This window comes from Thermobia domestica, chromosome 8, assembly GCF_964235325.1.
Source record: "Thermobia domestica chromosome 8, izTheDome1.hap1.1, whole genome shotgun sequence".
Classification (NCBI taxonomy): Eukaryota; Metazoa; Arthropoda; class Insecta; order Zygentoma; family Lepismatidae; genus Thermobia; species Thermobia domestica.
The window spans coordinates 39,723,288-39,795,376 of NC_137461.1; the positions used below are offsets into that span (position 1 = coordinate 39,723,288).

The 72,089-nt window shown below is 35.8% G+C and overlaps 2 protein-coding genes and 1 long non-coding RNA gene across 3 annotated transcripts in view; 1 reads left to right on the forward strand and 2 right to left on the reverse strand.

Moving 5' to 3' along the window:
* The window catches only part of LOC145691691 (uncharacterized), a 9,883-nt gene extending 8,193 nt beyond the window's left edge, over window positions 1-1,690 (reverse strand). Inside the window, exon 1 of the mRNA XM_081767031.1 lies at window positions 1,601-1,690. Within this exon, the coding sequence (XP_081623157.1) occupies window positions 1,601-1,648 (48 nt within the window). The 5' untranslated portion in view covers window positions 1,649-1,690. The remainder of the gene's footprint in view (window positions 1-1,600) is intronic.
* An 8,730-nt stretch (window positions 1,691-10,420) lies between these two features.
* On the reverse strand, window positions 10,421-20,585 carry LOC145691692 (uncharacterized). Its single transcript, XM_081767032.1, has 3 exons — window positions 20,468-20,585; window positions 12,996-13,200; window positions 10,421-10,649 (listed from the first exon to the last, which is right to left on the reverse strand). The coding sequence occupies exons 1-3, from the start codon at window positions 20,513-20,515 to the stop codon at window positions 10,525-10,527; spliced, it is 378 nt and encodes a 125-aa protein (XP_081623158.1). The 5' UTR covers window positions 20,516-20,585; the 3' UTR covers window positions 10,421-10,524.
* Window positions 20,586-37,821: 17,236 nt separating this feature from the next.
* On the forward strand, window positions 37,822-56,521 carry LOC145691693 (uncharacterized). Its single transcript, XR_014132497.1, has 3 exons — window positions 37,822-37,962; window positions 45,740-45,875; window positions 56,295-56,521. It is a non-coding gene; the product is annotated as an uncharacterized LOC145691693 (long non-coding RNA).
* The last annotated feature ends 15,568 nt before the right edge of the window (window positions 56,522-72,089 follow it).

Consider the following 72,089-nt stretch of genomic DNA (forward strand, 5'->3'; position numbering starts at 1 on the left):
GTGTCAGGAATCAATTCCCAAACGTAGTCGTTGTTGTTTAGAAACACCCTGTATACCTCAACTAAAAGTTATAGGCCTATAGCATTTCATAGACTCACAAATTAAATTGAATATTTTTCATGATATCTGAAATAGTGAGCTATTCTTTAAAAAAATTTAAAAATGTATTCAATACTTAGAAAGAAAATATATTTTAGGTTAATGCGCATAGAAAACCTTATTCTCCTTCCTTAAAATATTAAACTCTCTCTCTCTCTCTCTACCTATACACACACACACACACACACACACACACACATATATATATATATATATATATATATATATATATATATATATATATATATATATATATATATATATATACAGTGGCGTATTTACGATTTTGTTTCGGGAGGGGCTTTGCTAACTTTCGGGGGGGGGGCTTTGCCTGGAAATGTGAAAATTCTGCAAGATATTTCATTTACTTTACTACACTAAGTAAGATTTCGGGGGGGCTTAAGCCCGGAAGCCACCCCCCTAAATACGCCACTGTATATATATATATATATATAGTGTTTCCAAGGTCTATAGCTCCAAAACTATAGGACCTACCGTAGTCCCTTCAAGACTTCACTTAGGAACTAATATGTTTGCTATCCAAAAATGCATGTTTCAGCATCCTAAGGTACTCACACAACAATTTTAATAATTATTTACAACTTTAATTTTAATACTCACAGGGAATTTGGCTGCGGGCATTTAATTTGAAGTACTCACCAACTACCTCTATAAAAATTGTTATGGAAGTAACGCAGCATTCTAAAATATAGATATTTGGATAGGGCACATACTACTTCCTAAGTGAAGTCTTTACCCGACTACGGTAGGTTCAATAGTTTTGGAACTATGGACCTTTAGAATTCATTTTTGCATGTTCTCGGTAGTCTATAACTACGAAAGGAAGCATTTGTACACCCAGGTTGGTGTATACTTTTTGTCTTATTTTGGTGTCAGGAATCACTTCCCAAACTTTGTCGGTGTTGTTTTGAAACACCCTGTATGTGGTCAGCACAAAGAATATTGTCGTAAATGGTTGTGCTATCTGAGTTTATTCAGGCAGCTTCACCCAATTACTTGAAGATGCCGTCTTAATACTTTATGTTAAATAGTCTTATAGCTACCAAGCTCGGGAGCTCGAGATTATAAGATAGACATACTAACTTAAATTTGGTTGGTTGATCGAGGTTTTAGCACCGAGGTTGTGTGAGATGGAAACGTACAGCTTAACGTGGAATCCGAATCACATGTATTTTCACGGGGAATAGAACTCGGATCTTACACATTAAGCACGCGTACGCTTATCATAGACATGCAAGGAAGTCTACGTTAATTTCAAGATGTTTCTTTTTCTCAGTTGACCAACCGAAAGGAAAAAAAAAAAAAAACAAAAGTCCTTTAGCTAGGACTCGAATCCAAAAATTAATGTCGCTTAAACCTCAATATCTTTGCTCAGATCATACATATTGACACAACTGGGTTCAACAAAAAATGAAGCAGTACTTAACACTGTAAGGATCATAGTTGATAAATAATAAAGAAATGTAATATATTTTCTTACCTTAGACATGGTTGTAGTGTTGTTTGTGTATTCTCTTGAATGATACATAACTGAAGAGCTGTTTAACGGTGCTTTTATACTTCAAACAACATATTATATGGAAGGAAGTCATTTTAATGGAATTTAATTCTTCAAAATTTCTTCTGGAAAAGAAAATCGTTGCAAAGGAAAAATTAATTAATTTCCTTCGTTTCTACTGATTTTCCTCTATTTTTCCGTTTCTCCTGAAGTGAAAACCATCAATAGTAAATTACATGTGAATTAAGTACATAAGCCCAGTGATGTATGTAGAAGTTCATGTAAGAGAGGTTGTGCATAGGTTCCAAGGTTCGATTCCTGGCCAAGTAAGTTTGTATTGGACAACACGTCTCCGTGGGTTTTTTCTCGTTTCATTGCACATTTTCATTCCAATAATTCTTTAATAATCATCACTTGCCTTGAATCATTCGTTTCCCTTAGCCTAAAGGTCATAATCGTGGGACGTTAAACTGAAAGTTCGTTATAGTTTCCTCATCAATTCGCCTAACTCTCATTTCACCCAAAACTTTCTCAGCTGTTATTCACAGAAAAAAATATCATAAATAGGGTCAATAAACGAAAGAAATAAGATTTTTAATCAAAACATAATAAAATGATGTAATATACGTATTATTGACGAAAATATGCAATAATCTAAATTTTCAGCCTACATACCATATCTATATTAGTTGGTACTTTTATACAGGGTGTTTCAAAACAACACCGGCAACGTTTGAGAGGTGAGTTCTGACACCAAATTAAGACGAAGAGTATAGACCAACTTGGGGGCACAAATGCTTCCTTTCGGAGTTATACGTGTAGGCTGCAGAAAAGATGAAAAAGTTAACTTTGAAGGTCTATAGCTCCAAAACTATGGAACCTACCGTAGTCGGGTCAAGATTTCACTTAGAAACTAATATGTTCATTATCCGAAAATACATGTTTCAGAATCCTAAGGTACTTACGCAACAATTTTTAAAGAGGCAGTTTGGCTACGTGCATGTAATTCGAAGTACTCACCAACTACCTTTATAGAAATTGTTGCGGAAGTACCGCAGGATTCTGAAATATGGATATTTGGATAAAACACATACTAGTTCTTAAATAAAGTCTTCACCCGACTAAAGTAGGTCCAATAGTTTTAGAGCTATGGACCTTTAAAGTTCATTTTTTCATGTTTTCGACAGCCTATAACTCTGAAAGGAAGCATTTGTGCACAAAGATTGGTCTATACTTTTCGTCTTATCTTTGTGTGAGGAATCGCCTCCCAAACGTTGCCGGTGTTGTTTTGAAAAACCCTGTATAAGTTATAGGTCTCGCCCCGTATAATTTTCCTGCTGACAAAGAAAGTAAATACAGAACAATTAGTCAATCAACCTCCAAACTTCTGGGTTTGGTGAGGTTTTGTGGAAAGTAGTGATGAAGATTCCACTGGCTTTTCCTTTCCTTTCTTTTGTGTTTTTCTTTTATTTATTTTCCATTCCTTTCTTGTACTTTTCTTTTATTTGTCTACTTTTCTTTCTTTTATTATTATTATTTTTTTTTTAACATTTTCCCTCGTAGGTTTACACAGCTATGCAAACTCCAGCTTCCTATTAGTTTAGTGCGTTTGATATACATTTCAAAAAATGTATATCAGATAGTAGGCCCTATAAGAAAGAAGAGTATCCATACAATACATACAGCAAATAAATCTTCAATCATTCTATTTTGAGGTGCATACATTTATTTGCATATTTCAGTAGAATTTCAAACCAGTGCTTTTGCGCTTATATGAAATATTTGTTTACCAGCAGTGGTACATGCAGGAGAGGTCCTTGGCATTTAGACCCCTACCCGAATTCTCGACTTTACTGTAAATGTAATCTAATTTTATTGGCGATTTTTTTACAAATTTGTCATATCGAATTTGGACTCTTCAAAAGCTTTGCAACCCTCTCGAAGTAAATACATGTTTGTTTACAATACACCAGTGCGGAAAATTTACATTTCTTGTTTGTTAGTGGTTGACCTATTCCAATCCTCCCTATTTGTTGTTCGTGCATTTACATCCTTTCATACATTATTACAGAAAAGAAGTAAAACAACATTAGCATAAAACATGCATATGTGTTTATCAACGAAGTATCCCAAAATAAAACTAACGACAGTTTCCAGTACCCTGGAAATTCACAATTTCATTGCTAGATATCACGAAAATAATGTTTTGTTTTAGGAGCATACCCACACAACCGAGAACGAATCACCACTAGCGTTAGGTATTTGAGAAAGTAATACGTCCTGACCCATCTAGTCTTTGCATTATCTGTTTATATTGACAAGTTATCCTGATCTCTTTTCGGGCTTAGGGTTGAAAGTGAAATATACGTGAGCAAAATTAAGCACCTTATGTTTCTTGCCCTGTACCTCATTCATATCCTGTTTTGTGACACAAAAATAAAATACAAATTTTTAGTGCAGAATGTTCGAATCGTCTCATCCTCCTTGATACTCTGTTTGAAAAGGATTAGTCATACACTCAAGCATGTACGCAGAAATTTATTTCATGTGCGAGGTCCAAATTAAATTTGTGCAGAAATTACATTAAAATTTGTAAAACCACCACTAAACTTAAAATAAATTTACAAAAACTAGGAGTTTCTAGGCATCTGGACCGCTAGTACCATATCCCTTGAGATTTACCGCGACCGATTCATGGAATTACAAATAGAAATATACATAGTTGAAATAACATCGGTGTTACACAGGATTCACAAGCCGAAAAAATGCTTAATTTCTGTTCTCTTACAAAATAATGTTGGTATTAAGGAAGAGGATCTTTAGAGAGGGTAACCGTACTTTCCACCCTCCTCCTGGATCCTACAGTGCACGAACTTAGCTGTCCCACAAGACCTCCATTACGTGTGAATATCATAGTTTGGAAGTCTGAAACTGATAAGCGTGATAATGGGTTCGATTGCATTGATAACTCCTGGTTTGATTTTCAGTCATTTAGAAAGGATGTAATAATGGCGCTGGATGTCTTTCGAATTACCACGCATCGAATACGCAGTCTGACTTGCCACAGCTTCAGTGAGCTGCAAACATTAAGAAGTTCCCTTTCTACTCAGAGAAAAATCCGTTCTCCGGACAGCGGTATAGTGTACAAATATACGGTATCCTCTTGCTTACTATAGAAATCAGTACGGAGCATACGTTATCCGTATGCTATATAGGCATTGGCTTTAGATGTTACATCATGCCGTTGCAGGATGTCTGACATCTAACAGTTTTCCGTATATCACATGCATATACTTATGTTACCTTCGTCAGCTATATGTTATATACGTCCATTTGTGAGATCCTGACGGCCTATATTGTTTCATACAGAAAGTACGTATAGATGGAACACTTATACAGAAAGTATTATAAAACATGCGTTTTCAGTTATACGTCTGCTGTACATTAAGTCCAAAAACTACAGGAATTACGCATGTAACCTATCTTTTTAAGTATGCCACCTACATTTTTTCTCAGTGTAGGTATCATGTTCCTATACAATAACTTAAATGCTTATATTACGGTGTACTAAGCGAAAAACATGGAAACGAAATTTAAGTTTTCTATAGCAGTCCTACATATATTAAACTCAATATAATATACATTACTGTTTACTTATAAATTATTTCCTAACAGAAACATCAATCTGGAAAAAGTATCAACATATTGAAGGTAATCATTCGTTAAAAAAATTAAAAAAAAAAAACTTTTGAAGCCTAGCGTGTGTTTTGTTTGGTGCAAGTAGTCCCGGGTTCCATTCTCGGGGAAGAAAAGCCATTAATTAATTTTACCATCATTCACTTTGATTAATTATTCGCCTCTTTTAGTCTAAAGGCTATCGTTGGACAATAAATTAAAACGTTTCATTTCGTTAGATTTTAGGCTATGCCTGGAAATTTTAAAGTCTCTTGAATGCTTAAACGTTTTGAATATGTTACTTGCGTTTTCTGTAACTTTAAAACATTGGTAGCGCCCAATGCACTCTATGAATCAGAGATTAACAGACTCTTCTCCTCTGATTCATATGTGTTCCTTTTTTGTAAGTAATTTGTTATCTTAAAAGAGCCTTTAGTTTTTTGCATCTTTGCTCACACCAATTAAACCACAAGTGAAATACTTCAGTGAATGAATTCCTGTAAAAGTCTGTGTTAGGATTAAGAGAAATATTCTGTATTGATATATTTATTAAATCATGCTCTGTTATTGTGGAATGAATTAATTTTATTTTAGTAAAGAAACAAGTTTCTACTCACATATACAAATTTAATTATAATAATTTTTTCCTTTTTTTAAATATTACAAATGAGGAATTTTTAGGTATGAGATTGTAAACCCAGTGTTCCTTCATTTAGTATCAAACAATCACATGCTCAGTGAGTCCCACTGATTGCAAGAGAAAAATAACAAAGCGATATTATCTCAGGCGTTCTTTGAAATGCATGTTTTGTTTCTGTTATAACTGTAAAAACACGTTTTTAAAACACATTTCTCATATTCGTAATTTTAATGAAATACTGTTCTGTGTGTGAAAACATAAAGAGGAGAAAATATTAATTATATTCCATTCGTATTACGCTATTAGATCTTCCAGTATGTTGCAAATAGAATTATGTCCACTATATAATCAGAATATATTGATAAACTAGCGTTATTACGTCTGGAGAGACAGGATATATAAATCCTGGAACTTTGTATCCTATTTGGAAATATTTGTAAGACTTTCTGACTTTTGATGTAGCATTTTATGACTATGACTTTTCAGCTAAGGAAAACAATGACAAGTTGATAAAAAGAAACTTACAAAAATGTTTTAACGATGAAATGAAGCAATCGAAGTATGGTCTCCGTATTAAAGCTAGGTGCGTAAGTCCTGGATTCCATTGCTGGTGAGAGTTTATCTGCTTAGGAATCCCATGTTAAATTGTACGTTCGTGTCGCATATAGACTCGGTATTAAAGGAGGCAACGAATTCCAAACCAACCAACCCATCTGCCTTAGGGCTCATAAAACTGAGGGAAGATAATTGATCTATGGGAAGTTGGAACTATCTAAGAAACTATGCGTTGAGCAATTTCCACTTGAACCCAATAATAGATTAAAGTATCATATCTGGGTATAAAAGTTGATCTCTTGCCGAACCATTGTGACTCATAGTTAAGCGTCGGAGTTTCAACTTCCCAAAAATGTGTTCCTAGGTTCCCAACATAGGCTCGATAAATCCTTAAATATATTCTAAAATCCATGAAATAGTATAATGTTGATGGGTCAAATCTTTAAAAACCAAAGCAAACTAGTTAAAATTCGCATTCTTCACGCGAGAAGAAATTTAAGGTTTAAGTCCCCTCTCTCCAATAGGATACGAATTTTTGCCAAAGTGAAATGATACAAACCCAAGTCATTCCAAATGCTAACTATGTTCAATATTCATATTAAACAATGAAAACATTTCCTCTCTTTCACATCTTGTGAATACAAAATAGCTAAATTAGGATATTATAGCAATTGTCCGCTTTCTCACCTAGAGGCGAAGTTTTCGAAAACAGTGGACCAAGTGACATTTTTAAGGGGAGATATCCGTATTTTGTCCGCTTACGAGAAATTTGTCATTCAACTCTTTGCTATTGCTTGCAGAAGGTTAATTTTTGGTCGGTGGATGTATATAGAAGTTCAGTATTTCTGTGTTATTTTTTCCCACTCTTTCTTAGCTTTTACGCATATTGCATGGGCTCAAATTTTTAGCACAGCTTTACAAGTGTGTGCACATTATTCTTGAAAAATACTGAAGAGATTCGTTTTTTTTATACCACGCATCCTACACTAGCTGGCAATGCCAACTAGGATTATGTTTCTGGGTTATATACAAAGCTAATAATTACTTTTTAAATTTCAAATAATTCTATTAATGTGATTTTTTATATTCATCAAAGAGTAATTGAAATAAATAAAGGAACTATTTTATAATTCTAGTTCAGTAAATAGAGGTATATATAAGTAAGATTTGTGCAAAATTTGGCTACTTAAGTATTAATAGTTTGTGAGAAAATGGTACATGAATGTCCAAAAATGCAACTTTGAGAAATTAAAAATTCAATATTTACAATGGAATTTCATCAATAAGACGGATTACAACATTCAGAAAGTTCCATAACCATATGCTTCCTTTTCGGCTGTCTTCTTCATCCTTCTTACACCTTCTTTTCCTCATTCTTGATTCCTTTTTAAGCTTCAGGAATGCCAACTTAGATTTTGTTATACGCTTTCTGCTCGCAGTAGTTTGGAGATGTAATCACCTCTTTTCCCCTCACCCAATTTCCATTTTTTCCAGAACATCAGTCCTTACTTCGCGGCCACTATCAAAACACAGAACAACATCATATACTGAAATTTGTACGATTGTTGAACCCACAAATGTAGTTTTTGGGCATCGTTGCCCTATCAGTGCATTGAAATTTTCATTGGGGTTCTGTGTTTTCCCATAGAAACATTTTCCCAAAAGGGCAGGATCCGGAAGAGCTCTGTAGATAGGTTTGATAAGATCCATCACTGCAGCAGGTAATAAATGCTTATTTTCATAATGCTCTTCAATTGTTTGAGATCTGTCATACCCACAAAAATATTTTCTCCTTTGGGTCAAAGCGTGTGCGTTGGTTTCTTGTCAGTTGAATATTTATGAAAGTAGGTTGTCTACACTGCTTTCTTCATCTCCTGAAAGTTGCCAACATTTTCTCTGACTATTTTCCCATAATATACCTGTAAGCTATCAATTTCTTTGGTACTAAGTTTACTAACAGACTAATAAGGAAAACAAAAAAACTATGAACGCAGAACATAAAACCATAGTAAACAAAATAATGTGTGTATTCATTTTGGAACGATAAAGCAAAAATATATTTACTACATCATTACAGAAGAGTGGGATGATCAAACAAGCTGAAATGAAAGTCAAAACACGAAAATAGATATACAGTATTTAAGCCTGAAAATACAACGGAAGCACACAATAATTTGCATTTCTCGGAGGGAATCTGATATCGTACGAACATTAAACTTTCCGCAATAAAACGTCAATGACTGTAGATTCTGAAAATGATACTTTTCAAAAAGCGAAAATTTTGACCCCAAACACGGACATCTCCCCTTAATGAAGAGCTTATATGAGAAGTTCATGAGATATCTTGTTTTTTCGTGCATTTTAATCTGCCTTTCCTCTGTTAGGATATTCATTGTAATGAAATTGATAAAACTATTCCAGAGATAACTAAATAGTGGTCAACTGACGCTCCCTGACAAACTTGGACAATTTTTAGAGAATGTCTAAATACAAAATTTCAGGTAGAAGTGCACACGGAAGTAAGTTCTGTGGGCTTGAAATGAAATTTAGCATTCAAAGTTAATGAGAAATAGATTTTGATTCAGACTTAATAGGTCAGTAACAATTACAGCGGAGCAATTTAGACATGTGTAAGAAATAGTCGAGCGGTTTGGGTGATTAATCCGTTAATCAGATGTCCATTTTTCAAATCCTCTAAGAAATTAAGTTGATTTATTTTGGCACACACGCAACAAATTCTGTTTTTCATTGATTTCCAATACTAAACTTCAAACCTTCATTACTTCTTTCTCCGTTTGCGCTTGAACATGAAATTTTATATTTGAACTTAGTTGACCAGCCTTACATTGCGTCCAAGTTCTGTTCGATTACCAGTGGGTGTCAGCTGACCATTTTCTAATAAGTTTTGTTCAAAAATTCATTTCAAACAGTACACTAACATTTCCGTGATAACCAGACAGAGGGGTCACGGTGGCTCAGTGCATGGGGTCTCTGGTGCATGGTGTCCCTGCTTGGATTCCAGCTCGCGCCAAGTGAACTTTGTAGTAGACAAACACCGGTTTTTCTCAGAGTTCTCCTGTTTCCTCCTGCTTTCTTAATTTCACCAGTTCATTCATTTCTCATCATCACCGTCTCCATTAGCCTAAGCGGCATAAGCGTGGGACTTAAAACTTCAAGATTTTTTAACCAGACAGAGAACCTCGATGTCACTTTTATATATTGACCAAATGTCTCGAAGTTTCGTCCTTTTTTCCTTAAAAGCGTAAAATTTGAAAATGATGAAGGCATTAGCTCACGTTTTTCTTAAATAATATTTTTATTTAAGTTTCACCTCTCTTATATAAGGTGAAAACCTCTTCTTACTTGGTTTAGTTGTGATAGTATGAACCACTGTTCAATGTTTATTGTAATGTTAATCTCAGCTAATATACAACCTTAATGTTTCATATTTCTCACATTGATTGTATGTTATGTGCGAACAATCTTCCAGTTAAAGTGTAAGAAAACTTAAATGGCGATTTGGAAGTGAACGTCTATATTTGTATACAAAATAATGTGTTTGCCATTAAATTTTCGGAAAGAAAGGAATGACCTACAGGACACAGTTTGCACACAGTTCTTCTCCATATCTAATTCTATACAATTCCCTTTATACGATTTTCGGCTCGAGGAGGGGGTTTGATTTGGGGATAAAAATATATTCGAAGTAAAACAAGTTTCTCGGAGTTTGTAAGAAGGCCTTCTGTATATGCAACCCCATTACGTCGTGGTTGTGCAGGCTCACATAATAGCAGAAGACAAACATCGAGAAATTGATTAAAAACGTTTCTTTCCTCTAATTTAATGAATGTTCTGAATTGACATTCAACAGCGACACGTACGTCGAAGTAGTTAGCTTCAATAACATAATTAATGCATACTGTGTTTTGTGCTATGGTATTTTTATTTTACACTTTTATTCACATACATACTTCTTACACATATTCTATGTACAGTAATGTTTTGATTTAACACATAAAGGTTAATAAATATTTGTTTAGCCGTAGTATCCATAACCTTCGTATCCAAGACCTCTGTAACCTAGTCCGTAACCTCCATAACCAAGGCCATAACCTCTGTAGCCAAGGCCATAACCTCCATAACCAGCATAGGCTGGGTAACCTGGAAAAATAAGTTAATATTGTCTTTAATTTATTGAATTAAATTATAGAAACCATATATATTTAATTCCCTTTTCTTCTAGATTAACACAAGTAATGTAACTATAGCTCAATTGTTTCAAAGTGTTTGTGGAATAACTCAAACTCCTATATTCTTAGCTTTTAACTTATATATTGGGAACTATCGAATACTAATAAATGGTCGTCTTATTTTGACAACTATTTACTTTGGTTGAATCATATAAACATGCCCATGTTTTCTGTATTATCAGTATAGTTCAAATTTATAACAAACTTAATGTTTCACTTTTTTCAGATTCCTGCAAAAGAAAATCAAATTTGTTGTGTCTATTTAAGTTACTCTTACTTTGAGTTTCAATAGAAACGCTGGAATTTCAAAGGAAACAAAGATGTTTTGTGAGTGCAATCAACAGGTGGTTGGTTGTAGCTCGCTGTCCCTTTCCAACAGTAAGTCTAAAGCAGGTTTGGATTCATAGCTTAAGGTAGAACCGGAACCACCATAGTGCATTCAAATTTGAAAGCTCTTCAAACAGGATCAAATATTTAGACCCTGTGCACCAAAGGCATGAAATTAAACCAGTTGTGAGATCAGAGTTGATCATGAATACCAGCGTATTATACAGGGTGTGTCAAAACAACATCGACAACGTTTGGGACATGATTCCTGACACCAAGATAAGACAAAATGTATAGACCAACCTGGGTATACAAATGCTTCCTTTTTGAGTTATTGGCTGCCGAAAACATGGAAAAATGAACTTTAAAGGTCCATAGCTCCGAAACTATGGGACCCCCGTAGTCGGGTAAAGACTTCACTTAGGAACTAGTAAGTATCCTATCCAAATACCCATGTTTCAGAATCCTGCAGTACTTTCACAACAGTTTTTATAGATGGAGTTTGGCTACGGACAAACAATTTGAAGTATTCACGAACTGCCTCTACAAAAATTGTAGCGAAAGTACCGCAAGATTCTGAAACTTGCATATTTGGACATACTAGTTTGTAGGTGAAGTCTTCACCCGACTACGTTAAGTTCCGTAGTTTTGGAGCTATGGGTATTTAAAGTTCATTTTTTCATGTCTTCGGCAGCCTGTAACTCCGAAAGGAAGCATTTGTGCACCCAGATTGGTCTATACTTTTTGTCTTACCTTAGTGTCACGAATCACCTCCCAAACATTGCCGGTGTTGCTTTGAAACACTTTGTATACAAGTGGTAAGGTATCGAAAAAAATTGATTTGAGCTCACCATTAGGTAAGAGTGAATTATTTTGTTGATGTAATTAAGTTCTCTTTTTAGCTTTTGCCTATATTTTGAACTAAGTGTATTTTTGTGTTACCCTGTTGCAGCAGGGGACACTTTCGCTTCACCAAAGAGGGATATTTTTGGAGGAGTGCAGTGTATATCTGCTCCAACTGCTCAGAATTAGTGTCGACATTGATGGTACAACCGTTAGGAACGAGATCGATGCGAATTACCTCCTCGTAGTTCTAGTAGACAGAGCATGACTCTATGCTTGAAATGGTCATGTTTGAACCTTCTCAAACTGAAATTCAACCCTTGCTCAATCACTGTTTCTACACATTCGGATTTCAGAAGAACATCCGCTTTTAGTGGCAGTTGAAAATACATTTAATTAATTTTTATTCTTGAAAAACACATTACACGGCCTGCTTATTGCAGCAATTGTCGGCATATATTCACTATCGTCTGGGCCAAGTTGGCATAAACTGATGTGACTCTATGCGGCAACTTCTGATGGTTATCCCGACTTTTTGCAGGTGACGCAGTGCAGTAGACTGGGACATGCCGAGTTGATTTTACAACCTTGTGTCCTTGTAGATGGATTTTCCTCAATGGCGTATCACATGACCATAGAATCTGTTACCCTTGGGCGGCAGGTCCTTGGCCGATCTTCGACATTTATACAACCTGCATGAGACTTTTGGAACCAGTGAGCTGCTCTGCTCTTATTCACTGCATCTTCATCTCTCGAATGGTAAATGTTTTGGGTTGGTACAGAAGTGTTATGACCAAGTTCTAACTTACACAGTAACAGTTCACGTATCAGAAGTTACAAAACGTTACTACCACTAGAAAGTTGAATGAAGATAATTTCATCGTCACTGCCATTAAAAACTGACTGAATTTATTGATGAAGTTGTGGTCGCCGTGTTAAATAGTCCGCTTGCCACACTAGTATCCGGTTGGGTTACCTTCATTTTGTACTTACCACCGATTATGGCATATGTACGCGCCTGCTTTTAGGATTTTGGAAATATTGCAATACTTATGACTTCACCTGGTAAATAATTAAACTATTTTACCTATGTATCTTCCATATCCAAGACCAAGTCCATAGCCGAGACCGCCATATCCAAGACCAGTGTAGCCAAGTCCAATAGAGTTAGCTGTTTCCAAAGAATCTTCTTTCTTCTCTTCTGCAGTTGCTTTCTTTTCCTTTGAGGCTTTCTTTTGTTCAGCGGCAGAGGCCAACACAATGATGGCCATCAAGGCGAAAACGACGAAAAGCTAGAAAAATATAAGTAGAAAAGAAAATATTGAAATAATATTTCTTCAAGTTATTATGTCGAGTATGTTGAAAGTAAATAAAGAAAAACAATAGTCAGTCGTCTATTTCTTCTAGGACATTCCTGTAATCTTAGCCATCGATGAAACTATCGAAAGAAATGTTTACATTTTTATACTTTGATGAATTTTTTTATGGGTTGCTGACAGATGAAAATGCGACCAGGTAGCACTGAGGCCGTAGTTCTCAACCTTTTTGAGTCACTCACGGAATGTAATTGACCTGAGTGCTCTCTTGGGCCTTATGTTAACCTAATCTACCCGTATAGAATGATGACTGTAAAACTTGGACGATGCGGTCTAAGAACCATAAAAAAAAAGTCAATTCATAAAATTAGCCTTGTAGATCATTATTATCATTTTAAAAAGAAGTATGACATTTTTATAAATTGTTAAATGAATAATTGTCTAATCATAAGCTAAAAAAGTCTAATGCTCTCTGAGTAGTGTATTACAACGAAACGCCCTTTTAGTTAAAGCGCCTCCTTTGGAATTAAGGACGAACCCTGGGGCATTAATGCCCACATTGAAAACCACTGACGTAAGGGATGATTTGATTTTGAGTTTTGCATCTCGTTCAGCAATGAGACTATACCAAACATGAATCTACGGTTTATGTGGGATTCCAACTACAGCAATTCCTGCCGGGGATCAAACCTGGGTCTGCTACGTCAAAGGCTTGTACATTTAATACGCCATAAGAAATAAAAGAGTGGAAGATCTATCTTCTTCAATCTTGTTATATCGACAGTATTTTTTCATTAGTACTTATCCTAAGCAAGTATTATTTTCCATACCGTTAATCAAAAGTATCGTCGCTGAAATATCAGAAAACAGGGTCGAATTATGAAGGAGCAATCGGGCGCCTGGTTAAAAAGTATATATAATCATTATCATCATAGCTATTCTGCCATTATTGGCAGGTTACTTGCCGCAGCTGAGAAGCTTCCATGCTCCACGGTCCTCCGCTAACTTCTTCGACTTCGCGTATGATTTTTCTGTTTTTATATCATCCATTACTTGTAGTCTCCTTCGCTCCCTCCCTCTCTTTCCCGCCACCATACCCTCTAGGTGTTCCTCATGATACAATTTGTCAGACAATGTCCCAACCAGTTTCTCTTCCTCTTCTCAATAATACCTTAAAACGTTCTTTTCTCCCTCGCCGCTTCCAACACCACCTCATTCGTCTTCCACTCGACCCAACTAATTCTTTCTATTCTTCTCCACATACACATTTCCAGGCTTCCAATCCTTTTTCATCACTTTTACGCGATGTCCTTGTTTCCGCCCCATGCATTAAAACACTCCACACGAAGCATTTCATGAGTCTTTTTCTCAACTCTTTATTTAAGGTCCCACAAAACAAACTTTTCTTCCTCTTAAAGGCTTCTTTCGCCACTGTTTTAATTTCACGTTCGCATTTCACGTCATTACTAAGAATACTACCCAGATATCGAAAACTATTAACTTGATCTATTTTTCCCCCCTCCCACTGTTATATTTGACACAGACTGCTTCGTCCCAATCACCATGACTTTTGTCTTTCTAACATGTATTTTCATCCCATATCTTCCTCCAGTTTCCTAACATCCCATTGATTTTCTTTTCAGATTCTGCAACAAGCGCCATATGTCTGCAAATCTTATACATCTTATCATTCTATCTCCTATCGAAATACTGCCTTCATCATGTAGGGTCTTTTTCACTATTTCTTCTAAACAGATATTAAATAATGTTGGCGAGAGACAGTCTCCTTGTCGAACTACCCTTCCAATTGCAATTTTCTCTGTCCTTCCCTATACTAACGCTTACTTCTTGGTTCATATATAAGTTTCTTATGAGTCTTCGATCTTTTCATTTCACGCCAATCTTCTTTAGAACTTCCAACAACAACTCCCAATTCACGCAGTCAAAAACCTTTTCTAGATCAATAAATACAACATACACTTCTTTCCCTTTTTCTATAAATCTTTCACCGATCGCCCTTAATAATCCAATTGCATCTCTTGTGCCCTTACGTCTCCTGAATCCAAACTATTCGTCCTCAACCTTTTCATTCATTCTTTCATGCAACCTTTTGTTCAGTATTTGGAGCAGAATTTTAGCTACATGAGATATGACACTAATAGTTCTATACTCTTCACATCTCTGGGTTCGATTTCTTTGCCATCGGTATCATGATCGTCTTCAGGAAATCTTTCGCACATTCCCCTGTTTCATATATTTCATTGTAGAGTCGGAACAATTCTTCTTACCCTTGTCTCCCACATTTTTAATGGATTCAATTGGTATTTTTTTTCTATCCCCGATGCCTTTCTATTCCTTATCTCGGATGTAGCCTTTTCAAACTCATCCCGAAGAATCCTAAACCCTTTATCATCCTCAACTACTTCATTTTCCATTTCAATATTTAGGCTACACGGTCTATATTTACTCTCATATAAGTCAACATACTCTTTCCACCTTGCTATGACTTCATTTCTTTTGCTGACTACGTCCCTATTCTTATTTTCTACTGCTATCGTAATAGCCTCTTGTTTCCTCTGAAATTCCATTGATTTCACCTCCTTGTACATTTCCTCATATTTTCCAACTCTTTCAGATTCTTCTGTACCTTTACATTTTCTTTTGTAAAATTCTTCCCTTACTCTGTCTGTTTACCTTCGTAACTCATTTTATAACTTTCTGTACATCTTTCTGCTCTCTTCTGTATCAACTTGATTCCACGTTTTCCTTTCACTTATTTTTTTTTTGCAACATCTGTTACGTAACCCATGGTTTCTTAATCTTTTTGTGTTCGCGGTAACCTACTACTTCTGCTGTAGCATTCTATATTCAAAGTTTTAAAATGTCCTCACCGTCCGTTATTACCCGCGCCTATCCTTTTCTGGTTTGAATGTTTTTCTTCGAATTTTTAACCAAAAGATTTCTTACTTCCTTTGTTTTCAACTTTTCAGTATTCAACACTTAGTTGCCTGTTTTTCTTCTGTCTACATTTTTCAGTTGAGTATGTACTTCGGCCAGCACAAGATTATGATCAGAGAAAATATCTCCCCCTGAAAGGGTCTTCGCCTTCTTCAAGCTATTCTGATACTTGTCCTGAATCATAACATAGTCTATCTGATATCTTCCGCCGTCTATTGATGATTTCCATGTATATCTTTTTCTTTTGTGCTGATTGAACTAAGTATTCTCAATTACTAGTGAATTCTGTCTACAGAAATTCACCAGTCCCTTTCCCCTTTCATTTCTTTCGCCTAAACCATATTTGCCTACGACACTATATTCTTGCTTTTCTCCGACAACAGCATTGAAATCTCCCATTACAATTACGGATGTATCCCTCTTCTCTCTGTCTATAATTTATTCTAATAACAATAATATATATAAAATTGGGAGTGCCAAATTTCGTGTTAGTTCCAGGTGACATACACTCAAATTGCGAGCATTTCAACAACCTATAGACACTTAATTAGAATATAACTATGTTTTAATTTAAATCTTTATTGTACGACGAATATGTAATAGACATTTTGTAACTGCGGTGCCAATATGTGTTCTATACTAATTCCGATGCGCTGAATCCAAATTCGTAACCCAAAATTTTCCAGCACGTACCATTTTCGAGTTACGCGTGACGTCACTTCCGGTGCTACGTTGAGGCCGAAAAAATATTTTATTCATATTGCTGGCAACACAGCTGAACTAAAGAAAAAGAAAAAGATGTGGTGTATATCAGTCGGCTAGATCTTTACCCGTGATAAATAAACCGATGGGAGTTTCTCGTGATTGTTGTGTTATTTGTCTTTTATCGTGGTGGAAGTATAGTTGCTGCAGTTCATCCGCTTTACGTAGTTGTATTGGAGAGCGTGTTGTAAATAGAATATTTAATGAGTACATTTGTGAAGGCTCTGGACAAGGAGAGCGTAACTTTCAAGTACTTAAGGGAAAATTTCCCAACTTAAGTGAACCAAAGGTTGCAGCAGGGATTTTTACCGGCCCTCAGATAAGGAAATCACTTCATGACCCTGGTTTTGAAAATAAAATGAACCATTTTGAAGTCGCTCCATTGAATGCATTTGCTGCGTTATGTAACGGTTTCCTAGGGAAATACAGGAGTCCTCACTATGTACAGTTGGTCGATGATTTGATAGCCACCTATCAAGTTCTAGGTTGTCGCATGTCATTGAAGCTACATTTCCTTGATTCTCACTTGGACTTTTTCCCTCCAAATTTGTGTGACGTAAGTGATGAACACGGAAAGCGATTCCACCAAGAAATTTCCCAAATGGAACGCTAGTACCAAGGCAGATGGGATGCTTCAATGATGGGCGACTACTATTGGTTTTTGTGCAGGGAGTCCGACACTAAATCACACAAAAGAAGATCATCAGAGGTTTATTTCCAGCAGTAACAAGGGAGTGCTTCGTAAAACTAATTTATCTAGTGTGTCTTCGCAATTTCGGTGCAGAAAAGAATGATTTACTACTTTACTATCCCAATACATGATGCGCTCTATATAGTGAGCCTATATGGGATATGGAAACTGACCATATTCTGTAACTCAGAAATGTGACGTGATAGAAAATTTCTAAATACACCATTGAGTTCAGCGACCCCAAATTAGTAAAGAACAGATACTCTCATTCCAGTTACAAAAAAAAAAAAAAAAAAAAAAAAGTTTCAATTTGTTGCCTAGTGTTATTAAAACGTTCATTGAAATCACATGACTACGCACATACAGCAATGTTTTTCTTTTAAATTTTGAATGTACATAAATAAAGTACTAAAGAATAAGTAAGCAAGTTACACATAAAGTTTAAAATACTGCAAATTTTAGTGATTAAGGGCAGATTATTAATTATAACAGTCAAAATGGATAGTTGCTTAACTTTAAAAGTAGTAAACGTATTAGTTGCAGAACATAAAATATATTACTATTCGTGTAGCAAATATGTTGTTACATAAATGTGTTGCAGAATATTAACGTCAGGATAGGTTTTTCGAAGAAATATTGTCATTGCGATGCTGAAGATAATCCACAAGGCTTAGGTTCCCTACAAGTATGTTTGAGATCTCATATTTCCATGGAGATCGATATTAATGTTTCGTTACATTTTGTCTAATAACGAAACGTACATACCTGAAGGACTCACCTCCCAAATTTATACAGAAATATACGCCACGGCCCACAGATAGAGTAAGCTGATGTCCTATTAACTCAGGAAAAGTCAAACATTTTAAATTACACTCCCTATATACTGTGGAAATGTTAGCTGTAAATTTCTTTGTTAATAACATTCTGATAGCAAGTAGCAGCGTCAAGTGTACCTCGTGTGAAGAAGTTTAGTTTGTATGGCATTATAAAAGGTTATTCCATAAAGAATGCAACTTTTGAAATGCCCGCGATTTCTGTTCTAGTAAGTTGGCACCACTGAAAGTTAATAAACAAATACAAATAAACTGTTTTAAAGCATTTTTCCACAGTTTGTACAGATTAATGTATCATTAGAGCCAAAAGTATCACTATTTAATACTAAACTTTTTCGATATCCTAAGAGGAAGGGCACGGTAGTTCAGTGATAGAGTGCTTATTTCTTTGTATGGGGTCATGGTTGAATCCACGGCGAAGTAAATTTATGGTGGACGATATCGTGTCTTTGGGATTTCTTCGGGTACTTTAGTTTCCGTCTACATTCTCATTCCACCAATTCTTCCATCGTGATTCACTTGCCTTAATCATCGGTCTCTCTTAGTCTAAAGGGCATAACGTGGGATGTTAAACTGAAAGATATCAAGATTTGGTTGTCGAACAGCATCAATTTTTATGTTTACAAACAATGTATTTTGCTTCATTTCCTCGAAAACCACGAAAGGCTTTTTAAACCCACGCGCATCACTTTCTTCAACTTAGTAAGACCTACCAATTGATGTAAGTCTCATGTTTAGATATTTTGTTTTATTATTTAACGCTGACAATAAGTTAAAAGTTAACGTCCTTTTAGGTACAACTTACAGTGGAATAATGCACAATAACATCAAGAAGAATGGGAAACAAAGTGCAAGAAGGTCACACTGGTACTGTCCTCATACTAACCAAGTAGAACTCATAAAAGAAACCTGGAAAATGCCACTCAAGATGATCCACCGGTTAGAACCCGTAACCTCCTGATTAGTGAATCATGAACGCTAACCAGTATCGTTCACTGGTGTCGAAGAAACATTAACGTGTGCATGTCATAATACTTGCACAATCAAATCAGAATTAACTAGTTTTTGTAGAAATAATGTCCATAATCGCAACATATAATCTATTCTCTTAATTCATTTCATGGATTACTTTCTTGAAGTTGATGACAAGCTAATGAGAATCCTCAATCCTCAACCTGAAAGTATTGGTCCCATCTACCTCAGCTGTGGTCAGAGGGCAAGAACAAACATTGGACAGAACACTTGCACAAGACTAGAACCAGAAGTACCAGTATATTTTGTTTAATATTTTAACTAAGCATTAAGAAAAGTCCCCTTATACGCATTATCCTAGAACTTATTAAGATACATTTTCATTACTACATACTAGATACATATCATTACTAGATACATTTTCATTCAAGAAACGATAAGTCACTATTTCAGATGTAATTAAAAATATTCACTTTACTGCGCGAGTTTATGAAAGAATACATAACGTTTACTTAAACTACTGTATATGTGGTTGCCATAAAGAATAGTATCGCAATTGTTTGTGCTATGTAAATTGGAGTTTATTCAGGCAGCTTCATCCATTTATTAGTTTTAATACCATAAATTTGATAATCTCATAGGAACCAACCTCAAGATTATGAGGTAAGAATACTAACTTAAATTTGACTGGTTGATATAGGTTTTACCACCGAGGCTATATGAGACGTACAGCCTAATGTGGAATGCAAACCAGATGTACTTCCACGGGGGATCAAACCTGGATCTTACGCACCAAAGACGCATACGCTTATGTTTCTTTTTCTCAGGTGACCAATAGAAAGGTAAAAACGTAAATACTCTAGCTAGAACTAGAATCCAAAAATAAATATGTCTGGAACTCAACCTATTTCATCAGATAACATGATTATACATATCGACACAGTTGGTACAAAGGCGAAATAGTAATTATCATTATAATAAGGATCGTATTTTAAAAAAGAGAAAGTAATGTAATATATTTGCTTACCTTAGACATGGTTGTAGTGTTGTTTGTGTATTCCCTTGAGTGATACATAACTGAAGAGCTGATTGTCGAAGCTTTTATACTTGAAACATTGTATTGTATGGAAGGAAGTCATTTTAATGGAATTCTATTCTTCAAAATTTCTCCTGGAAAAGAAAATTGTAGCAAAGGGAAAATTAATTAATTTCCTTTGTTTCTGCAGCTTTTCGTCTGATTTTCCGTTTCTCCTGAAGTGAAAACCAACAAAGATAAGTCATATGTGAATCAAAATAAACAAAACACATAAACCCAGGGATGTATGTAGAAGTTCATGAAACAGAGGTCTGCTTGGGTTCCGTGGTTCGATTCGCGGTCAAGTAAATTTGTGGTGGACAACATCTTGTCTCTGAATTTTCTCGGGCACTCCCGTTTTCTCACATTTTCATTCGACATTTTCCGATTATCATTCACTTGATCTAATCATGCGTCCCCCTTAGCCTAAGGTACACTCATGTCCAAAATTATTGTCGCATGTCAATAAATATGTTGTTGTAGGAATATAAATTGATAACGAATTCTCCCGGTATTTCTTACAATTTTAGTATGTGTATAATCGGCAAAGATATGTATGTGGCAAATTTCATGTCAAAAGAGCAGTAAATAAGAACAATATAACGAAAATAAAATTTTCTTGTCCATTTAGCAACATTTTGTTGAACTCATTCTAATTTTCGTATTTATAATTCTTTTCCTATGAAATTCATCACAAATATACACTTCCCTATTATAGACATAGTGTCAGTATTAAAAGTACCTTGCAAAATCATTATCAAATTATATTCTTACAAGAAGACAGCTATAGATATGCGACAATCATTTTGGACATGAGTGTAGATAGTCGTGGGACTTTAAACAGAAAGGTTTTTCATCTATTATCGAGATCGATAAACGAAATAAAAAGTTTTAAATCAAAACATAATAAAGTGACGTAATATACGTATTATTAATGAAAATATACAATACTATAAATTTTCAGCCCACATATCACGCCTATGTATGTTGGTAACTTTTATATATTAACCTATAGGTCTTCTCGTATATAGCTTTGTTATTGACACAGAAAGTAAATACAGAACAGTTAAACAATCAACCCCCAAAAATCCCGAATTTGGTAAAGTTTTCGGAAAGTAGTGCTAAAGATTCGACTGGCTTTCGATTTCCTTCATTTTATTTGTTTCATTTTTTAAACCCAATTATTCATGGGTTTACACAGCTATGCAAATTCCAGCTTTTGTCAAAGACTTTTAAAATATCCGTGTAAACACACGATATAAAATCTTCAAACATTCTATTTTGAGAAGAATATATTTACTGCCATAGTTCAATGAAATTGCTTTTACATGAAATATTTGTTTACCAACATGCAGAGCATGTCCTTACGATTTGGACCCGCTTTCTACCTAATTCCCAACTTCTCTGTAAATTTAGTCTAATTTTATTGGCATTTTTTTTTTTACAAATTTTAATATAATTTATTATATCGAATTTGGACTCTCCAAAACCTTTGGACTCCTCCTCAAATAAATTCCTGTTTATCTGCTTGATTAGTACACATAGTGCGGGAAAGGTGCTATTCTCGTTCTTTAGTGTATTAAACTGCTCCAATTCTCGCTGTTTGCTGTTCATCCATTTACATTCCTTTATGCATTACTACAGAAAAGAAGTAAAGCGACATTAGAATAAAACAAGGATGTGTGTTCATTAACAAAGTACTGCAAAATAGCAAAACTGACAATTTTTCAGCATTTAACACGCAGAAACTTCCTAACTTCATCGCTAGATATCAAACAAATAATGTTATAGTTTTTAATAAATTCAACACAACCGAGAACTTTGGACAAGATATCTCCTCACCACTGGCGCAAATCCCTGGGGGATGAGGGGGCATGTCCCCTCCAATCTTGGAACTTAGGGGGACTGTCCCCCCAATAATCCGACTTGAAATCTGTTTTTTTTTGGGGGGGAAACATATCTATATCCGATTGCCACAAAGGAAAGTGAGACGAAATTGATATCCCCCCAGAGTAAGCCTCAAGTCTGCCCGCCTCCCAATGTTGAAGACAACTCTGCTCCCCTGATCCTCCGCAGGATTGTTTTACAACTTCACAGATATTTTGAGAATCGCAAATATTTAACAAAAAAAAAAAGAAAAAAAGAAAAAAAGAAAGAAAAAGAAAGAAAAGAAAAAAGAAAGAAAAGAAAAAAAAGAAAAGAAAAGAAACAGTCTTACTTGTCCCCCTCCCGCGCCAATGTTGAAGACAGATTTCACCGCTGCTCCTCATCCGATATAGATTCCGTTTTCCTGTTTATATTGAAAATATATCTTAAACCCTATTTGGGCTCTGGGTTGAAAGTGAAATATACGTGACTGAAGTTGCCCACCTTATGTTTCGTGTCCTGTACCCCATTCATATATTTTTTCTGTGATACGAAAATAAAATATAAAAGTACAGTATTTAGCACCAAAGTTCGAATCATCTCTTCCTCCTTGATTCGCTGTTCGTAAAAGATGTATCGAACATGAATATTAATCCGTTATTCAGGATCGGATTAAGGGCGGAGCCAATGGAACCCAGGGGACCCCAGGGGACTCCAAAGATTCCTCTCTTTAATTCTAAAATATAGCAATCAACTTATTATATTATAGGCTTCAGACCTATGCTATTTTTTAAGCTCGCTACGCTCGCGGTATCGCCAAAGTAAAGTCTTCTTGCACCAGCGTCTTCACGATACTTATGTTGTGAGAGAGTGAGCTATTTTGGGCCTTTATTACAAACCTAATTATTAGCTTGTAGTGGCAATTATTAGCTTGTGTGTTACGCTGCAATATATGAGCATTTAACTGTTAATAATGAATGTAATTATTGTAAACTTAGAGCACATTAAAATATTACAGCATAGTTCTCGGTGTTTTTCTGATAAGCCTATGAGGCTGTGGAAGAATTGCAAAGAAAATTTTTGCTGTGGAATTATTCGCAGGGCCGGCGCGAGAGGAGGTCGATCCGTGCCACCGCCCAGGGCGGCACGTCTAGTGGGCGGAAAAATTTGTAAAAGAAAAGAATACTATTAAAATATAAGGCTTCGTAATAGTCCCACATGGAAAAATAAAAGTGTGTTCCCTGAGAATGTAATTAAACTCAATTCAGGAAAATACTCACTCAGGAAATTCAGAGCATTCTCCCTCATTTCCAATTATCAAACTACTAGCCACAGGTATCTCGTTCAAGATTTCCCTTGCAGCGGCGTAGCCTATCGATTTTCAGCTAGGGCAGATAAGATTGTCAAGTGTCTTTTATATTTTTTTTTCCATTCAGCAATATTCTAATGCTCTACTCCAATTACGCAAAATGTACACTCCCACTTCAGACAGGCCGTTCTAGCCTACAGCAGCTAGAGACATTTAGGTTCTAGCAGCGAGTTTTTAACAAATTTACAAATTGTTCATTATCATATCTTATCAACAATATATATATGTATATATATAATGGTTTTTATATTTAAGCAATACAAGTTTGACAGCGTCATGGCCGAACACATTAAAAGAACCATGGGAGGACAAAATAAATACCATTAGTAAGGAAAAGATGTCCACAAAAATTTTATTCCAATTCTTAGTAAGTAAATTGAGAGTAAGATACTGTTTTTGTTGAGAGCTGCAACATATACTATAATGCTAGACTGTACACCAGATATTTCTGGTACAGAACAAAGGATCGTTCGTTTTGTACAAATTACATACAGTAATGGAGCATAGCTTGTAAAAATTTGCGAACACTTTCTTGGTTTCGTACCAGTAAAAGACATCACTGGTCTAGAACTGACAGAAGTAATAATTAAACAGCTAAAAGAAATGAACTTCTATCGAAGACATGAAGGGCCAAAGATGTGACAATAGTTCTAATATGAAAAGCAAAAATAAATTCCCAGGCCCTCTATGTTCCTTTACTAAACTTTGTCGTTAACGATGCGGTCACGACATCTCAGTCCACCGTTTCATTTTTTTGTATAGTTAAAAAAAAATGATTTTTTTTTCTGCGTCAGTTCAACGTTGGGACACACTAAAGGAACATATTAGCAGCCTCACATTAAAACCATTCAGCACCACAAGATGGGAGAGCCGAGTTGATTCTCTGACTCCATTTAGATATCAAATAGAGGTTTATGATACCTTACTTTAAACAAGTAACGACAATAGAATAGATAGAATGACCGCGCATGATGCTCTGTGTATAGCAAACCAGCTGCGTGGCTTTACTTACCTTTGCTCACTCGTTATTCGGTATGACTTTTCACTCCACATAAACATAGTAAACAAAAGTATCCATGTGTTGGATGCAATCGGGTTTCTTCAAAATATATTTAAGTACTTTGAGAGGAGCAGAAATTATGCAAAGTTCAACTTTACTTAGTTGATGCGATGGAGTTGGCATCAGCATTAGATATGGATGACCCACGGATAGGTAATGCAGTGCAAACTCGAAGTCGAAAGAAGAGACGATTTCAGTACGAGCCAGAGGATGAAGCTATTGAAGATCCACATAACAAAATACAAGATCGATTTTTATTACAAATTTCTAGACGTGATTGTGTTAGCTTTAAGAGAAAGGTTTGAGCAACTTAAACACCACTGCGAGTATTTCGATTTTCTTTAAGATATAAGTAATCTGAATGATATGCCACCTGAACTTTTGTCTGAAAAGTGCCTGCATTTTAATACGCAAAGAATCGAAAGATATTAACCCCAGTCATTTGAAAGACGAACTGAAACTATTAACCGCTATAATTAAGCCTAAAAGTTCACCAAAAGAGACTAAAATTAATTAAGGAATATGACTGCACCCTATGTCGGTGTTGCAGTTATGATTTTGTTTACCTTACCAGTAACCGTGGCAAGTTGAGAAATTTTTCGAAACTTACTCTAAGCTTATTAAAAACTATCTACGTTCTTCCATATCTCAAACACGTTTAAGTGTCTATCAATGGAACATTAATTGGCTGAAACATTGGACTACGTGAATGTGATAAAAGAATTTGCTCATAACAAAGCAAAAAAAAAAAAAAAAAAAAAAAAAGTTTTCTCAATTAAAGTATGTTAAATTTGAGTATTTCTATTGTGTTTTAGTACATAATAAGTCTTAAGCTAATTATTTGCTTTTGCCGTAATACAATATGATCTTTTTGCTCCATGCTATATTGGAAACATCTTTTGATATAAAATAAGCTTAAAAATTAAAATTCTTAGTCGGACTAAAGCATATATTTAAAAAATTCTGTATGCTCTGTTGTAGACTATATCACGTACAGCGAAATCGAGCATACTGAATATTGTGCCATGTATGGAGTCGTTTAAATATTACGTAAGCATTCGAGAGAGGTAGTTCAATTTTTTTTGTTTAATTTTCCTTTTCATATATGTTTTTAAATATGGTATCTTACTTTTCTTAATACCTGAACCTTCTGTCTTCTGTCAAAATAAGGTTTGCGGATTAAAGGGGCGGCATTTGAAAGTACCGCCCAGGGCGGCAAAACTGCTAGCGCCGGCCCTGATTATTCGTAACATAGGGTCCCCTTGAAATAGTCGGCTCCAGGGCCCCTAAAGCCCTAATCCGCCCCTGCCGTTATCACACACTGAGGCACGTACGTAGGAATGTATTTCGCGGAGAGGAGATCCAAATTAAAATTGAGAATAAATTATATTAAAAAATGTAAAATCACCACTAAAATTAATCTAAATTTACTGAAAAGTCGGACCTTTTAGGAATCTGAACCCCAGAACCCCTATCCTGCAGACCCTTGATACTTACCGCGACCGGTCGAAGATAGTAGGACTAGAAATATATACAGTTCCAATAGAATCTGTGCTTCACAGACCAGATCCACCGAAAAAATAATACTGCATTTCTGTTATCTAACTCATTAATGTTATTAGTAAAAAACAAGTTGGAGGGACGATTGTACTGTCCGTCTCTCATGTGGATCGGACATTGTACGGACTTAGCCGTCCTATAAAACCTCCCTTACGTGTGAATCAGGCTAGCGTCCAGAAATATTTTGTTGGGAGGGGTGCAAAGTTCGGGGAGTCCAATATTATAAGACACTATGTTTATCTGGTATCGAACAGATGTTATTATGCAATCGAAAAAAATGAAAATTAACATTTAAGTACTGGTACCTATATTCTCACGGAAAATAATAAAATTAAATTATTTTTATCAGAATGGAAATAGTACTGATGATGAATAGACTAAGGTCAAATCTTTAATCAATATCAAGTATGTCCCTGCTAAACAAGTATAGTTTTATTTTTAAAAAGTGTTCATAAGTGTTTGTCAAATAACGAAGTTTTTCGGAGGAGAGGGATCAGGACCCGGTGGATTCCCCGTGGGCGTGTCCCTGGTATGAATACCATAGTATAAAAGTCTATAATGCATCGATGTCTTAGAACTCATTCCTTTGATATGAATGATACTGGGTTCGATTCATGGTATTGATTCCGGACTTAATTTTCAATCGACTAGAAAGCATGCAATAATGGCACTCAGTGACAGGCCGGTAGCCAAACCCAAAAATGTAAGGGTGGGGGGAGGACGATCCAACCATGTTATAGTTCATCACCATATAGTTTATTTGCAAGCCTACCGTGGAAATTTTATGGGGTACGGTAAACATTTATCGGGGCTCGGCCCCCCTAGACCCCCCCCTTGAATACGGGATGCTGGGTGACCATGAAGTGACCAAGCACGTATCAAGAAGTTTAAGAACCCAGTCTGATCTGCCACATTTGAGGAGTCTAATTTTTAATTTATCACCTTCCTACAGAAGAACTTGAATACTTTTAAAGACGTTATTACATATTGCTAAAGTGCGCCAAGAGGAAAACGAGAGAATGAAATTTGAGTTTTCTACAGCAGGCCTACAATTATTAACTCAATATAAGTACCGGTAATATACATTAATGCTGATTTATAAATTATTTCCTAAGAGAAACAACAACCGGAAAAATAATATGAAAACACTGAAGGCCATCATTGCTAAAAAGGAAATAAAAATTTTGTAAACCTCCATTGAAAGTGAACATGTGTGCATTGGTACGTAACAGAGCGTGAACCATATAAAAGTAAAAATAAGATCATAATAACGTAAGAAAATCAGGGTTTCACTTAGTTCAAGGGATTGAGGAACATCGTTGTTCATAAATGGTTCTTATTTTTCCTGTAATAATAAAGAGCATGCTTTTCCAATGATGAATTCACTGACGGATCTAGGCCAGGGCCGGGGGGTCTATCTAGGCCCGCCAATTTTTAAGTGACAAAAATAATTTAAGCTATTATTTATATATTTTTGAAAGTTTATAGTAAACATGATATAACTATGATCGTCTGGGTTCTAACTGGCCCCCTCAGTTTTTACCTTCCATATCCGGCTCTGGATGAATTCATATTCATTTATTATATTATTAGGAGGCCTCATCCCGGCGAAATTAAAATACCGCTAATTTTACAGTAATTATGTGATATCTTCAAATAGATAAAAGATAATCGAAATGTGAAACAAGAGCGCCCTATACAATATCATTTTACATGAGATACCATTATCACGACTCACTTATCTGCTTTCGATTTCGAGCCATTTTGAAAATCGGCATTTATTTTCGCGTTTCTAAACGGCTGAAAACACAAAGCCACTAGGTGAGTTGTGATAACGATACCTCACGCAAAATAATATTATCTAGGGCGCTCTTGTTCGACATTTCAATTATCTTTTATGTATTTGAAGATATCACATAATTACTGTGAAATTAGCGGTATTTTAATTTCGCTGGGATGAGGCCTCTTAATGCTGTAGGAAACATATGGATCGTTCAGAGCACAGGGGAATCAGGTCCAATGACCAGAGTTCAGAAAGAGAAGGAACAAAGTTTGTACGGCACGCTTAAGTAGAGGGTGGACCAAAAGCGTAACTTGGGGATACGTGGTCGCTTCATGGTCACTCAGCGCCATTTGGAAGAGGTAATAACTAAATTAGTTCATGCAAAAAGGACTTTAGTCACCAAAATGGCGAAATTGAATTAACATCGGATGTTTGTTCCTATTGGGTACACCTATGTTACTGTGCATAAAGAGCTTCATTTCATTCGTCTAATATTTTATAAACAGATGTAAACTTTGATTATTCTAGACAGCATGGGCTTGAGTCAGTGACTGAAGCCCTTTCAGCATGGAGAATTATATTTGTTTTATGTTAGCGATAATAGCTACTGATTTGATTCCATTCAATTGGTAGATCTGCAACGTCTGGTATCTGGCAAAAACGTCTTAACACAGTTTTGTGTTAAAAAAAAAAGAAAAAAAAAGAGCAAGAAATTAATAACTAAACAAAAGTGCATGCATACAGGGCTTTGCCTATAATTTACACGCAAGAAGGGCTTCAGTCCACACAAGAAATCTTTTTTTTTTTTTTAAATCATGGCAATGAGCACAAAATTGGTTTTCCTATGCAACATTCGATAAATGTAATTTTTATTTATACGGAAAAAATTGGTTCAGCTTGATTTTATAGTTTCAAAACTGTAATGTTTTTCTTCTTATTTTTTTTTCAAAACTAAGTTTGTTTGACTCAAGACATGTTTGCATTAACTAATTCAACTGTGAAGAACTATTATATTTATAATTAGTTTCCATTAATATTTTACACACTTAAAGACGAAAAATGGGAGATTGTTTACGCCTCAGTGTGGAATATAATCTTAGTTAGGTTTCCCCATTATGAGCTTCACAGATACCAACGACGTATCTAGGGTGGGGCAAGCAAGGCACGTGCCATGAACGCAGCTGCCAGAAGGGCGCAAAGTTGTCATGCCGTGCTGGAAGAGTTAGCAGCTACGCTACAGATGAGCTTCATGAGCGTCAATATGCCTGTCTTGTCTTAAGTATATAGCTCTTTAGGTGATCACACTTGATTCACTTTATCTTCTCTTGAAATGAATTTGAACATGGCGGCGTTCACTGAAAGCTGGAGTTCACTGTTAACTGAAAGCTTATTGCCTGCCGTCCATGATTGCATCCCGATACGTCTCAGAAATGTCGCATGCCGCATGAAGTAGCAGTTTGTGTCATATCATATTCACTGCTCAGATGATATCTGTTGAACGCAACAAAATTTACATAAATGATTTGCGGTTTTGATATTATGACAACGCAGTTGTGATGGTAGGACTTCAGTGTAGCTGTTAATCAAAGAATTATGGAGAACAATGTCTGGTATTGTCTGTAAACTGTTACTATCACTTTTACTCAATACACTGTGTTGTAGTTCTGACACTAGCGACTTGGGAAACAAATTCTGAAACCTCGACTATTCTTACATCAGTGATATTGATACACAGCAGTCACATGAAAGATGTTGGTCTCTAAAATGTTACGTACAATACGTACAGCGCTCGAAAAAACTCACGGTCTAATTGAACGGTACAGAGTTGAGGGCGTGAATCTCAGTTTGTGAATCGCTATCCTATAGTGCTAACTATTGCTGGTTTGATTTCCACGGGCGCATTGTCTTTTGACGATTGGCCCGCAACTATATATTCGTCCCACTATCGGAGCTAGGGCATCATGCTCACTAAGTTGGCAGCTGCAGAAAGATAGTTTAGCACCAAAGTTTTTCGCATTTAAAAGCACCAATGGATCAAGACTGATTGAGTTTCCTTCCTCTACTAAATATAGATACAGAACGTATGAAAAGAGTTTGAACTTGAAACAAAGGTAAAAGCATTGTAATTTGTGTATGCAAAAATACGATAAATCATAGTCAGAAGTGGGACAATAAAATGTCTTCACTTTTTTTCAATAATTATTCTTCAATTATTTTATTCAATAATAATAATAATAATAATAATAATAATAATAATAATAATAATAATAATAATAATAATAATAATAATAATAATAATAATATATTAATTAATTATTATATGAAGTATCCCCCTACATGATAGTAATATATGTACTTGTGTTTATAGAGGAAGAGGGGGTCAAATTTGGCTAATTTACTTTTAGTTTCAGAACGGTTCCATATAAAGCAAGATATATTTTACTGAAGAGGTCTAGAAGCATAATTCTTGTTCGTATACATGATGTGTGCAGCATGCAAATGGACGTGGTACTGTTGTGGGGGAGGGGAGAGAATGTCTAATTCAAAGAATATTTTTTCTGTGCATTTTTAAATACTTCCTACATAAAACGAATTCATTACGCAATGGCAGCAATGGCTACCATTTCTTATATTATTGTCACGAGTATGTGGCCTACACATTAGCATCATTTTGTCAGCGCAGGTGACTGCAAGAGTTGACAGGCCCCGCAAAGTGAATATTTTCATATTCTTTTTTATTGATTTTTATGTCTCGTTTCTACAAATACGGCGGGAATTTCACGAATGTTACTTCGTTCGAATCTGTGGTCTATAAGCTTCTCACTGTGTATAAATCATGACTCTGTGATAATTAGGAGGGTCACCAGAGCCCCGAACGTGAGAGTCTACCATTTTGTTAAAATCCCTGGCGGGCGTCTAAAGGTTAATTGTGTTGTTATGCCATAGATACTAATCATTGTTAGCTATCAATATTGCAGATAGAGATGTATCTTGAAAACTGTTTAGTTAAAAAATGTCATTTTCTCCTTGTAGAGTAGTCACTGCTCTTTTCTATGAGTTGTATTGTATTTTTCAGAGTATTTCTTCTAGCTTATGATGTGAAAACTGTTCAGAAATGTTCAAATACTTCACTTGAATTTCTGTTGGTTTAGTTGTACGCACATTGATGTAGAGAATTTCGTTCAGTAATTGCTGTTATAATAAGAATATAACTCTGCTTGTAATTTACTTCATGCAGAAATCCTGCGGAGGATGGGTTGTTTGTTAGAAAATTAAATTAGCTTCTTCAATCTGATATTTTAGTTGTTTTAAACATGTCCAACCACCATCGAAAAAAAAAAAAAACATTTAAAACAATTTGTTTAAATCGTTTAAAGCAAACTGAATGAAACAACAGCCCTCGTTTAAAACATGTTTTAAACACTTGTTTTAAACATTTTGTTTTAAACATATCAACCCTGGTTTTCAGGGGACAATACAGGAAGAAGTCTGGCCTTATCTTCGATGTTATGAGAAGTCTGCAATAATGAAGATAAACGGCAATTCACGATGGGCTCGTCCCAGACCAACTGATTATTTCGACTTTCAGGAGCCGGGAGTCTGACCCAACTAAATTTGACCATTTAACTATGCAGTCCAGCACATCGGAGTTGGTGACTTCTTCGTTTTCCCTCTGAAGGAGGGTTCCGATCAAATTGTCTTGAACTATTGAAAGAAGCTAAAGAAGACGGGGTAGCGAAATCTTTGGCGCGACGAATTCCAAGACCTCCGTTTATGATTGGTAACGATGCTTGCAGTCATACTTCATCTCCAATCATGTTTTAGGAGCGTTGTCGAGTTTTTCCAGTAAATTATCATCTCTCCAGGATGGGAAACAGTGTTGCCAACAACCTCTGAAGAAACTAGGCTAGATGGTCTTCAGAAATAAGCTTTTATACGAAAAAAAAAAAGGCTAGATTTTGAACTGCTAACCTATAACCCACATTGTAGATTTTAAACCCCTTTTTGTGAGTAGGATTATAAGTGAGTTACAGTAAAGTGAGAAATGTTGAATTTTATTCGCTGAAGACTAACAAACAACATACCGGTACATGACTAAATTACAATAAAATCCATCAACTCATCTGATTTGTGAAAATCTACAGCCAAATTATCAGTTTAATGGAAATAAGTCATCATCGATGATACCATAGCTAGCCGAGGCGCTGGAACTGGATGCACCATCGTTGGATTGTGGATTTGTTGTGTTTACGTAGCCTGCCATTGTCCGAATTTTCAGTAGTACTTCTTTCGGCAGGTCATAGTTCTTATAAACACTTCTTATTTCTCCGTACATCCACATGAATCATCATGATTGCATTGAGAGTTTTGAAGCTAATTAGATATCCTATTTGTTTCCTTAATAAACAAAAACAATCTTTGTAGCTTGAAGAATCGAACAGCTTACTAAATTTGTATTAGAAAGCTTTCATTCTTGCAATGAAATGTAAAAATTAAAATAATTAAAAAGTAGCAAATAATAGGGCCATTACGGGAGCGACATTCAAATTCTGAGTTGATAAATATAGTTAAATAGTTGTAAATCTGTGGGTGGGGAGAGAGAAGAAGAATGAAAAAATGTTACGTAATAAAACGCCGTCTGTTTAGATAAATCAATTAATACGTTGGTATATAATGAGAAATAGGCTATTTTTTTTTAAAGTTACTTTATTTTCAAAGAAAAAGTATTTTTACAATTAATTTAACGGCTAATAAAAAAAGTCAAAAATGGCAAAAGGAGTTTCATAAAATAAGCTTATTTGAGGTTATAAGCATTTCGTAAATTTGTATGGCTAAATACCTCTCTAAATACGCTAGATTTAGCCAAAAATAGGCTAACTTGGCATCACTGATGGGAAACACCGCAGAAAATATAACCTTGGGATTGAATTATTGAACTTGCTTTTTTATTTACAGTGCTTGTTACAAAGCAAAAACAAGTAAGTATGTTTGTGAGTAATTCTAATATTCCAGCTTCAAAACATTTAAGAGAAGTTATGGGTTGTACGTATAAATATTTAGGCACTAAGATTTAGATATTCTCAACTCCATGATAAACGTAAAACGCATACCTGCCAGTCACACTAATTTCCAAATGTTCACAGCCAAGCTAATTGTTACACTGCCACCTATCTGACGCCAAGAAAATGTCGCTATTGCAGATGAGACGAAAGTTTCGGGAGAACAACTAATTATATTGAACAAAGCAGTAGAAAAGAAAAGATATAATTGAAATGTTGTAAATGATGTACTGGTGGGGATAGTGAGAGAAAGTAGGGGCGAAATTTAAACTCTTGCTCTATGCGCTGTTAATAGCAGATACGCCATTGCTGAAGACTACTGCATTAATACAGGAGCGTCATTTCAGATTTTGCTTGGGGGGGGGGGAGACCCTTTGATATAAGTAAAATTTCGCGTTTTTCACTGATTTACTACTATTCTATTAATAAAATCTATATACATCTCAAACTCAGGGGGGCAAATGCTCCTCCCTGCCCCCCCTAAATGACGCCCCTGCATTAATATCACTGTGATCTTTGTTAAGGATAGCTGGAATTCCTTGGAACAATCTATAAAAATGCATTTGTCTGTTGTTGAGCGAATATCATACGAAAACAAATTATTTCGTTGTGCTTTTTGAAATGTTGAAATCAAACACGGAACAAAATAATCAGCTTTACTGTGAAAAAGAGTTGATTTAACGTATTATATGGATCATGCAATGGCTTGTCTTCATATCATGTGGAAAATGTCGTTTGACTTTTTCGAGGTCCGAGTTTTGATTATCTGTAAATTCCGTTTTGAATGTTCGGGGCTTTCGCAATTTCTTTGGCATGAACTACAATATTCTGGAAACCTTTATCATTTCATATGTTCTCAAGAAAGTACTTGGGTTTCTCATGTTCATCAACTGTCTGCTAAATGCCTAGAACACACCATTAACTACATTAAAACACACACACAAACAAAAAATCTTACAGTCCAATAATTTACTATTCAATGGAAGTAGTGTTTCTTCCGTAAACATTTTAAGTCCTTGTATGCATCTAAAAGGGGATCGTAGACTTCATCTAACGGGTAACAAAATAGATTGACAGCATCAATATGGCTCTTCCACCTTGTATCACAAAGTTATTTTAAAGTGAAATTGGATATTTATTTCTGTAGAAGAGACCTACTATATGTGGAAGTAGAAACATAAATATACATTTCTTGTATTACAATATACAAAGAATAAAGCTACATGTTCACTGTAAGACATTGCAGAATCAATGACCAGGTGCAACGACCAAACTCAATGAAGAGGTGCTACAACTGACGAAGGAAGGTCGTAAATTCACGTTTAATATTCTTTTACTTTTTTTCTTTTTTGAACACATGAACATATCAACAACTATTAATTTTTTTCTCCATATCTCAATACGGTACTAAACCGTTGCATGAATTGACAAATTTGCAAGAACTTGACCATTGGACTATTTCCAAATGTAACTGTTGCTCTAAGAATCATACTCCTGCCTCTGAATGTTGCTTCGGCAGAACTTTCTCTAAACGCTCTACATATAAAGATAACCAAGAAAGTTCTGTCGCATTTTGTTTAGGTTTGTGTTCAGTTGGCCCACCGTGAGATGAATGCGAATGGTCAGTTGTTGTCAGTTGTTGGTGTGGATGCCTGGTTCTGGCAGTTCAACTACACCGTGAACTTGCGTGCGGACAGAGTGAACATGGGACCTCCACAGAGCGTCATAAGGGCACGTATGCTGTACGAGTTCAAACTGGTGTTAAATGCCGCTGCAGCGCGGCGGAAGATATGCCAGACTTTTGGTACGGTTGTGACTAGGCGGACAGTGCAGCAATGGTTTAACAAGTTTATGACGGTGAAGAAACACACGAACATGCACCACGTGCCGGAAAACCAACACATGTACAAAATGAAGGTTTTCATTCAGCAATTGAGGCAAACAATGGCAAGATATGTCAGAAACTGGGACTACAATTCAGTGTGAGTGGAGACATCATTCGGCAACACCTCCATCAACTTCGGAAGCACTACAAGTTGGTTCTATGGGTCCCACATGATTTGACTCCGGGCCAGAAAGCAGGGCGAGCAGACTCCTGTGTTTCTTTGCTGTCTCGTTTGAGGAAGGACCCATTTCTGGACAAGGTGTTGACATGTGATCAGAAGTGGGTCTTGTACAAAGCTACACGGCGCCGTCATCATTACTTAGCATCCCATGAACTTGTTCCAAAACAGCCGAAGCCAATACTGTACAAGTAGAAGGTCCTCCTGTGTGTTTGGTGGACTGCTTGCGGTATCGTGCATCGGAAACGTCTACCAGCTAGTCCGAGAATCAATGCAACTGTGCACTGTCAGCAGTTGAGCCGTGTTCATGAAAATCTCAAAACTCTGGAGCCAGCACCTCTGAACCGCAAAGAGGCCCTTCTGTTACAGGACAACGCTAAGTCCCATTTGGCTAAGATGATTCACGACACCATTCTACGCATTTTATGAGAAACACTATTGCATCCGCCATACTCCTCGGACATTGCACCGTCCAATTATCCTCTGTTCCATTCCTTGGATGATCACCTTAGAGGACGCCACTTCAAATCCCTAGTAGAGGTGCAAAATGCAATTGATACCTTGTTCGCTTGAAGGTCCACCAAGTTCTACCGCCTTTCAGAACGTTCGCAGAAGGTCATCGATGCTGATGGGGGCTATTTTTGATCTTCCAGGTACGTCTTAGGTGACATATCGATGTTCGAAGGTGGTGGGTGAAAAAGCGATAGAACTTTCTTGGTTACATTTATATTTAAATATCTACGATCAACAATAACGCAGGAACATCTTATAGATTTTTCCATTATGTTAACTGATCTAATATTACTGCGTGGACCAGAAACGGATATTTTATTTAAGAACTTTACAGAGAAAAACACAGAAAATTTATTTAACTTAAAAACATACAATTTATATAGATCTAAGTAAATGCAATTTGTTGTATTATTTTCTTCTTTTCAGGCACATTTCATCCCTTTACGATCGTTTTGTTATATAAATATTTGTAAACAAACGTTCTGTCATATTATTCATCTTGTAAATCAATGTTAGGTACTACACTGAGAAAAACATGTATGTAGCGTACGTAAAATCATATGTTACATTTGTAAAGCCTGTAGCATTTGTACTTAACGTACTGCAAGCCTATGACTGAAAACGCATGTTTTATAATACTTTCTGTAAAAGTGTTCCGTCTGTACGTACTTCCCATATGAAACAATAGGCAGTCAGGATCTCACATACAAATGGACGTATATAACATATAAATGACGAAGGTAACATACATATATGTATGTAACATAAGGAAAACTGTTAGATGTCAGACATCCTGCAACGGCATGATGTAACATATAAGGGCAGTGCTATGTAACATACGGATAACGTATGCTCCGTACTGATTTCTGTAGTAAGCAAGAGGATTCCGTATATTTGTACAATATACGGCTGTCCGGATTTTTCTCAGTGTAGTATTATAAACCATTGTTTCTTTCATCATTCTGTTGTTCTTTTAATATATTACACAGAATAATGTGTATGTTTATGTACACTTAATTCATGTGTGTTTCGCATATCATTTACTACAATATTTGCCTTGTAGAGAAACCAGACTGCGTTGGCTCAGTGACAGAGCGTTCACCTAGGGTGCATGGGGACCCTGGTTCAATCTCAGCTCGCGCCAAGTAGACTTTGTGATGGACAAACATCTTGTGTGTGGGTTTTCCCAGGGTTCTCCCACATTCTTTATTCTACCATTTCATTCATTTCTCATTATCATCGTCTCCTTTAGCCCATAGGGCATAAACGTGGGACGTCAAACTTTAAGATTACATTTCATTTCATTTTTGTAAAGAAACCACACTATTCTCCAAATTCTGACTGATTTTAGTGGACTCTGACTTAATACGTTAAACTTTATAAGTAAACTACTTCTAGATAGTATAGAAGGAAATTATGTTGATCAAATGGAAATCCAAAAGTACTAAAGAGGGTAGAAGGAAATAGATTTGCTTAAAACTGCGTATAAGAATTAAGACAACCATATCATATTGTTTAGCCCAATTAATTTATATGTATCTGATTTTGGGAAGTATTTATCTTTTCTCGTTACCTTTAATGATATTGTTGAATTTTATATAAAGGTTTCTTAGGAAGACTTCGTAGAAACAGCATGTAAAGAAATGGACTATCTTCAAGGAGGGTTATGATTCACTGCTTAACATAAAGTTTTCGTGTATTCCAAGCTTACGCAATTCCAATCCTACACGTACACGATTTCCGTCTTTATTTCTTTTTTAAACAGCGGAAACCGGAAACTTGATGTGATATGTGTATGTGTGTGTATGACATTGAAAGTTTAGATAGAAGTCTTTTCAGCGGAACAAACCATTAACACTTTATCATAACCGTCAACAAAACTTTCACTATAGATATAATATTACGAAACATGCTTATTCTTACTACATTATTTATAATAAAATAATACATATTATCACCAAGGTAAAATGAGTAAGAATCATTACAACATTTAGTTAAGTACTAAATGCAATCTTTACAGAAAATCATTAATATTAATTTGTTGTACCTAATTAAAATCATTCAGGAAATATTGTGAGCTTGCATATAAAAAGGTTGATTTGTTCCTTTCCGTATATCAGTTGTTTTGTGTCAACTGCTTTGGGCTAGTTTTCGGATAAAAATGTTCACTAAGGTAAGTAAAAAGTATCAGTACATGGCAGGATTCTGGAACCAAGTTAAAAATTCTCTAATTTGATAATTTGTATTAGAACTGTGAACAAAAAGCACATTTTTGTTAAAGAAAGAAATACAGTGGACCTAAAGTGTGGTATTAATAGATTATTTTTAGATTTACCAACATCAACAAATATAATAAAAATTAACATGCATTATTAATTTATAAAAATATTATATGAAAAGAGTTGTGGTGCCAAAATGTTAGAAGTAAATTTACTCGTTTTTTTGTTTCCTATCTGAAGTGTTGACTGCTATCGTTACTTTTATACTGCATAAGTACTATCATGAAGTCAGATTTGACCCCATTATTTATCTTGAAATTAAAATATGTTAAAACGTATTACCATTAGCAATTGATTCTGGATTGTTTACTAGTGCTATACTTTAATGGATTTAACTAGTTTTGGGGACAAAAATTATTTTCAATTTTTTTTGACACTCTTTTTGTAATAGATTATTACAAAGCGAAACAACATACAGTATGATGTCAAAAATTCGAATGCGGTTCCTAGAATCTTTTTACATTTTGTCTTAGCGCTAGCGATAAACAAACAATAAGGTTCTTCAGAAACGGGTACGAGCAGGTTCTTCAGAAACATTAAATATAAGTAGCCTTACGTACGGGATTGTAATTACTGTATGTACTGTATAACCACTGTATCGATAAAAGAGTATACCGTGCAGTATATTTAGGTCTAAGTGGCATTTTCTTGGTCGTTTTCGAAAATCTGAACAATTTGAAAATCCGAACTACCTGAGGTCCGAGTTAGTTCGGATTTTCGACTTCCTACTGTACTTCAATAAAAATATATATTTTTTTGTTACTCGAAAGAAGCAAACTATGAAAATGCACTTATATTCATACGAGGAAAGCAGTTCAGTTATTAGTGCTGAGAAAACAAATGTAGTAACCTATCATTAAAAAAAATCCGAATATTTTGTGACACTGCTGACATTTTGCTATGTTATACTATCTGTGTTATGCATTTGAACTAAATTCATAATATGAGATCCAGATTCCTTTATTACCATCTGTTGCCACATATCAGACTTCTCCATTGTATATTTTCAGCACACATAGCTCCAATAGTGTGCAACACTGTACCACTACACTTCACTATAGTGATTAGTGATAATAGTGCGTTTTAAGTCTGTGCACACTTGTACACAGAGAAAAATCCGTTCTCCGGACAGAGGTATATTGTACAAATATACGGAATCCTCTTGCTTACTATAGAAATCAGTACGGAGCATACGTTATCCGTATGCTACTAGGCACTGCCCTTAGATGTTACATCATGCCGTTGCAGGATGTCTGACATCTAACAGTTTTTCGTATATCACATACATATACTTATGTTACATTCGTCAGCTATATGTTATATACGTTCATTTGTATGTGAGATCCTGACCGCCTCCATTGTTTCATACAGAAATTACGTATAGATGGAACGCTTATACAGAAAATATTATAAAACATGCGTTTTCAGTTATACGTCTGCTGTACGTTAAGTCCAAAAACTACAGGAATTATGCATGTAACCTATCTTTTTAAGTACGCCATCTACAATTTTTTTTTCTCAGTGTATACGGTGCTATTTATAATAAAATATTTTTATGCTGAGTTGGCAACACTGCTTCACCTATGGCAACACTGTTTATGGTTTTCGATAGGGCATTTTGTTCTCATTATATTGTGCAACTATTGTTTTGATTGCTTTAACAGTTTCCAAGATATTTACCTTAACCGTACATAATTCCATTATATAATTTTTTTGGATATTCAAATTTTGAAGCACCCTAGCTCCTATCATTCTGGTCCATAGCACCTTAAATTTTTCTCATGTTCATTTCTCATGATGTTCTATCAGATGTGCTATGTGGCAATCAGATTTTAGCGACAACTTGTGGGACCCTCCCGTGTGAGAAGGAAACTAGAAAACTGTGACGTCGCAGAACATTCAATTGAATATGACTGTTATAGGGAAACTGCATTCCAATATAAAATGAAATTGAGTAGAGTTTAAAATATTTGTTGCGAATGGCTGATAAAATCCCGTATTTTAAACGAGTGATAACTAATTAAGAATGCACCGCGTATAGTGTTGTTTACGAGACGAGGCGAGAGGTTAGATTCTTGTAAGATTCCTGACCTCGATATGTTTCTTCTAGTCTGTTTTGTAAATCTACATACAATATTTATGTCCTGGTTTTTTTAGACTTCCAAACTACGCTATGCATAAGAGTCGAAAGTCTTATAGAACGGGTATTTCCGTCTGTCGATATGTATCAGAGAAAAGAACAATAAGAGATTATGAGACACATTTTTTGTGCAATCGATTCAGTGTCCCAAGATTAAGTTCCATCTCCTGCGCATTGAATCAAATTAGTCATTTCCGGTTTCAACGTTTAGAACGAAAGCGGTAACAGATAGCGAGAAGCTGTTTTCTGGCAAAGGATTCAGCGTATCAAGTTAATGTACCATGATGAACCTAAGCACTCGCTACCAAAACCAAAAGTGGTTCAAATTTAATATTATTTCCGTTTTTAATACTGATTTCCACAGAGCACAAACGGTAAGAGATATCAATATGCAGTTTTCTCCAATCAATTCTTTGTTCCAAGAATAGGTTTAATCTTTTCCATTATTTTTCTATTCAAACCGAAAGTGATTCAAATCAGTCACTTGTGGTTTCGTCACTTATCATAATAGAACAAAAATGTATTAAATAGGGTAGCCGGTTTTATGGAATCAATTCATTGTCTGAAAATAACATACCATCACCACACACAACGCTTTACAAAACCCGGAAGTATTTGAAACATACTGCTAATTCCGGTGTCAATATTGATTTCCGTAGAGTGAAAACGATGCGAGATATAGATATATTTTATGTCAATCGATTCAGCTTCCATCTCCTCCCTAAAATCTCTATTCAATCCGGAATTAGGGGCCGCGGTGGCTCAATAGTAGAGCGTTCACCTCTGGTGCATGGAGTCCCCGGTTCAATCCCAGCTCGGGCCAAGTGAACTTTCTGGTGGACAAACACCGTGTGTACGGGTTTCCTAGGGGTTCTCCCATTTTCTCCCATTTTCTTCATTCCACCATTTCATTAAGCTCTCATCACCACCGTCTACTTAAGTCTAGCCGGCATAAGCTTGGGAAGTAAAACTCAAAGATTTCAATCCGGAATTAGTTCAAATTAACGATTACCTGTTTCAATCTTTATCGCCATACAAGAAAAACAGTAAAGCATAGCGAGTAAAGGCAATTTTATATAAATCTACCGTCCGAGGAGTAGGTTCTATCTTTGATCTAATTCATATATTGCAACCGGTAGTTATAGGTGTACTACTTCAAGTTCGGGTATTGAATTCCCACAGTTTCTTTACACTGTAAAACGAAACAACTTTTTTTTTTTTTTTTTAATTTCATCTACAGTAGATGTTCACAGCATCTTTCCCTATAATGACAAGCTCACAAAGGATATGATAAAAGAACATTTTTAAACAATACGTCGTATGTTTATTATTTGAGTATATTGCTTAATGACTTGGGTATTCTTAAACTGTGATAAATTATCTACATTGTATTCGCATAATCACTTTATCAATTAATAGTTTTTATACTCTTAATTTTGTAACACGAAATCAATGTTTGAGAATTGTATTACCCACGATATTCGATAAATTTCTTGTCACGTCTCGAATTTAAAAAGGCACTTCTTGGGTCAACTGTTCTCGTCACATAGGCAACACTAATTGTGGGCTCAGGATCAGGCCCGTATGCACGGGGGTCTAGGGAACCTGGTACCCCAAAATTTTTGCTGCCCCCCTCCTAAAATTTTCACGGTAGGCTTCCAAATGAACCATAAGATGGTTGGATCGGGCTCTCCCTTACATTTTTAGGCTGGCTACCGACCTGTCCAGCATAAAATTAGAACCGTACTGGGAGCCATTTTAAAAAGAAAATCCCCCTTCCCTCTCCTGCCCTTGACGCTACGGTTGGCTGAATGTGTGTAAAACGTACATTTGCTGAATATTTGTTTTCTATTTCCTGTTTCTTGTTTCATGTGTCAAGGCCAACTTGGACCATTTTGGATGTAACTCTTGTGAAATTGTATATTTCCAAATAAAAATAAAAATGGCGGCTTCATTCTAACGGCGTTACCATTCAGAATCGGTTTGAGCTTAAATCTGAAAGAAAATATAGGACTATTCACTGTTAACTTTCAGTTTAGGTATATTAAAATAGTAAGCTACCCTCTGCTTGTAAAGCATGGAATTCAAAAATCATTAAATCGTATAATTGTTCATTTTTATTCAGCGTCTAGGTGACACATTCTTACGGACCGCTATTTGGTCATCACTATTTTAAACATTATTTTACACCAAGCTAAGCCATTTTCTTTGTTTGTTTTTAATGTTTAATTCCTTTATAGTGCGTAGGCTAAAGGAGTCATGGGCCTACAGTTTAAGCTCAAATCCGAACCACCGTAATGCATTCAATGATGCGCTAGGGAGAACAAGATAATAGTAATTTAGCAGATCCAATCTTTGACTAGTAAATGTCTACGGGGTGTATTAAAGACCACTATTCTTCAATTGCTTAGCTAAGACAGCTGAGCACTGGATTCGAAGCCCGATTTTCCAGACTGCAAAATAAGAAAGATATGGCTACTACTTTAAGCTTCAAAGAAAATATATGCCATATGTACTCAAAATCGGTTAATTGTTACTAAATTTATCACGACACACACGCATTCAAACCGGTGTTTGTTTGGGCAATACCGGTAATCCTGTGTTTCACAAGTGTATCTGCAAGTGGAATCATGATAACTTCGTCTTCGAAATTTTAAGATGATCTTAGAAATGATAGATTTAAGCCACGCAACTGAAAATGCTTATAAAATACCTAAAAATATATATCAATTCAACTGACAACACATTTAATACACTTTTAATCAAGCCTGTATTATTAAGAGGATAAACGGAGGTTATTGGTAGCGTTGTCGTATTTCTGCTATCGTAAAACGGGATAATTTGATGGGAAGACCACCCTTTCCATCAGTAGATTGCACCTAACATACGTAAGAGTTATTTTTATTTCCTTCCTCTTGGATTGTTTTTAGTCGATATTGTTGGTTTGGAAAGCAACACGAATATTAGATCAAACGATTATATATGAGGAGTATGCCATGACAGTTTCGGTCTCTCCTAATATACAAACATATTCTAAATCCTACGATAACATATGCAGATGTTAACGTGAAGGCATGTAATACCAAACATAATATTTTAGAAGACTAAGTGAGGACAGGACACGCATGATAAAAAGATCGTTATAGCTGAAATCCGGGACAAAGGAAAAGCCAACGGACACCACAACAGGAACCTTCAACCCTGGATTGACCCGCAAGGAAGGCTACGTACGCATTTGTGGATCTAAGGGTAGAGCGATGAGAGCAAACCTACCCAGAGGCTACATTTTTATTTGTCAATATAAAATAATGCATTACTTTATTCTGACTTGATGTGAAATTCCTTTGTATCAAGCTTCCAATAATCCTCCAGAAAGCGATTCGCCCCTCTCAAATAAGTCTTCTGGATTCCTTATCGTCAATTCACACATAATACTCCTTCCATGACATGGTCCACAAAGTTTTTTTTCAGACTGAATGACATTGAAAATTCATTGAGTTGTCTTACTTTTTTTTTTTTTTTTTTAATTTACACATGATGTGCCGTACTTGCGCTATATCCACGCCGTGCCTCGACAGGCCGCCTTGAAGGAAAACCATTCCGGGCGTTGCTCGTCAGCCGCGATCCTTCGACCTTTTTTTCTGAGAGCACAAAGCGATACGAAGTAAACCAGAACCAAGGAAAATTGTATAGAAAACAGTAGCATCACGGCACGGTACTGTATAATGTGTGTGAATGGTCGCGACCGTGGCCCGGATGGGATATAGCAAGATAATAGCATGGTCACGGCACACTAAGTATGCATTAGCCTTTAGTGGACATACGATATCCCTAATTATTGGGCATCAGAACCATTATGGAAGTTCAAAAGTAGATATTGTTTAATGGATATATAAAGAATATATAAAGGTAACCAAGAAAGTTCTATCGCTTTTTCAACCACCATCTTCGAACATCGACATGTCACCTAAGACGTACCTGGAAGATCAAAAATAGTCCCCATTACCATCGATAACCTTCTACCAACGTTCTGGAAGGCCATGGATTGCATCGCGGTAGACCTTGGTGGGCCGTGAAGTGAAGAAGGTATTAAATGCATTTTACATTTCTACTAGGGATTTTAACTGGTTTCCTCTAAGGTGATTGTCCAAGAAATGGAACAGGTGATAATCGAACGGTGCAATGTCCGGAGAGTATGGGGGATGCAATAGTTTTTCCCGTCCCAATCGCAGAATGGTGTCCCGGGTCATCTTAATCAAGTCGAGCTTAGCGTTATCCTGTAACAGATTCAGAAGAGCTGGGCCCCCTTTACAATTTAGAAGTGCTGGCTCCAGAGTTTTGAGTTTTTCTTGAACACGGCTCAACTGCTGACAGTACACAGTCGCATTGATGCTCTGACCAGTTGGTAGCCGATGCACGATACCGCGAGCAGTTCACCAAACACACAGGAGGACCTTCTTCGGGTAGAGTTCTGGTTTCGGTTGGTTTGGAACCGGTTCATGGGATGCTAACCAATGGTGATGGCGCTTCATACAGAATCCACTTCTCATCACATGTCAACACCCTGTCCAGAAATTGCTCCTTCCTCACACGACAGAGTAAAGACACAGATGTATCTTCTCGCTTTGCCTTCTGGACCGGAGACAAATCATGTGGGACCCATCGACCCAAGTTGTAATGCTTCCCAAAGTGATGGAGGTGCTGCCGAATGGTTTCTCCACTAATACTGAATTCTAGTCCCATTTCCTCACATGTCTGGCCACTGTTAGCCTGAATTGCTGCATGAAGATTTTTATTTTGTATATGTGTTAGTCTTCCGGTACATGGTGTGTCTTTGAGTGTTTCATCACCGTTCTTAAAGTTGTTAAACCACCGCTGCACTGTCCGTGTAGTCCCGACACCGTCACCAAAGGCCTGGCATATCTTCCGCCCCGTGCAGCGTCATTTGACCTCAGTTTGAACTCGTGCGGCGTGCTCGCCCTTATGATGCTCTGTGGATGCCCCATGTTTACTCTGTTCTTACTCAAGTTCATGAACTGCCACAATCAGGTAGTATGTTGGATATACCCACATCAACAACCGATCTTCGCCTTATCTCAATTCGCACTCAACTGACGGAACTGAACACAGACCTCCAGAAAAAGCGACAGAACTTTCTTGGTTACATTTATAGGAGGAGCGGTCATGGGTTTTGAGGAGTGGTTGAAAAATTGTTTTACCTGAGTTTCCTATTATGTACAAGTTCCAATTGCAGCCGCTACTCAGAAGGTTAACGTTAACAAATAGAAATTGACCCTTAATATACTTTAGTATCACTGATCTGATCTTATATCTGAGTTTCGTCCTTAGATGAAATTATTCTACCTGTCTGCTAAGACACGTATGTTTCGAGTTGTTCGCGTATTTAGAATTAGACAAAATTTATTATTCAAATACTCGAAAAGTTAGCCATTAATTGGGAAGTTAACTTCTTGTTCCTTTTCTTAAATGAAATGTGATAGTCTTCTAGAGACCGTCATTTATTCTTTCAGGTCTACATTCTTTTCGTCATATTGGCTGTTGCCTCAATGGTCGCCACAGCTGAAGAACAGAAGGAGGAATCCCTGCAAACATCCAATGCATTTGGGCTTGGTTATGGCCTTGGTGGATACGGCATCGGAATTGGACGTAAGTTCTTCTTAGTGTTTAAAGTGGAATAACAAATAGAACATACAAAAATATTAACATTTTTCTAAAAGAGTTGCCTAGTCTTAGATTAAACTTCAGTGTTAAGAGACAAAAGTGTCAACTACAAGACAAAACAAAAAAATGTGTAACCGAATCTGTGAAACAGAACAATTAACATATTGAGATTTGTGTAAAAAAAATGAAATATGCTATATGGAGCAGTTTAGGAAATAATGGTGTCCAATTTTTGTATAGCAGACGCAACGTTTGAGATCTCCTTAAAAAAGCATTTTAAGATCGAATTATTTAAGACTAGTGATAATATCTTCGTGAAAATTCCCAAGTTATATATTCCCAAGCATGATGATTCAGTCTGTCAGTCACACTCCCAATAGTTCACAGTCGGCAAAATGTTTATCCCTAGTTGCGTTGCCTCCAATCTAACGTCAAGAAATTTCACTTAACTTTCACGATATGCAGGCGAGCAAAAGGGTTAGAAAGATCAACTATCAAATATAAATGTATATATACGTTTTCGTATTTCAAAAAGTCTCAAATGAAGGCTCCAAACATTAAACTAAACTGAAACTAAATAGGAAAAGTAATATGATCGATTCCATGGCGGACAATATTTGAACCTGAAAGGTGGAATGATGGCTCAATGGTAGAGCCTTTTCCTCTAGTGCTTTGGGTAGCTGGTTCAAGCACCGGTCAAGTAAGTTTATGATGGATAACATCGTGTTCGTGGAATTTCTCGGGATACCCCCATTTCTTCCCACATTATCATTCGACCTATTCTTCGACCATTATTCAGTTGCCTTAATCATCCGTCCCCCTTTGCCTGATGGACATAATCCTGGGCAGTGTTGCCAATTTAGCGACTTTGTCGCTAGAACTAACGACTTTTGGAAGTGTCTAACAACAAAAATTTTTATTTAGTTCCTAGCGACAAATTTAGCGACATTTAGGAATTCAAATATTTTGTTCTATATTTATATTAAAGTATCCAAAATTTTGCAGTTCGTGATACTAATAAGCCCTAATTACTTTTACACACTCGGTTGCACTACTGCTATGAGCGACTTACGTCGTTGGATTCATCGCTGCTATGAGGATTATGACCTTCTTCACTGAGGGTTCGGAAATCCGGGATTTTCCCGTATCTAACTAGTTGCCCAATAGCTGGTAACCTCTTGCATTGCACAGTGCGTACAGTGACAGTGACGCTGGAGAACATTGTGCTTTTCTGGTTCAGTTTAGTGTGTGTGATTTATATATTAATTGAACTGCGGTTTTTCTTAATAAAAATTATACAGAAATTTCGTGGGGTGAGTTCGGTGAAGTATTCCAATGCGAAAGCAACATGAATTCCCCCCCCCCCCCAAAAAGATAATCGTACTCAATAAGAGGGAATGGGGAAAAGTGATCCAAAATTTTAAGTATTTGCAAACTTTTAATGCTATATTTATTAATTTTGTATTCTTCAAAGCGCATAGTGCAGTATTTTTGTCAAGATGGCCATTTTTTTAAAAGAAAAAAATACTCGAGTCTTCCATTGTATATGAAAAATATTTAAATTATTTTAATTCCTTTGTAAAATTGTATATCGACTTTTCTAGCGACTTGGCAGGAGGGGTTTAGCAACTTCTAGCGACTTTAGAGTACTAAACTAGCGACATTTGACACTGGCGAGTTGGCAACAGTGATCCTGGGATGTTAAACTGAATGATTTCAGATTTAGAACTTATTAAATTTGAGTTTGTTTTAATCGGACAGCCATTTAGCTTTAACTCTTCTGTCGTAGAGTCGAGCTTATCAGAAGGTCTTTAGGCACGGAACTCTTCAAACTTTTATACCTCATATCCTCACCCCTTTTAACGATGAACGCCAAAAAATTCTCTCGTCTCTATGAGTTTTCTTTGTTGAGTTACAAAGCATCGAATTTGAACACAGTTTTCGAGTGTCTTCTTTAAAGGCTAGCGAAGGTACCTTTCATGCACGTGGCCCCCAGGCTTTATTGTCAGTGGGGGGGAACTTTAACATTTAAAAACTTCAAGGTAGTTCCGATTCGAAGAATTTGACCATAACGAACATCAATAATATCATTTTGATGTCACTGAAGTTGTATTCAAAATAATCAAAAAGTTTTAAGGTTATTGGCTGGTAAAGATACCGTACTTAGCATACTGGGATAATAATTCGCAACGTTTGCGATTATTAAAAATACATCAAAATGATTTTCTTTGGTCCCGTTCTACAACATGTATGGTTTTTACACAGAATATTTTCGCAAACTATACAAACAAGAATTCCTACCAAATGCATCAAAAACCAATAGGTTTTGAAAATGTGGACCTACGTTGCAGAGAATTATGTTATTTGAGTGAACAGAAAACTAATCAATAAGTGTTAGCGGAGAAAAGAACATTATTGTGGTAATTTTCAAGCAAAAAAGGAAAATGATTAAGGTGTGGAGAAATGATCATTTTAAATCACATATGTGGAAAAAATGAAAAAAAAAAAAGAAAACAAAGAAGAGAGAAAGACTCCATTGGAAACAAAGTGACGGCAGCGACATCTAATGTTGAAAGAAAGAACCATTTGTATGAAGACTGAGGGGTAAAAATCAAGTGCATCGGCTCCGGTGAAGAAGCTATGACTAACACATCTATCGTTGAAACTTACTATGATAGAGACATCTAGCAGTTGAGTTGAAAAACATAATTCTCGTGAAAACTGGAACTTCCATTTAGACTCAAGTGGAAGCAAAATGATGGAATACAGGAGTGTCCAAACTGCGTCATTGAAATATTTGGGGGGGTTAAAAATCGATATAAATATATTTGAGAGGGTGTAAAAACTAATTGAAAAGATTTTTTTTTCATGGAAGAACACCTACGGATAGGCAATTGAGGGGGGGGGTGCGTCATGGACATGAGGGGGGGTGGGCATCACTGATGGAATATATCTAGCGTTGGAACCAGCGGCGCAAATCTGTCTTCAACATTGGAGGGGACGGTTAAGACCGTTCCCCTAAGCAATGTCCAAAATATTTATGATATTTATGAAGTTCAAAAACAATGCTGTGGAAAATCACGGGAGCAGAGTTGCTTCAACATTGGGAGGCGGGCAGATTTCAGGCTTATTCTTAGGGGACATCAAGTTCACCTCACTTTTCTTTGTGGCTATCGGACACAAATCATCATATTTCTCCCCCAAAAAACACATTTGAAATCGGATTATTGTGGGTGACAGCCCCCTCCCTAGTTCGAAGATTGAAGGGGACATGTCCCCTCATCTCCCCTGGGATTTGCGCCCGTGGTTGGAACAAATATGATATGGACTACTAGCGTTGAAACAAATTACTAGTTCTATGAAGATTGAATTCAAGAATGAGTGCATATTTCAACTGCAGGGCTTGTATCTTCGTATCTGTTATTATTATTATTATTATTATTATTATTATTATTATTATTTACATTTTAAATCAGAGGCTTAGTGGTTGTGTAGATACCGGTAATTGATAAGGGGAGACAGAACGAGACTACCTGGCTTCTGCTCTTCCTCATCGAAGTTTCTGAGTTTATGACAAATGGCCTATCATATGTGCAACACGTGCCTTTGCACAAGGCGGCAAAATCTGTCATAAATATATTGTTTAAAATAAGTATTCCTTGTTGGAAATATACTTCATGATCATTCCTAAGCTGATTTTCTATTTGAAAAGTACATTCATAAATCAAGTTTAGGTTGCATTACTTTAAGGTCACATGGACAATGCTAAAGCAAATGATCAAAGAAATTCCAGCATGAAATTGCTTGATTGTTGTCAACTGCTAGAACTCAATTCTCGAACAGAAGCGAACACGTGTTCCATTTAGTTAGTTATCATAGCTTTGATACGAAAACTAGTCTTGTCTTTGTCAGAAACAAGTTCCTCATTACTGAAGATCGAAACAAGATCTTTAATTTTTTTTAACAGATGTAGAAGGAAAATCAAAAAAATAAAGATAAAAGAGCTAGTTGCACTGGAATTGCAAACTAATATATTGGGATTGAAGCTCTAGGTCTATATTTAATTCCATAAGGACGATTACTATCTTTCCTTTACGGGTGTGTTTGTTTTATCTTTCACTAACGTAATACATTATTATTTGAAGAGAAAAAACACAGACAGAACGAGACTGTATTTGTAGTGTGTAGGCCTTTCTGAGTGCGGGTGCTGTTTCCCTCCCCTTCGCTGTTCATGATAGGGTAGCATACTTAAAATTGTGGCTTTTAAGATTTGTTCATTTTGGAGAAAGGGAGCGGCAAATGATACTGTTGCACAGGGTGACAAATTGTCTACGGCCGGCGCTCTCTACCATTAATGAGTTAATTGTCTTAAAAAAAAAAACTATTCACAGGGAGATGAAATTTTAATGAAGCGTAAAGACATTGAATATTTTTGATAACTAACTTAAATGTAATTATACTCGGATCAAAAAAGAAAAGGATTGACGTTTTGAGGAGTACATATTGTCCTATTGCTACACTGAAAAAAACCGTTATCCGCGGTATGTTATACAAATATACGGAATCCTTATGTTTACTACAGAAATATGTAGAGAGGATACGTTATTAATACTGCCTTTCTCCCGCTTAGATGTTACGTGATGCTTCTGGAGGATGTCTGGTATCTAACAGTCATCTTTGGGCCAATCCATGCAAAGTGATCGAGAAAAAAGAAAAATTGCCGCTCGACCATCTCCAAAAAATCTAATTTTTTCATGAATTTTTATCCTATATCAGGGCGGTTCAAAACCACAATTAATTATTTTTTACAACATCCCACGGCGACGCAACGACTGCCGCCATTTTGCGCTTTTTTTCGATTTTTTTCGATTTAAGTTGTTTTAAATATGTAAACATGTATTTGTACTACCAAATTGAAAATTGCTGAACGTCTCCAACTCGTGCAGAGCTAAAACTTTGATCTCTTAACATTTTTTCCCCCTAAAACCACTTGAAGGGGGTGAAATCAGGGTCTGCAGTAGCAACATTTTTGGACATTGAAAACATGTTTGGGAAGAGGAAACAACTGACGTAGAGGTCTGAATTTGTGTGTGCGTGTAGTCCGGGGCCATAAGTTAATACACAAAAATTTACAGACCTGTAGCTGCTGCCAAAAGCCTGAAAAAAGTTGTAAAATTGGGGAATTATGCCAATTTAGCACATTTCGCTGTCCAATATCTCCAATGGGACTGGATAAAAAAAATCTGATATTTTGGAAATGGTTAGTCCTTTTGTATACCATAACATACAACAAACTTCTGAAGTAGTGGAACACGTATATCAATGCCGGTGTCCTGCCCATGGTTGAATCTACCCATGCATTACCGGGGGGTACAAAATGTGCAGCCAAAAACTACTCCCCAATAAATCATATTGACATGCTATTTTATTCTTTCCTTCTTGTGGAACCAGATATATTATATGGTGATGAAATATGTGTAAAATAGAGATGTAATCCCTCCTTACATTTGTATTACTAGCATTGTCTTGAACGAACCACACTCCGGGAAAAAATACTTTCCCACTACCTCTCATCATTTGCTGTCCTACATTCAGAAAACGTACATATGAAAAATGTTGACAGGCGTGGTTTAGTGGTCTAAGACAGTACGCTGTTGATTGCAAGATTTGTTTGTTTTCGGTTCAGATTTCGTTTACAGTATAAGAGTTATGTAGTTAAATGATTCATTTCGTTACTCTTCGTTTATAATCGTTTCATACTAATGGATAAAGCCTTAGAACAGCGTTTCCCAACCTTTTTCAAGTTGCGGCACACTACGGATGTTATTTGGATTCTCGCGGCACATTTCAAGATATTATTTGTAAAAATAAAACACAGTGGTATTTTTACTGTGATTATTGATCTCCTGCTCACAAAGAAGAAAGTTCGAACACTGGTTTTTCCCCGTGGTAAATCATTATGCTTATTTTTCATTTTAATTTAAAAATAGAAAACAATTGCAATGAAATATTGTATTCAAGTTTTTAAAAATACGCTTTCTTTTTTTAAAAAAAACTGTATCCAACCCTTTACTAAAAAGAAAAATCACTAATTAACGAACGAACAAACAAATCTCATTTACTTTTAAAACACAAATGTAGGTAATTTGTCGAAAGGATTGAATGATATTTTAAATTTTCAAGCTACGAAATAGTCTGCAACAATAAAGAAGCAATAATGGTCATAACAATGACAACAAATACTTTTTTCAACATTAGAAATGTACAGAACAGTAACACGGTATGAAACTTAAAATTGTAGATTCATGGTAGAGGTTCATAGTAATGTGATATACAAATATACATTTTCCCCTACGTTTTACAATTTGATTGCTATAAAATTAATAATTTTCTTTCGATATCTTGCGGCACACCAGCGGCCCATTCACGGCACACCGGTTGGGAAACGCTGCCTTAGAACGTATAATTCACAGACATAAAAGGAAACAAATTCGTAAAGTAGACTTGTTTAAATAGCTGAACTGCTGAAATTTCAAAATTATGGTTCTTAATCACAGTACCTCATCTTGGGACTTACTGAGCAAACTTAACGAATAGAATCACGAACGGAAAGCTATACGTTTGATGATGTTAATAATACAGACACACACTGAAGTCCATTGTTTTGCTTAAATTGGAGGACAAATAAATTGTGTTATCATCCTCTGTAAAAAAAGATACTATAATTATTTTTCGGTTTTTACATTCATGATGCTATTAGTAATGTTAATAACCAGACAAATGTGCGAAAAAATCTTTCTTATTAGTAAAAAAATGTTTTCAGAATACCACATAATTTTTATATTTCTATATTTTTATTTTGTCGCCATCTGTTAGACTTTATGGTAGGGTAGTAAACTTCCCTGAGTCAGAAATTTCTTAATATAACGAATCTTTGTATTCTGGTTGCGGTGGTCCGGAAACAAGTCTGAGCAATAATAATAATAATAATAATAATAATAATAATAATAATAATAATAATAATAATAATAATAATAATAATAATAAGTGACATGTTTTGTGTAGAGGTTATGTTTGGAGTAGAATCATCGTGCAGTTGAACAATGTAGAGGCCACCACATAATTGAAAGTGGAGTTCGACAAGGATGCTGTCCTTCGCCAACGATATTTAACATCTATCTAGAAAGGGTAGTTAAGAGAGCATACACAATGAAGAAGGCATTTCGGTAGGAGGTAGAATGATTAGATGCATAGATTTAGGATTTGCAGATGATACGACTCTTATTGCGGAATAATATGTTAGAAAATATGAAGAAGGGCCGTGAAGAATATAGGATGCAAGTAAATGTTAGAGAGACAAAAGCAATGATGATTAGAACGAAGCGGTCTGTTTTAAATATAGAAGTAGGAGAGGAGTATCTAGAGCAGGTGACTAGTTTTCAATATCTGGCTAGTATTATTAGTGATGATATGAAGTGTGAACGTGAAATAAAAGCAAGGATAGGAATGGCGAAAGAAACATTTATAGAAAGAAAGTCTATTTTGTAGGACCTTGAATAAAGAGTTGAGGAAAAGACTCATAAAATACTTTCTGTGGAGTATTGTAATGTATGGAACAGAAACATGGACATTAGCAACAATGATTAAAAACGATAGGAAGCATTCGAGATGTATGTTTGGATAAAAATGGAGAGAATTAGCTGAGTCAAGCGTCACACGAATGATCTAGTGTTAGAAATGGTGAACGTGGAAAGAATAACTTTAGATATTATCAAGAAGACAAAGAGAAACTGATTGGGACATGTGCTAAGAAAGAACTGTATGATGAGAATCGTGCTAGAGAGTATGATGGTGGGAAAGAGAGGGAAGAGACGAAGGAGACTACACTTAATGCACGATATCAAAACAGGGAAATCTTATCTGAAGAGAAAGAGGTTAGCGAAAACCGTGGAGCATGGAAGCTTCTCAATTGCGGCAAGAGACCTGCCAATAATAGCAGAGCCTGGGTATGAAATCCGTCATAGTTCGCGTTTTCTCTTGACCGCACATCATCTTCATTCCACCTCTTCCGAACCATGCAGTCGTTTCCTAGGGGCACGTAATTCTACGATGTTGCCACGCTGTTTTCTGAGGTACAGTAATGGATTTTGGACAGCTACCTTACTTCGCGTTCGGACCTGTAACACAGCAACGGTGCAGAGTTACGACTGTACATTACCACAAGACCTACATAGGTATGCAGGATTACACATGGAAAATTAGATCGCTCTACGACATGTGAAAGTGGGTCAGGGTAAAATTTTCCTGCTCAGCTCTCGTTAGCTGGCAAATTCAAAGAAATCAGACATGTGCAAATTACTCAGAAACTCGCGATCTCCTGATTGATATAGGTGAAAATGTTCCAAAGTACTTGTAGAATATCCCTTGCAAGGAGTGCATCAAATTACCACTCACCCTGTATATTATGTCTATCTATCTATCTATCTATCTATCTATCTATCTATCTATCTATCTATCTATCTATCTATCTATCTATCTATATATATATATATATATATATATATATATATATATATATATATATATATATATAGGGTGGAGAAAAACTGAGTTTACAGCGCCTGGGAGAAGAATCTACACATGAAAACAAACAAAAAAGTTTATGACATTTTGTTAAATTAGGTGTCATTTCAGAGTTACAAACTGTTGCAAATAGCGGAAGCATGATGTTTAACACCTCATTGCGGACAAAGGAAAGGTGCAATAGCAAGCAGTCCCAAACAGTTATGAGAGAGTAATGCCTGAATAACACAATGGTGTCAGTAGCTGGGCGGTAGGGACGCGGTGCAAGGAATTTCTCAAAAACGTCTATTTTACGCATGTCAATCTGTCCACATCAGTATCTCCTTTTTCACTGCTATGATAAATGTTCAAGAGTTCGTTTTATTCGGAATCTATGTATAGGGAGTAAGATTTATCAATACCAATTTTTTCAGTTCAATGTGAATTACCGATTCTTATGCTATATTAGCAAAACACCCGTTCGCATTAGTACCGAATCGATGGTTTACGGAGTCGCCGAGACGAACAATGACACTTCCGATGGTGTTCAAATTAATTCCTTTGTGTCCAAACTGAAACGTATTCTGCCCGTGTGAAGAACGGGTATTAGGGGGAACTGGGCCTAAAGAAGACAACTTTAATTTTCTACGAATCATACTACTAAAGAAGTTTTTAAACAGATCAATCCCAGCATAGGAATGGGTCACTTCAATACAGGCTGCACCTTTGATTTGTTGCAACCCAGTAACAGCTCACTTAAAACTTGCAGAATACACACACACACACATATACACACACTTCTCTCGCAGATTGCGGACAGATCCACTTTAGTCGAATACTATAAAATTCCGAGTTACCCATTCTTTTCCTGGGATTGTTCTGTTTAAAAGTCCGTAAATTTCTTTGTTGCAACGCGTAAGAAAATGTTTCGATTTTAAAAAAATGTTTGTCCTTTTACTATCACTTGTCCTTTTACATCACACTTAATTGAGACTTTGTCTGGAGCATTCCAAATCATTACTGGGGTAATAGTTCAGGCTTTTTACAGATCAGAATTTATTGGATGGCTATTTCAAGTAAACTTAAAATTTTTGTGTTTGGAAATCGTAATTTCCATCTCAGATTACTTCGGTTTAAGAAAACAAAGTAGTAGGGGAAGGCTCAATTTACAATTTAAGAAAGCCCCTTTGATCAAAATAATAAAAATCAGTCAAGAAAACCTTTTGTTCTTCATTTAATGAATGTAAGCCACAAACATCATCAAATCACTGCACTTTTATTGTTTCCAGTGTTGCCAACTGTGACATCAAAGTTAACGAAACTTCGCTAACTTCAAAAGGCTGTAGTTAATTCATGAAGCATTGGTCAAGAATGGTATTTGGTGTGATTATTATTCATGTAAGGTTGAACCAACTGACAAAATTTCATAATTTTAAAAGATGGTGTTTTCGAGAAAATGGCACCCAAAAATGGCAACTTTTGAAAATTTTGCAATTTCTCGAATTTTTTGCGACAAAACGGTTGCACACAGAAGCGAAACAAATTATTTTTTGGAAAGCGGGTAACTATGTCTTACCAACCGTGAAAACAGAATTTTAAAATTCGAACCGGAAGTGCTCGAAACAAATTCGCAAACTTCGACTTTTCAGATAAACTGACGTTCATTTGTTAATTTATGTATATACAAAAAGATACGCATGCGCAAACCAAACTATACTAAAACATAGTTTATTTATATACATATGTACATAACGCAAGAAGAATTATAACTCTACCTGTCTCCAGATTGTAGAATTATTAATATTGCAATTTAATGATACTGTAATTTGTTATTGTTTTCAGGTTATCCAGCATACCCCTACTACACCTTGCGGTACGGACTTGGTCTTGGATATGGTGGATTCCGGGGATAGATAAAATAAGTAAATAAATAAAGGTTTCTACAGGAATATTATTTCTGTGCTAGTTATTCCACCGTTATTTGGTGTTAATACCTTTAACTATTATCACTAAAGAAATGCTATATAATCCATGTATTTTAGTAAAATAATAAATATCTTGGAAATAAATTGGAATGTGTTTCATTAACTAATTTATTTTTAGTTTGGCTTGGAATGTAACGTATCTTTCAGCTCTAAAGAGGCTGTATAAGACATGGACTTACAAGTTAATATGAACTTTGAAACACATTAACTACTCCCGTCCCCTTTCACCCCAGGAATCAAACTCATGTCTCCTAAGAGTTCCATCGTGGCTAAGTGGTATCTGCTAGCCACATGCGAATGAAGAAGTTCATAATGTTGAAGGTTTTGGTTTAATTTGTGTTAAGGTTAGCGTCTCTTTCAGCAGCGGGGAATATCAGACGTGGGTCTAGAGCTTAACATGGGTTCCGAACTACATGAACTCCGGGAATCGATCCCGGGTCTCCCACTCCAAAGGCGCGTATGCTAACAGCTTAGCCACGAGGAAGTTTTAAAATGTAGTAAGACAATTTCGCTATTGCTCCCATTACTTTACTGCTGTCAATTGATTTCTCTCTTTAAAAAGACAATGACAAGATCAACATATCTCGAAGTCCTTGGTTCGATCCCAGTTCCCATCAAGTGGGTTTTGGGGAAGACAAACACTGTGTTCGTGGGTTCTATCGGTGTTTTCTCACAATTTTCTCACCCACTCACTTATGATCTATTTCATTATCACCATCTTCCTTGCCCTCGGTGCATAATCATGGGACGTTAAACTTCAGTATAGACATGTAACCATTTGCAGTTACTGGCTCAGTGGTAGAGCGTTCACCTCTGGTGCTAGGGGTCCCGGGTTCGATCCCAGCCCCCGCCAAGTGAACTTTGTGGTGGACAAACCCCGTGTGCGTGGGTTTTCTCGGGCTTCTCCCGTTTCCTCCCACTTTCTTCATTCCACCATTTCATTCATTACTCATTATCACCGTCTCCTTTAGCCTAACCGGCATAATCGTGGGACGTAAAACTCAAAGATTTCATTTTTCCATTTGCAGTTACTTATTTTCGTCTGCGAATGTATTCACTCTTAATAGTAAATCTTGGAGAACCAAAAATTTCTATTCTCTACACATATCTAAATATTGACTTTTACAATACAATAATTTTCAAGTCATGGCCTCATAGTAGTAGCTCATTGGCTACGTGTGTTGTCCTGGATTCGATCACTGAAATAAATACTTGCCTCTGATAAAACCTGAATAGTGGTTTCAAGTCAATTTTAAGTAACTTAGGATCCTGTCTGCCATAAAATTACTGCAAAAGAAGGACGAGTCTGACATACTAAAAATAATAGGCTACAAATTTACCATTTTCTTTCGCTTTGTCTATCATAAGTGAAAGGAGATAATGAAATGCGACTTACACAAACATAGATAATGTTACTCAACAAATCACACCATACTAACCTGAGGCGATCCATAGAAATTACAATGTTGCCAGAATAACATTTCCCCCAAAATTTAAGTTAAGTCAGTGACTAGAGGAACGAACTCAACTGCATTTGATTACGTATCATGTTGTTTTGGTATCCTGTGAACTACTTTTTAAATAACGTTATTAATATGTTTAATTTTAATAACTGTATGTTAAAACTATTTTGTTTATTACAAACTAAATGCAACTATTATTTAAAAAAAAAAAAGTAGCTCATATGATTCCAAGAGAACATGATACGTAATCAAAAGCAGTTGAGTTCGTTCCTCTAGTCCTTGCCTTAACTTAGATTTTGGGGGAAATGTTATTCTGGCAACACTGTAATTTCTATGAATGGCAACACTGGAAATTCTTCAGGTTTCCGTTGTAGAATAACCTTATCTATGACTGTGGTAAGTTGCATTTCATTATCTTCTTTCACTTCTGGCAAACAAGCAAAAGAAAAATGGTAAATTTCATATTAATTTTAGTATGTCAGACTCTTAAACAATATAATCTACTATGAGGCCAAGACATGGAATGAAAGTTATTTATTTCTACAGATGAATACTTTTGTATGTATGGTTACTTAATTATAGTGCCCATATTTATGTATTTATTTATTTTGAAAGCAAATAGTCCTGTAAGAGGAGCTGAAATCGAAAGAATAAAGATTAAAATGTTTTCAATCGTATTTTTATTAAGGTAATACTGACGCTTTTATTTTTTTTAACATTATTTCGCTTTGTTTAAGAAGTAGCACATATTTATTTTGTATGCCTACTGTCACCTCATTATTACACTAGAATAACAGCCCCCAGTTGTGTCAGTCAGTGAAAATAAATTTTGATTAAACTTCAATATTTATATGTTGTTAATCGCTAAATTTGCTACCTCTTACTAATTTGTGTGCTATGGAAATTGAAATTGAAACCAGAGGTGGTAATATATTTCCAGAAATTTTGGTTCAAATAAAGAAATACATTCAAAGATCAAATGTGTCCATTGACGGTCACGGTGAATCAGTGGTAAAAGCGTTCATCTTTGGTGCATAGGGTTTCTGGCTTGATCCCAGCTCGCAGAAAGTAGGTTTTGTAGTGCACAAACACCGTATGATTGGATTTTCTTGGACTTCTCCCAGTTCCTCCAATTCTTTTGTCATTTCACCATTTCATTTTTTCATCACCATCTCCTTTAACCTACATGGCATAACCATGGGACATAAAACTGTAAGATATTTTTTTTTTTAATTTTAAATCTATCTATACGGTACTGAATTCATACCAATAAATTGGTCCTCACTATTACAATTACCGTTTTTATCACTATGGCGATCAGTAGTACATTTCCACCATGTTTAACTCGAGTGACAAAGATCTAAATGGAACTTACTCTTAGGACGTTGAACCCATATCAAACATACGTTTCGTGCTATCTCTCGTCGCGAAGCTCTATGCAGACAAATATCGAAACCTAAAGTGACCACTTTCAATTGGAATAGGAAAACCAAGTCAAAGAATAAACTTATACATGAGGTACTGAATTCATAAAAAAGCTGTCACTTACTATATGTGGCATTGGATGGCAAAGTAGTATGGATCACTAGGTGTTCTCGGTGCTATGCTAAACACTGTTTGAATATTGCGGCGTTGTCATGTAGTGACGAGTGTTTACTCGAGCTAGATAATAAAGAAAGTACTCATGGAATTCTGCTTGGATACCTACTGGAAAAAGTAGTTTTCGAACATTACCGCAAATCACAACTAAGTTCCGCTACTCGAACTGCAACGCTAGAATCCAGGAATGAAACGTAAAAATTTGGCAACAATGCATTATGGTATTCTGCGCAAGTTTTTTTCCCAAAATCTACTTCCTTAAATGTAAATTAATATATAAATAAAATGTGAAACATAACATGAAAAACAGTCAAACAATATATTTATTTCGTAATAAGATCGTTACTTTAAAGTACTTTACACATTAAAATAAACATTTCATAAAATTGAGTTCTTCTAGTAAGATCTAACAGCAAGTGCCATTTTGTGTGCTCATTGTAAAACGAATAAAATATTTTCTTTTATTTGTTACTTTTTTCGATATCAGAAGACAACCAAATGAATCAGTGTCTTGTGTTGTACCTGAAAGGTAACTCTATCTTATAGTACAATATTTGTAATATATAACGTTTCATTGCGCATTAGTTAAAGGAATGAGCTAAAATATGTACTGACTTCCGTATGGTGATCCACCTTAAGTCACTTTTGAGACATTTTGAGATATTGAGACTTTTATCAGAATCGAAATAGAAAAATCAGACAAAAAGTATAAAGTTCTGTTGTCAATCCTTCATGTTGCTAAGATATCTTGCCAACTCGGAAAGTGCAGAGTGTCAGAATATAGACACAGAGTTAACTTACTTTCAGCGAAATAGCACATAATTGAGGAGTTCGAAGGAAAAGTGCTGTTGGTCATTTCTAGATATTGAGAAACATATTGAAATAAATACAGGAAATTAGACCCGGGTTCGATTCCCGGCGGGAGCTCATGTGGTTCGGATTCCACGTTAATCAGTAGATCCACGTCTCATATAGCCTCGCTGCTGAAAGGGGCGCTAAACTAAAATCAACTCAACTCAACAAATAAGGAAATTATACAAGTATTACAAATTTTTATCCCTATATAACTAGATGTTTGTCTGTGAAGATTCGTTATGAAGGTATAAGTTCATAAGTTTGTAGAATTACCTGTATTTACTCTAATAAACCCATCAGTATCTAAAATGACGAGTAATGTTGACTTACGCAACTTTGCCATCTAACCCCTTGTGTTGTGCGACCTAACCCCGGAATAGTACGTTGACAGAAACAAAGCACAGCAGTAAATGGACGTAAAAATAAGTCATAATGATGTGGTAGTTTGCGCCAACACATCGTCCCACACTTTCTGAAACGTCTTTGGATGGTTCCCAATTTTCCCGGCAGGTGGCAGCGCAGGGTCCAGCCAAGGGGGCTGTATACTTTATAGAGAGGAGTAGAGCCTTCTTCTTCACGTGGGACCCGAGAGGATAACAGCTACAGCGGCAGCAGCAGCCGGGTCGGAACCCGCACCGAAGGGCACCAGAAATCAGACTCTGAGAAGATGAAGTACCGCATAGCATGGAGTGAAATACGAGTGCGACGAGAATTGTAGACTCAGTTTTTAGTGAAGTGCAATGGGCGCTTGGATATCGTGATAAGTATTCTACCTACATTATTGTACCTGTATAGTCTGTATCCGGTACCCATAGATAATTTTATAAAATATATAGGAAACATCTATAAACCTTGATTCTTATTTTTAAAAAAATATTGGAAACCACCTCACCACTCCACGCGCCGTCTGCGCAACTAAGGTATATGCACCCTCACATTTGCTCTAGCGCAAATGCGACGGTGACAATTAATAAGGAAAGGGTACTGGAACATTATGCATAATCATTACTGTCACAGTACACGTCATCGTCATCATCATCATCTCCATGCTGGTCACTGTCCTTTAAAGACAAAAAGTAGTGATGATGGATAGGTGTTATAAATGACAACAAGTCAAATATGTCCTTCTTCTTTAGCTTACTGATGACTCGAGACTCTTTGAAAGTGGTTCTTGTCGAATGTTGCCTGACTTACGCCACTTTGCCGTGCAGGGTCATTGAGAATTCAAAATAACGACGTTCTTTGTTCTACCATCTTTTGGCCTATTAACTCTGAGACACGCAATTTTGCCAACCAACAGGTTATGGTTTCAAGTTTACGGAAATGACTTAATTTCACTTAAAAAAAATACTCTACTTTGCCACCTAATGCCTCATATAGAATATTACCGTTTTCCACTATGGTGATCAGTGTTGAAATCTGAAATCTTAGATATTCACTGCTTCCAGTCTAAATAGGAAAATAAATATTGAGTTAAAATTTATTCTTGTGATGCTGAAGCCACATAAAAACGTCATTTCTTGTATTTATGATTTATAAAGCTCAATAATGAAACCGGAAATAGTACGGGACTTCTAAAACTTCCGGTTTTAGTATGTTGATAGGAATGGAAACGGTCTATCCTTGAGATAGTCAACTGGTTGGAAAAATTGCAATATTGGTTGAGGTAAATAATTAGCTGCAGAAACAGGTGAACTCTCTCAAACTTTTTAGTTTATTACAACGACTCACCAAAGGTAGTCAACCTGGTTCGGCCAATAATATAAGTAGATTTCGAGTGGTAGTAATTGTTTACACATTAAAGTATCTTCCGTGATTACATTTACTAATATTCTCACCTTTTATATTGAAATCACAAAACGATGATACGTATTAAACAATTTTATTCGTTGATTTTCTTTGAACGAATATGCACATAGACTGTATTGCAATCGTACATGTTTGTTAGGTATCTATCAACAACTACATAGCAACTAATTATACCATCATGTATGTTTCTTTACATATATTAGAAACATTCTTCTTTTGTTATTTTTAAATTAACATTATATCTGGTATAGTGCTTATGTAGAAGCACTTTCTGCCCCAAAATACAAGTAATTATCAATTTATACAAGTATCTCGTTGTATAAAAATGTCGCCCGACGATGGGACTGAATATAAAAGTTACAAGGGAGCTTGGTTTTTATATTTAAGAACCACTGGTCCGTTTATAAGAACAATATTCCATAATTACGTCCTTTACATTTTGATCGACCCTCGCATATATATAACATTATTTATTTTCATTCATATAAATATATTTATAATTAATCTTTCATGTCATTATCATTTATCTTTTATTACATTAATATATATTTTATTATTAAAACGTCGTCGCTTATTTATATAATTAACGAAGGGTACGAATTCAAAATAGTAAGAAGCAATTACATTTTTAAACATGAGTCACCATGATCAAGGGCGCATTATATATTAATTACTTTAGATGATACTCTACAGTATGCATTGTATCAATTGGGCGTCAGAATATAGAAGGATCTTATTCAAGTAACATATAAGATTGTGTATGAAGACAGTCGTCGAATAATTAGCTTAATAGAATGAATCATATACTTAACATAATCTTTGACAATTAAGTTTCAACACAAATCAAATATACTATAAATAACCTTTGCTTTTAATGAATCGAACTATAATTCTTCATATTAACAAGAAAGAATTAAAAATCATTTGAAAATTATCATTTGTTGAAACAAATGTGATAAAATATTTATGAGTCCATTAACCAATCCTATCAAGTATAGTGCTTGTATATCGAAGTCATAAGAATTGTTTTCATTATTGATATTAACACATAAACTTAAAAATAAATATTCACAAGAATCTATAGCTGGTATGGGTTTAACCCTTACTTCATTAACTAGAGTCAGTTTAAATTTGTACTACCATATGGTTCTAATAAAGTACATTGTACTGCACTATCATGATTAGGTTCCGCAATATTTTGTACATGTATTGCGTCGTGATTCTGATTTTGATACGACATGCCATCTCTTGAACAACGATTATGTCTATACATAGAATTTGTAGCATTTCTAGAATTTCGCCATGTATTTCGATTGTTTTTGTGTCTACTTCGGTTGAATGATCTGACATAATTATTGTCACGATTGTTTAGGTTAGGTTGATTACCAACATAGCTTTGCCTATTTTGCTCGTTCTGATTGCTTGAATTTACTCGGTTTAGGTTGTGTTCCGTATCGTTCACACTACGGATATTTAGATTCCGAACAGGTACAAAATGATCTGAATTATTTTTACTTTTACCTATTCCTGCTTGTTGATTCAGAGCATGGTATTGAGTTTCATAACATTGAACAAGCATTAATAAATGGTTAAAACTCATACACTGGGTAGAAAACAGGATCTGTTGTAACTTAAACGGTAGCAAATTTCGAATTGATGCTATGATTCTAGATTCCGATTGCAATGGATTTACGACTTTTAATTCGTTGTATGTATTTACAACAAACTCGACAACAGATTTGTGCAAACGAGGATTGAAATGTTGGTTTCTAATCGTGGCATCTCTATTTGCAAGCAAAAAGTCATTTTCGTAATTTGCGATTAGCGCTGCTTTGAATTCCTCATACGTACTAACGTGATCTCGTACTGCTTTAAACCATAAAGAACATGGTGGGAGTAATAAGTGAGGGATTAGTTTCATATATTGTGATCTATCTATACACATTATATTGCACTCGTCCTGAAATTTTTCTAGGAAAGAAGTAGCATTCTCATTACATTTACCACTGAACTTACGCATAGCACGTATTTCACTCATCTTTACGCTTAACTTTACCTTCCTTTTATCATTCCGTGTTCTTGTTGAGTGACAATTCCTACCTATGGCGTGATGTGTAGTTGCACCATCTCTTTTCCGCCCATCTGTACTCCTCGGATGAATTTCTTCCAAAATAATGTCCTCATCAGATACGGGTGAAGGCGAAGTCATCTCTTGTGAACAAGGGAATTCTACACGATCATTATCCATGTTGTTGTGGTATGTATTGTCCTTGATCTGTAGTGTCCTGATTTTCTCTTGTAAGGTAGCTATCAACCGTGTATTCGCACGTATCTGGTTGGAGTTATCCGTGACCTGAATCTTTTGTTGCTGTACAGAAGATTCTATTACTTCCAAATCCCTTTTTACACCACTAACTTCTTGGACTAGATGGTTTTGATTATCCTGGCAATCCTCAGATATTCTTTTTAACTTTTCATCAAACTGCGAAGTGATGTCATTCATTGCCTGGATAATAAATTGTTTCGTCTCATCTGACTTCTGCTCCAATCGTCTGTTGGATTCCTCGGACTTCTGTTCCATCGTCTGCTTTAATTCTTCATATTGTCTGTTGGATTCCTCGGACTTCTGCTCTATCGTCTGCTTTAATTCCTGCTTCATGGCTTCCATATCGTCTTTTCGGCTTTGTTCTTGCCGCTGTAAGACTAGTAAAATTCGGTCTTCTAATGTCATTCCTGGTGCTGCACTTTGTTCACCGTTATTACTATCACTGGTTCCTTTCTCCATTGCCTCACCGTTCATTTCTCTTGTGATTATTCTACCACTTCTAAGTCTTGTCAAGTTCGTAGTCATTAACCTTATTACAGAAGTAAATTCACCCTTACTTTACTTCGGGATATGAATTTACAAGATTCCCGGGTGAGGTAAACCAAAATTTTTACAACGACTCACCAAAGGTAGTCATCAACCTGGTTCGGCCAATAATATAAGTAGATTTCGAGTGGTAGTAATTGTTTACACATTAAAGTATCTTCAATGATTACATTTACTAATATTCTCACCTTTTATATTGAAATCACAAAACGATGATACGTATTAAACAATTTTATTCGTTGATTTTCTTTGAACGAATATGCACATAGACTGTATTGCAATCGTACATGTTTGTTAGGTATCTATCAACAACTACATAGCAACTAATTATACCATCATGTATGTTTCTTTACATATATTAGAAACATTCTTCTTTTGTTATTTTTAAATTAACATTATATCTGGTATAGTGCTTATGTAGAAGCACTTTCTGCCCAAAAATACAAGTAATTATCAATTTATACAAGTATCTCGTTGTATTATATATTTAAAATGATTTTCTTAGACGAAGTTTGCTAGTATGATTCGATTTTGATGGAGTACGGTTAATTATATAACTTCAACAATTAGTTTCTGCGTTGCCTAGGGGGAAGGGGAGGGCGGCTGTGACTAGAGGAACCCGAAAATGTTTGGTGGTTACTGAAGCTTCGAAAGCATTCCCAGTGCATGGAATTTATTTATTTATTTATTGAGTTTTACGTCCCACAATTATGCCGGCTAGGCTATAGGGGACGGTGATGATGAAAAATGAATGAAATGGTGGAATGAATAAAGTGAGAGGAAACGGGAGAACCCCGAGGAAACCCACGGTTTGTCCACCAAAAAGTTCACTTCGCGGGAGCAGGGTTTGAACCCGGGACACAATGCGCCAGAGGTTAACGCTCTATCATTGAGCCACCGCGGCCCTCCCGAAAGGTTGACTTACTTTCCCTCCCCCGATATTCAAGACAATAATTCCGTGATAGATTTTGTGATATTTTTCGACTTTAGTCAATGTGGCGTATCAGGGGCCGCAATCCACTAAAGACTTTCGGCACGATGCTGGAATAGTGTCTTGTCGCAACGGAGCGTCTACGAATGGATTGAAAAAAATCAAAACTGGTCGCACAATTGTTCCGCACTAGGAAGCAGTGTTCGTAGTTTGAGGGAAATTTCCTTGATCTAGGGAAATTTTATATGGAAATTTAATAGCAAAAAGGGAAAATGGGAAGTTTTTCGATAAAATGTGAAAATCCAGGAAAATTCTCGTGCTGACTGTTGCATCAATATACATGCTTAAATTATTATTGTTCTTCAGAAATTAACCAATATAGTAGCAATAGTTTGTGTGTGTGTTAAAAATAACACCCTTTGTGTATATTTTTTTGTTTTAAAAAGTGACGGAAAAAGCAAAACAAAAAAGCAAAAAACAAATGAATGAAACAAATGTGGTTAGTAATTCCTTTAATGTAGCTAAATTAATCTTATCATGCAACTTTTGTCATATTAATTGGGCACTCAACAAATTAAAGAAAATTTGGTATGAAAAGGGAAACTTTTATGTCAGTCGAGGGAAATTCTCTTAAGGGAACCTACGAACACTGCTAGGAAGGAGTCGGACAACCATCTATGGCGACAAATGGTGACAACATTGAACGTGCACATGACATGGTTCTCTTAGGTAGACGATTGACCATTGATGAAGTCCACAGAGAAAAATCTGTTCTCTGGGCAGCGGTATATTGTAGAAATATACGGTATCCTCTTGCATACTATAGAAATCAATACGAAGCATACGTTATCCGTATGCTACATAGACACTGCCCTTAGATGTTACATCATGCCGTTGCAAGATGTCTGACATCTAACAGTTTTCCGTATATCACATGCATATATTTATGTTACCTTCGTCAGCTATATGTTATATACGTCCATTTGTGTGTGAGATCCTGACCGCCTACATTGTTTCATACGGAAAGTACGTATAGATATAACTCTTATACAGAAAGTATTATAAAACATGCGTTTTCAGTTATACGTCTGCTGTACGTTAAATCCAAAAACTACAGAAATTACGCATGCAACCTATCTTTTTAAGTACACCACCTACAATTTTTTCTCAGTGTGACACATCGTCTGGCTATTGATACACTTTCCGACCACAAAAGCCCGATCACTGCTCGTTGTTCGTCTTTTATACAAACTTCTAATTGAGCTTCCATGATTTATCTGCAGCAAAAAGTAAGACAAATACAGGAAATAGAATCAAACTTTCATAGCTTGACCACAACAGCATAACAATAAAATAAACGAGGATAGAGGTCAATATGAGCAAAGTAAGAAGAGATGTTCAAATTGCGGATAATTTTTGACTTACCCTCGTATATAAAATGCTCCGAAAATTATAGATGCTGCAGCAACTTATTCCTGCATAGTTATTTACGTCTAGGGTTAATAAGGCCCCATTAATTCTGAAAAGTCTATATAATTCATTGCATAATAATGAATAATTTTCAGGAAAGTTATCACAGAAATGGTTTCTAGAATATCGCGTGAGGGTAGGTTAGTTAATATCTCGCTCTTGAATTTAATTTCACATAGTGGGAATGCTGCTGAAACTTTAATAATCACCAGACATTCCAGTTGAAAGTTATTTATGATCGGATGATAATTGCTTGACATATATATATATATATATATATATATATATATATATATATATATATATATATATATATGCATGTATATAGGCGGATGGTTGGCATGAGTAATATGTGCAAACAGCTATAGTGGAGAAAATGTAGGATACGTGTGATTTGCGTATATGATGATTAATTTGTGGAATTCTCTAGTGAAGCGAAATGTCAGAGTTGTATTCGCTCAAGTGTAATTAGTTGTATATTACTTGCTACAGTTGGTGGTAAACCCTGCAATTAACGTGATGTAATTATAATAAAATATAGGTGAAAGTGAATAAATGTTTTCGGTCTATACAAGATCAGCCATTGTATAGCTCTGTTATTGGCTACAATTGAGAAGCCTCTATCAATTGATCTGTCCCTTACATATATTTGGATATTAACCATTTTTGCGTTCCCTTAGCTCAGGGCCAACACGCAACGTTGGGTATGTGGTGGAAGTTACGTCACTGGCCGTATTGTATCAAGTAGAGTCATGGCGAACCTCGTCTAAGAAAACTATTTTCTTATATTAGTAGACTTCCAAACTATGCTATACGTAAGTGTCTAAAGACGTATAGAATGGCTTTGTCCGTTCGTCAGTCGTCGAAAGATAATAGAACAAAAAACGGTAAGACATATAGAGATGCGGTTTTCTGCAACCGACTCAGCATCCCAAGAATAGGTTGCATCTCATCTCCTCCGTTAACTATCAATTCAAACCGGAAGTGACTTAAATTAGTCATTTCCGGTATCAACGTTTATTGCCGTAGAACAAAAAATCCAAGGCATAGCGAGTAAAGGCTTTTTTGATATGGAATCAGCGTCTGAGTAAAAGTTTTATCTTTGATCTTAATAATATATTGCAGTAAGTTGTTATAGATGTGCCATTTTAAGTTTCAGTATTGAATATTCATACTTTGGAAGTCTACCGTAGTTTCACACTGTGAAACGAAACCCACTTGTTTTAAACAAGGAAACTCGAAAGTTTTGGGGTACTCAGCCCTCTTTACCCGCTATTTATCCACCAATGGGATGGTCAGAATGCGATTAAGGTGGATCACCACCTGCAAGTCAGTACATATTTTAGACGTCTGGCAAGATAACCCCCTGACTTTAGAAAATTGAAACAATGACTAGGTCATTCGTTTGTACTACGTTTGTAAGGTTTCTACCGAAAATATTTTCGTTTGTATCATTTTCCTTATAGGATTGCTTGAGAGGTCAATTGGGGGGGGGGTATCTTGGCGCCAAGATAGCGCCCTTGTATCACAACACAAAAAATTGATATACAACATTCGAAAGCAAATCGTTTGTACCGTTTGTACCGAAAAAAAGTTTTGTTTGTACCCTGATAGTTTTCGAAAAAGAGGGGATGGCATTTGGGGGGGAGGGCTATCTTGTACGCAAGATAGGCCCCATAATGTGTACTTTTTCCATGCCCATTAATAAGTATTATGTGTTTATTCATGCGAATTTACATGTATTTAAAACTCTGGTTGTGCATATCTAAATAAAAAAAAGGTCCTTTTTGGAATAACTTAACGTTAAAATTGAATCGACGAGTGGGAAAACAGTGTGAGCCAAAAATAATCTATTTTGAGGAAAAGGCAAAAATAACACTAAAGATGTAGAACTACAAGTTGTAATGAAGAACAGTACAATTTGCAAGACCTCTCACGTTATAGCAGAATGCTATAATGTCGACTGTACATTTGTGGCATTAACAAACGAAAACTCTTTCTTCAAATATCTCAAAATCCATTTTGTGGACTAGTAGTGTTTTTCCATTCACCGATTCAATTAAATTTTCTCTATTTATGTCCTTTTCCGTAATTAAATACAGTAAAAAGAAAAACAAAGTGTGTACAAATTCAGAGAAAAACTGGATTGACAGAAATAATCTTAAAGAAAGAAAAATTAAAAAAAAAATGTTTACTCACCCAAATTGCGTCCTACCGCGTTTCAGCTTTACACCAACTGAAAAAATCAACTGTCTATATATGTCACATTAGCGGCTCGAGAAGCTCATCGCTTTCATAGAGAAAAACCGAAAGCAAGTAGTCCATTGCAGAATAATGCGGTATTTACTTAAAGGAAAGGGCAGTAATAGAGGAAATTTAATTGAATCGGTGAGTGGAAAAACACTACTAATTCTTAGTCCACAAAACGCATTTTGAGATATTTGAAGAAAAAACTTCCGTTTGTTAATGCCACAAGTGTACAGTCTACATTGTAGCACTATGCTATAACGTGCGAGGTCTTGCAAATTGTACTCCTCTTCATTACAACTTGTAGTTCTACATCTTTAGTTATTTTTGCCTTTACCTCAAATGGATTATTTTGGATTCACACTGTTTTCCCACTCGTCGATTCAATTTTAACGTTGAGTTACGGTATTCCCTAAGAGTTGCTTTTTTATTTGGATATGTACAACCAAAGTTCTAAATACACATAAATTCACATGAATAAACATATAATACTTATTAATGGGCACGGGAAAAGTATACATTACGGGGCCTATCTTGCGTACAAGATAGCCCCTCCAAATGTCACCCCCTCTTTCTCGGAAACTATCAGGGTACAAACAAAACTTTTTTCGGTACAAACAGTACAAACGATTTGCTTTCGAATGGTGTATTTCAATTTTTTGTGCTGTGATACGCAAGGGGGATGTTTATTTGTATGTATAAAGTACTTTGAATTAACGATCTTATTAAGAAATAGATATATTGTTTGACCGTTTTTCGTGATATGTTTCACATTTTATTTAAACAACTAGCTGAACCTGCGCTCTCTACACAGCACATCATTCACATATAAGCATGAATCTCCTTGTCATTCCTCACAACATCTGTACATGTTCCTTTACAGACACAAGTGATAGACGCCTTGATAAAAATCGGCAAGAGGTATCATAAAAGGGATTTTTTTTTTATTTTTCAATATCTCGCACCGTTTGCAAGATTGAGCCTACTTCCGGTTGAAGTTTTTAATTCATGTATGATCAGCGTTTTCTTTCTTCTTGTATGCAATACACATACACAATTAATTATAGTGTCAGTGATACACGGTGTTCATTGAGCAAAACACTTCAAACAAATAAGATTCATCTTAGCGTGGAGAAATTATTATCGTCCGTTTTTCATTATGATTTAGCCATGAAACAAATGCCTGAGAGATATAATACTCCCCTATATAATTGTGTTGTGTTGGAATGTATAAAACATAGGGTATTATGCTTTACTTTTTTTTAAAAAAAAATTCAACACTTCCGATGTACCCCTAAAAATGTAATAAGGAAATAACGGCCACGTTTTGTAAATATTCAATTAGAACTGGACAATCTACACAAAATTTGTAACTTACCAGCGGAAACCGCATGTTTCTAGAACTTGTGGTTTTCAAGATCTTATTGTCGAAAGGATTGGAGACAAACTTATAAATTTCCTTTGGAGACAAACATATAAGCCCAACATTTTAATATATAGATGATTTACATTTAAGGAAATACATTTTTGAGGAGAAATTTACGCAGAACGGCATAATGCGTTGTTGCCAATTTTGTACGTTTATTGTGGTAGTCACAATCAGAAATTTCTTGAATTCTAGCGTTGCAGTTCGAGAAGCGATGCTTTGCTGTGAACTGCGGTAAGGGTCGAAAACTAATTTCTCCAGTGAGTATCCAAGCAGAATTTCATGATTAGTTCCTTTATTATCTAACATTAGTAAACACTCGACACTATCTGGCAACACCGCACTATTCAAGCAGTGTTTAGCATAGCACTGAGAGCACCTAGTGATCCACCTTAAAACAGAGACTATAGGAATTTATTTCGAGAAGGGCCAAATTTTTTTATGGAAATTGCTACGTACTCGACGACAAGGCTTTGTACGAATGTACGCTACACCAATAATGGGACACAATTGAACTGAGGCAATCTGGACTGCCGCCGTTTGCTGTTTCTAGGGACATGGCTGGTGCACATTGTAAATCTTGTAGCTACAATTCTGTTCGTTTTGTTGTTCTTCCATTGTCTAGAACAGTAGTGGCCAAATGACTGACCGCGAATGAAAATAACCATGTATGTTTTTTCTTAACTACATGTATTGTAAAACCATAAGTGTAGTCGGCCATCATAAATAAACCTGAAGCGAGGCTTGAGTTTTAACTGTGAAAACACATGTAGCTCATTTGAAAGTTTGGTTACTCAGGCACCGTTCTACAAGATAAGGTCGTTTGCACCGAGCCGATTTTTCTAAAATAAGAAACAGTATTTAAATATTCTTACAACATTCTTACAGAATTTGGAATACCGAAAAAGTTAATTAGATTAATTAAGATATGTTTAGGTGGAACCCAAAGTAAAGTCCGGGTAGGAAAATATTGTCCACGA

Coding starts and splice junctions, on each gene's coding strand:
- LOC145691692 (XM_081767032.1), bottom strand. CDS start 20,515: ATGTATCACTCAAGGGAATACACAAACAACACTACAACCATGTCTAAG. Junction 13,201..20,467: donor ACACTACAACCATGTCTAAG/GTAAGCAAATAT, acceptor ATATTTTTCTAG/CTTTTCGTCGTTTTCGCCTT. Junction 10,650..12,995: donor TGGATATGGAAGATACATAG/GTAAAATAGTTT, acceptor TTATTTTTCCAG/GTTACCCAGCCTATGCTGGT.